The sequence below is a fragment of the Strongylocentrotus purpuratus genome, unplaced genomic scaffold (assembly GCF_000002235.5).
Source record: "Strongylocentrotus purpuratus isolate Spur 01 unplaced genomic scaffold, Spur_5.0 spur5_scaffold_21, whole genome shotgun sequence".
In the NCBI taxonomy this organism is placed as follows: Eukaryota; Metazoa; Echinodermata; class Echinoidea; order Camarodonta; family Strongylocentrotidae; genus Strongylocentrotus; species Strongylocentrotus purpuratus.
The window spans coordinates 29,232,948-29,305,036 of record NW_022145607.1 but is presented as its reverse complement, the minus strand read 5'-3'; the positions used below and the strand labels follow the sequence as shown (position 1 = coordinate 29,305,036).

The 72,089-nt window shown below is 36.9% G+C and overlaps 2 protein-coding genes across 2 annotated transcripts in view; both read right to left on the bottom strand.

Moving 5' to 3' along the window:
* LOC105445232 overlaps positions 1-2,105 on the bottom strand; it is a 12,288-nt gene extending 10,183 nt beyond the window's left edge. The window contains exons 1-3 of the mRNA XM_030994315.1: positions 2,088-2,105; positions 1,481-1,648; positions 301-468 (exon numbers count right to left, since the gene is read on the bottom strand). Coding sequence (XP_030850175.1) covers positions 301-468; positions 1,481-1,648; positions 2,088-2,105 — 354 coding nt within the window. The remainder of the gene's footprint in view (positions 1-300; positions 469-1,480; positions 1,649-2,087) is intronic.
* A 37,192-nt stretch (positions 2,106-39,297) lies between these two features.
* On the bottom strand, positions 39,298-71,571 carry LOC105439014. The gene is made up of 18 exons (XM_030994314.1): positions 70,754-71,571; positions 69,994-70,154; positions 69,458-69,723; positions 63,044-64,623; positions 62,152-62,307; positions 59,129-59,296; positions 57,938-58,116; positions 56,764-56,851; positions 55,580-55,747; positions 54,396-54,563; positions 49,300-49,467; positions 48,116-48,283; positions 47,065-47,232; positions 45,629-45,796; positions 44,231-44,395; positions 41,044-41,438; positions 40,503-40,604; positions 39,298-39,573 (listed from the first exon to the last, which is right to left on the bottom strand). The coding sequence occupies exons 1-18, from the start codon at positions 71,546-71,548 to the stop codon at positions 39,555-39,557; spliced, it is 5,082 nt and encodes a 1,693-aa protein (XP_030850174.1). The 5' UTR covers positions 71,549-71,571; the 3' UTR covers positions 39,298-39,554.
* Between the last annotated feature and the right edge of the window lie 518 nt (positions 71,572-72,089).

Here is a 72,089-nt window from a genome sequence, read left to right as displayed (position 1 = left end):
CGTCTCTCCATCAGCATTCCCGTAGCATTTCGAATGATCATATGGAACTAAGAATATGTTATATAATATATTAGTCACCAGCATTGTTGAAATCTTCAGACTGTTTTTGTATTATGACAGAAAGTTCACTTTCCGTATCCACGTCCATGAACATTTAACTTTTCCTACCTGCTTCATCTTAACAATTACGATAGTAAAATCGTACACTTGCGTTTGACAATATAGGAAAGGGTACACTTTAAGTATAACAACTATGTAGTAATTTTCTTAGAGTCCTAAAATGTATCACTGAATCCATACCTTTGCTGATGATGCCATCACCGATGATGTTGAGTAGAAGTCATCGTGACAGGAACCATCAAATGTCAGGTTCTTCAGATGAGGCATCTTACAGATGAACTGAGCTAGGTCACGTGATGCATTGGGACGTTCACGGAGATCATCAGAGTAGATGTTCAGAGTCTCAATCTGTTGTAATAGTACGACATCATGTTAGATAAACAATGGCTGACATTACTATAATGTATTATATCTAACATTACATGATGATACAGTCGCCACCCTCATTCACTTACAAAAGCAATACGTTACATTTACAATTTATTTGCTAGGGATATTCCTTTGAAATTTTTTATTTCATAATAACGTAACACAAATGTGTGAAATAGAATCAGAACATTTGGCGTTTTCTGATGGAAAACACAATCAAAACAACGGGAAAGAAGAGATTCGATTTTTCATTTTGTAGGTTTTGAATTCATATATTTCTTTTATCATCGGCGATTCTTAATTAAAATAGCCGTCACTCCATTAGCACTTCCATAGGGGGGGGGGGGGGGGTCCACAAACTGAGTGTCCAAAGTCCCAATCTGATGTTGTAGCATTTATATTTATGTTGGATAAAAAATTGCTGCCATTACTTGAACATGTGTTTACACTTTACATCTTGATACAGTTGCCATCCTCATTCATTTATGATTGGAAACGTTATTCTGAAATTCAATTCGGAAATAGTACTTTGAAAATCTATTTTTACATAACATAAAAGTGTAAAAACAAAAATATGGAACACTTTGCGGTTTCCAAAGGGATAGAAGAGACGATGGGATTCGATTTTTCATTTTTGAAGGTTTTTAAATTGAAATAATTTAGTCTCATTGGCATTCACAATTTAAATAGACGTCTCTCCATCAGCATTCCCGTAGCATTTCGAATTATCATATGGAACTAAGAATATGTTATATAATATATTAGTCACCAGCATAGTTGAAATCTTCAGACTGTTTTTGTATTATGACAGAAAGTTCACTTTTCGTATCCACGTCCATGAACATTTAACTTTTCCTACCTGCTTCATCTTAACAATTACGAGAGTAAAATCGAACACTTGCGTTTGACAATATAGGAAAGGGTACACTTTACGTATAACAAATATGTAGTAATTTTCTTAGAGTCCTAAAATATACGATCAAATCAATACCTTTGCTGATGATGCCATCACCGATGATGTTGAGTAGAAGTCATCGTGACAGGAACCATCAAATGTCAGGTTCTTCAGATGAGGCATCTTACAGATGAACTGAGCGAGATCACGTGATGCATCGGGACGATCACTGAGATCATCAGAGAGGATGTTCAGAGTCTCAATCTGTTGTAATAATACGACATGATGTTAAATAAACAATTGCTGACATTAATATACTGAAGTATATCTAACATTACATGATGATACACTCGCCAACCTCATTCACTTACAAAATCAATACGTTACATTTGTAATCTATTTACTAGAGATATTACTTTGAATTTTTTTTGTTTCATAATAACGTAACACAAATGTGTGAAAATAGACACAGAATATTTGGCAGTTTCCGATGGAAAACACAATCACAACAACGGGAATGAAATGATTCGATTTTTCATTGTGTAGGTTTTAAATTCATATATTTTGTATCATGAGCAATTCTTAATATAATAGCCGTCACTCCATCAGCACTTCCATAGGGGGGGGGGGGGTCCACATATTGAGTGTCCAAAATCCGAATCTGATATAATTGTAGCATTATGTTGGCTAAACAATTGCTGACATTACTCGACTTGAACATGTTTTTTAAACTTTACATCTTGATAAGTTTCATGCTTTTCATCTACAAAATCTTTCACATGAGATATCTTGGAATGTAGAATTTACCACTTAAGGAAGTGATTTTCCTATATTGTAATATATATAAATAGGTGACTTGCTAATATTAATTGGGGAAAAAATCATATATAAATAAATTTATAGACGATCACAATGTAGAAGAAGCGTAATTTATATTTCGTAGAAAATTTGAATAACACAATGATACGTCTTGGAAAGGCGAAATCGAAACAAAGACAAATTCCTGTTTTTTTGTGAAACAAGGAATGTTTACCTATCATAAAAGAAGCAATCATTTAAGATATTTAGCAGAGAAAAGAAAAACTGAAGAATACGTAGAAGAATACCTGGAAAACAAAGCTAGCACGAAAGATCAAAAGACAAGAAAAACGAAACTATTTGATCACCTTTTGTAAGGAAATGACTCGTTCCACATCAATGAGAGAAATTGGAAATAATATACGTCAAATAGTAATAATAATAATAAAAGTAAAAACATTAAATCGATAATATATGAAGATAAAGAAAAATTAACTCCTCGAGACAACGATTTATTCCTAATAGATCTAAATTATAGTATAGATTCTCAGATTTTATTGAATACAAATTTGCGAGTGTTTGTTTTGCGTGACTGCTAAAGCATGTGTGTGCTACTATGCTAATCAGGGTCCTACGTCTTAAGTCATAACTGAGAGTCATGAGGATTAATGCCTCACAAAAGGGCTCTTATATAGCTGATCGACACGGTTTTTTTTTCTGGGACCTCACAGTGACGAGGCCTTTACTTAGCCACTGAATCATGACTGTACGCAACGGGGGCTAGGTTTCTTCGCCGCCCCAACAAATACAAAAAACGAAGAAAATGCCCCCGGTCCCCAACAAGAAAAAATCCTCTGTAGGGCAATGCATTATGGTTCAAGGCATGCCCACATAGAGGATTTTTTATTTTTGGGGATCGGGGCAAAATGCAATGAATTATTGATAGGTTATTGCGTTTTCTTTGTTTTGTTGTATTTGTGGGGGCGAAGATGTAGCCCCATGTTTCAGTAGCTAAGCAATGGCCTCGTTACTGTGAGCCCCCAGGATCAACATCGTGTCGATGTGCTATATTAGTGCCCTTTTATGAGGCATTAATCCTCATTACTGTCAATTATGACTTCAGAACGTAGGTCCCCTAGTTGATTAGCATAGTAGCACACACATGCTTTAGCAGTCTCGCAAAACAAACACTAACAAATTAATATTCAATAAAATCTGAGAGTGTAAACTATTATCTAGATCTATTAGGAATAACTCATTGTCAAAATCATTCCACAAATTGGGGTAAAAATAATTATTCCACCATTATGACCAACAGTGTACTAGGGAAAAATTGGTCATCATGATAAGAGCGAGCAAAGATGAAGATTTTTTTTTGGTGGAAACCCATTAGCTTAAACATAAATACTATACAAATAGTTTAATGGAATATTTGTCTTTGTTGTGTACTTGAATAAAGTAAAGTCGCCTTAAATTGAAATTTATTTATCTAAAAAAAAACCCCTCTTTTTTCGAGTATTCTAATAATTGAATTTAATCTTATGACACCAGAAAAACTATTATCCTGACTGAATATGGCATCCATTTCTTTTAAAAGAAAGATGTACCAAATATACCAGAACGTGGATAATACACAGATGTATACGGACCTTGGAGTCGGCTGCTTTATTCGTAAGCACCGAGTAAAAGACATCATTCTTAGTAGTAGTAGTAGCGATCGTCACAGATCTCAATGTTCGTGATGAGCACATGAGTTCAGCCAGGTCTTCTGAAGCCATCCGTCCACATGGCTTCTCAATTATCAGGTGATCCTACAATGTACATGTACACAAATAATATTGTGAGGCTAGAAACATAAATCACACAAATTGTACCATATTATCCTTATTAATCACCTTAATTGATACTGATTTGTTTATATGTTTTTTTCCTTCCATTTTCCGTTTTTTTTTCTTCTTTCTGTTTTCAAAAATCTATATTTCACGAAGAACAATTAGATAACTTTATAATAACATTTTGCATTTGAAAGGAATTATTCTGATCCTACCAAATGTAAACTTTTCTGGGTTCTGTACGATATCTCATCATATTTCAAGTTAGCGTTTTATTGAACAGAATGCACGTGCAAATCCCATTGGAATTCGTGATATTAAAAGTGTTATATTATTAACCAAGATTTCATTGCAAATACTCGCAAGATCGGTTGCGCTACAATAACAATAAATCACAACTCCTATTAACAGACTTAAGTCCTAATACTCATTAACTCTTGTAGATAATAATAGTAAAACAAATATAAAAAAAGGCATACATTGCAATTTTCAGATTAAAAATAATAATCAGAGTTGCACCCACACTAGATCCATAAAAGTGGATTTAGACATGCATCATGATCATAGAAAATTGATTCTATCCAACTTCTTTTTTAGGTGAAGAGAAGTTTTTACAGAATGCGTTGCGCATCGTTAGTATACAGGGTATATCTAACCAAACGACGTTATCCTAAGTCTGAGAGAATGAAATTTAAATAAAAAAGAAACTGTATCATTCACAGAGATCCTACAGCATTGAAAAATGAATACGTTGCAACAATTCGACGTTACTTTCCTTACCACTTCACGATGATTCATGATGAAGACATGCCCTGATACTGTGTGTGCCTGCATCTTCTTGGTGATCTTCAGCGTCTTGCTAGACTCAGAGGAGAGACGATCTGCCACTGATTTGGCCACTGCTTTGGCCACTGCTTGGTCTTGGCTCTCGTATGCTACGTCAACGATGAAGTCATCATCATCATCAATACTGTTATAATAGCTACGCTCTCTTTTCCTTGCTGTGAGATGAGATACGATATCCAACCCGACCTCCTTCTGCTGGGCCGATGTGAAGTATAGTAGGTACCGGTATTCCCCTGCTTTCTGTATGATATTCACTATCACCCTGTCATACTCATTACGGTTTGTGTTGTAAAGAGATGCAAGATACATTCCTGATAGATATTCCTGGAAGAGCTTATGAGGGAAATGCACCGATTGAACTACTGTATTTGGATTAGTTCTTCTGTCTTTTCTTGGAAGAACTTTCTTTTCTCTGGTGAGCACACCCACTTTACAACCTACATCGATGGACTCTGGATAACTCTGAAACTCTTCTTCTGTGAATACTAACCGTCTCTCAAGAAGTCCCCTGAAGGCAATGTCGCCAATTTGAAGCAGATGATGACGAATATCTGAACGATTCTCCCTCAATATGCCTTCAACAATACATGGTTGAAAGTGCTTCGATAGGTAATGATCAACCAAAAAGTCAATCATCTCATTGAAGAGCTGGGAAAATGTTTGCAGCTTGGACATTGCTTCTCGGCGCTTTCCATCAAACTCTTTCCACATGATGCATAGCATGGCTGTGTATATGGGGTAAGGGGCCATGTTCTCTCTGATCACATCGTTGTTCGATATGAATCGGTTCAGATCTTCAGAGGAAGCTGTGTCTTGATGAAAGTACTTGGTGATGTAGGACGAGAGGTTTTCAGCAGAGAAACCTTCCACAGCAATGAAAGCAAACCCCTTTCTGAGATCGGCATTCTTCCTAATCTCATCTGATCTCCATTGTCGCGATGTAATAAGCACTGTCCCTGACTTGAACAGCTTATTAAGAATAATCAGGGCGATTTGCTGAATGCTGTTAAGAGCAACAGTAGACTCATCTAGGCCGTCCATGACAAGAAAAACATCACCAGAATTGGAGAGGATGTGCTTGTCTAGCTGCTTGGCTGTGATCGGATTGTCGTCAGAAAGATACGTCTTCACTATCTCTCCAACGGTCTTATCTTTTGCCTCCCTAAAAAGGATGACAAGAACTAGTTTGAAATCTTGGTAACCTTTTCCGTGGATCCAGTCCCAAGCGATCTTGGCGCAGAAAGTGGTCTTCCCCGCACCACCTTCACCTTCCACCAACAAGCGTTTGGCATAGATTCCGTTGACTTTGGTCCTTAGGAGGTCGTCGTAGAGAAGCGGTGACTTGCGCGTTGTACCTTTGTCTTCTTCCATCAACGTTAGGTTGGTGAAGATCCTGTCAAATTCAAGTTGAAGCTCGCTGTTCAGTGGATTAGCCTGAATTTGACATAGATATATTGTATAATAGCGTTTGACCTCTTCAGCAACCCGCTTGATTTCCTCCTCTGTCATTGAAGGTATGTCATCACCAACCTGACCTGTGATGAGATGGTGAAGAAATTTGTCTCTAAAGTTATTAGTGTTTAAACGTAAAACATTGTAAAAAACAGCAGCACCCCCCCCCTAAAAAAAAGTACATGAACCATGAATCACACAAATGTATTATCGATATACGTAACTTCCTAAATCTCAATTTAAATTTGCTTGTGGATCATGATCAATGGCTGAGAAATCATTTATTTCCTAGATAGGGGCTCTCACAGTGAGTAATGGATTGACATTGTGCCCTGATGTCACTGCCCCAGGAAAGGGTTACTCGGGTCGGTGCTAAGATGTCGGGCCTTTTGGTTAATTGGTCGGGTTTTGGACCATCTCCTATTGAGCGAATATTGCTGTAAGTTTCATATAAAAATGTGCATGACCTTTTGCATTTCATAACTTAAGAAGATAAAAAAGATTTCTACTTCGAAAGCTACGCTCCTGGATTGATATGCGTATAATCCATGAACTAATCAAATGCGTCTTTCAGTCAGTAGAGCGTCCGCCTCACAACCGGGAGGTCGTAAGTTCGAATCCCGGCCGCGTCATATCAAAAGACGTTAAAAGATGGGAGTTGTTGCTACCTTGTTTAGCGTTCAACAATAAGGGATAGAGCAACGTCGATCTGGCGCTGCTCAGTGGCTGCCGGGCTCACGATCAATTGGGCAAAAAGAATTTCCGTTTCGGTGTAATAAAATTTGGAGTGGACTATTAGGCTATTATTATTATTATTATTATTATTATTATTATTATTATTATTATTATTATTATTATTAATAGCGTGCTTTCTATAGTCGGAGATCCCTTCTTTGTAACTGTTTATCCATATTGACATAAATCTGAGGCATTTGGTCCCGTTAGCACGTATTCTGGTGTTGAGATTAATTGTGCAATTTCCGTACGGTCCGATCCAAACTCTTGCATGTGGAGCTACTAACGTGATACATTTTTCTAATGAAACTATATTTAGGTCAGTGACGTATGGAATAATTTATTATTGAATTGCCCCTCCCCCTCACTCTCTCTCTCTCTCTTTATCTGCCCCCTCTATGTGTGTATATATGTACATAATAATATATGTGTATCATATACATTAAATGCATTATCCAACAAAAGTGGGGAAATATTTTAAATTGTTAAATATGCCAACATTCCAAAACTCCTCACTTTGCTACAATGTTTTAACGGAAGACGCAAATTTAATTATAATTTCACCACATAATGCTAAAAAATAATAATAACAATAATGATAGTAGTAGAAGTGGTTTCTTGTATAGCGCTCATGTCTAACTTTACAGTCGATGATTATTACCCCGTCTTTAACATGCTGCCATTATGGTGCTCTAGCATTTCAAGGAATTAATTCATGCCAGGTACTCATTTACCACACTTTGGTCGAGTGTGGAAAAGGTACACACATGTTAAACCGTCCGATTACGTTTCCACCTCTAAGGCTCATCTTTAAATCCTATAGGTCATATTGCCATTACGGTGCTCTAGCTAGAGCGTCATAATGGCAACCTTGCTAAAGGCAGAGGTAATACTTGTTGAGCACCAAGAATGTCAAGTTATACAGACATGAGCGTTATACATGAACCCACCTTTATTAGTATTACCTTTTCGTACACTATCAGCAAGCTGTCTCAGATTAATGCTTTCTAACATGTCGACCAATGTCTTCCTCGTCTTGCTATCACGTACTGTCTTCCGCCATTCGTAAAGCATCTGATAGGTAGCATGCATGGAGTTGCCCAGCTTGTCTTTCTCAAACTGACTTAGTTTAGCCTCAGTGAATCCTAAAGCCAGTCCGACATTCCTGAAGTCTGAGGGATCCATACCGTCGGCAAGGAGATAGAGCTCAAGGTCGGTCAGACTTCCAGGGCTGAATTATAGATAAACGAAGAATGATTCATATAGCGCTTATAGGTATTTGCGATATTTTGTATCTAAGGAACTTTCATTTTGCTTCTTTGACTTGCGAATACACTGTTATACTATATTGAATCAAAATACTTTATAGCATTACCTGTAATGCAAGTATTAGAATGTCACTGCAAACTATTACGACATTCACCTTTATTGACCCGTATTCTACTAGTCTGAATTGAAACCCTACGATGGGTTTAAGGATTTGTTCAGAATCGGGTTTAAGAAAGATAATTAGTCTAATTAAATTGTCTTACATTGAACGTAACCGTAAACTCGGATTCGGGTTCGGTAGAATATTAAACAATGAATTGTAACGTTCCAAAGTTGCTCTTTAGACTGCTCACATAGTATTTGGACCAGGGTTTCGTTCTACGTCACCGGATCTCAATAGGAGTGTGTTGGTCATGTCTGGACAGTCATTTATTTTGATTGCATCTGCTTCACCGGTGTTTGTCCCTGATCGGGGGACCGGATAGGTCGGTGATCCGTGATTCTCTGTTACTTCCTAAGAACGAAGAGAAAATTAGAAATAGAAGACACACTTTTTATGACTCTGTAAACGATGAACAAGCCGTACTGAGATATTATTCTTGTGCCACATTGTATTTCTGGCGTTTTTTTAATTAATGGTTTCTAATCTTTTTTAACATTTCTAGTACAACAAATAGCACGAACACGTTATATAAGGTAGACTGTTCATGTAGCCACTGCACAGGACGATTCATGATATTCCGTTGATTCCGTAATGAAATTGATGGACAGAAGACAATTTTCAAAATAATAATAAGACGTTATTTGACAAAATATATGCAGAATCACGTGAGAATAAAAATTCTGTGAAAGGGTAAAGGACACTTTTACCATCGATTATAATGCAACGAACGTCAGTCAAAAAAGTTCATAGCGAATTGAAATAATCAAACTGTCTTCTGTAAAATACCTTATATAGCTCCAATTTTGCTAGTTACATGTCCTATAAAAAAAAACAGTTTTACAAGAAGAATCATATACATTTGTTTTTGTAATGTTTTTTTTTCTTCGTCTGTCTCATTTTTTTTTTTTTTTTTTTTTTTTTTTTTTACTCATAGCCTGCCTTAAGGCTGCATGCACGCTATCGCTATGCTGCTTCATACATGCGAGAGAGCTATCTATTGAGTGTCATATGCGTGCAAGGGCGCTTTCGTAATAGCAGTTATTATGCTCATTTGACTGTGCTGTGTGTTTTGCACTCGCCATTCATAGAACCATCGCGTTAATCAGATTATCTCCAAAACAACCTGGCACGGGGGGGGGGGGGGGATTTGGGGCTTGGCACACTGGGGATTAGCCCTGTGGCATGATAAGAGTTAATGGGAGAGGGGTGGTTCTGGGGAAAAACATATAAATTTCATTCATACCCTGATAGATGGTGTTGTTTGCTCTGTGTTTCTCGTTGTGGGTTTAGGTGACAAGTCCGATGATAGATCCTCTATCCCCAACGGTGCAGAGTTTGATGTCTCCTCCTTGTATATTTGGATACGATCTGTCTCACCCGCGTTGTCTGCAGGTACATGTGAGTACGATTCTGATGTGACAACTTCAGGTGGTTCTATTATTTGGGCCGAATTAGGGTGGTATTCATGTGACAATAGATTGATGGTTATGTGTCTATTGTCCAATTCATCTTCTACGCAGGGTCGGGGAACTGGAATTTGCACTTCAGTGCTATCAGGGACAGGGTTGATCTCGTTTGCCGTTAGAGAACCATTGTTTTCAGCACACGAAGACTCAGAGTAAGAGACATTGCTATGACCGGGGCTTTTTACATCACATGGGAATCTTCTCTCCGTGACAGTATCAAACTCTTGACCGTAACATTGTGGCCGAGTCTGACAATTAGCAGTACATCTGCTATTGGTGACGTCACCTGTTGGCCCTGTTTGAGCGGTATTAAGGTTGACATTGTAAGAAGACGCAGGTCGACGGGCCGTGTCCCCTGGAGAACTATTCGCATAGAGTGAAGAGCCAGTGTGAGATGAGATGTTACACTCAGGATTGTTGTCTTCTTTGGGTGGCTTAGCATTCTTGTTTTGTTTAATTAGGTTGTGAAGTTTGCTCCAAAAGTAGTTGTAGTCATATTCTTTCCTCCGACGGCGCATGAACGTGCCGATCCTGACACGCCATTCACCAAGAGACACAGGCATGGTGACATCAGGATACTGTGTTATTAAAGAGAAACAAGTATTAATGCAGGAAAAATGCATGAAACGGACAACATGACTTGGTATACAAAAATAGTATCTTAACATGCCATGTAGGGAAAATGTATACGTTTTTAAATGAAATAATATATCATCTTGGAAAGAAAGCATAATGCATGGTGCTTCAATGCAAATTTGCACCGCTCTTTATATTCTGGAAGATTCTGGTACAATTCCCCTCCACTGAGCAAACCCGCACATCTACCAACCGTAAAACTACAATTTGCAGAGTCCATTAACAATAAAGTTGATCTTTGGGGAATATTTGTTTACGGTGAGGTTGTTCGCGTTTATAGTTGTCCCATTTGCTTCTTATGAGGATTGTTAATCCGGTGATAGCTTTCTTTGCCAGACGATGTATGGAAAGTAGTAAAAGAGAGATAACCCATGTTCACATGATGGCAATATTGGTCGGCGTAAAGGTCGTTTTTAGAGAGAGCTAGTCAGCGTAAATATGGTGAGGTCGGCATAAAGGTCAGTGTAGTGATCGTCTGAACGATAGTCGTGTTAGCTACGCCGACCTTTATGCCGACCGATTTACTCCTGGATTTATCCAGAAGTAACGCGCTAACATGCATATAGGGTAGCGTTAGTTGACCGCGTGGATGCTCTCACTTGGCACTCGGAGTACCTGTGATTTTTCAGGAGGATTGTTTGTTTACAATCGAAAATGAAAATTAAATTTCGAGCGATTTAGATGCGGAAGGTGGGTTGAGGTCGACTAGTGCGGACGCCACCACTTTCAGGGGCGGATCCAGAGTAGATCAAGTTGGATTTTTGCCTGGTAGGAATATAGGAGAAGCGGTGAGAATTATTGACGATGTCATTTCTTACACACAGGTATACAAGGTACAGAGTTTTCTAGTAACAGTTGATTTCGAGAAAGCTTTGGATACTGTCTCACACTCATATATAAATTTCTTACTGAAAAAATATGGTTTCGGCCCATATTTTTGTAGATGGATAGAAGTATTGTACAAAAATGTAGTTAGCTGTGTCATGAATGGGGGCTTTTCCACAGGCTATTTTGAAATAGGCAGGGGAGTAAGACAAGGAGATCCCTTCAGTCTATATTTATTCTTGTTAATTATAGAAACATTAGCAGTGGCTATTCGCAATGAACACAAATTAAAAGGTATTTTGATAGGCAATATACAGACAAAGATAGTAATGTATGCGGAAGACTGTTCAATTTTTTTTAAAGACACAGAAGAAATGAAAATCTTAGAAAAAATATTAGATTCCTTCTCTCAGGTATCTGGATTAAAAATTAATAGGGATAAAACACAAATTATGAAGCTTGGTTCTTCTGGTCACAGTAATGAAAAATTGACCGGTATAACATTGGGTAAGATGGTTTCTCTGGTAAAAGTTCTTGGAATATACTTTTCTTTGGATATTAATGTTAAAGAAGAAAATAATGAATTATAAGGAAATACTGAGCAAAATACAAAGATTGTTAGGGTGGTGGAAGCAACGGGATTTAAAGGGATCCGGTAACTTTGTCTCAGATTCTGAAACAAAATTATGGATTTAGCTCATGATGCAATGATAATTATAAACCTTTAGGTCAGTCAGGAACCCCATGACTTTTACAAGCCGATCGCCTGTCTGATTATCAAGATATTTATGATTGGAATTACACATTTTGAAAACCGTGTAGTGTGGATTAAGAAACTGCTTGGTGGAAATAATGACATGAAATGGAAACAATTTTTCGAATATATATTCAGAACGGTAGGAGGAAAGTTAATATTTCTTTGCAATTATAATCCCAAAACGATCAATATTAAGGCACTCAATATATACTTGGAGTTCTTGAACATCTGGAATTATCTAAAGGAGAAGGAATATATTGTAAAATAAACACATAATGAAAATCAAATTATCTTTAACAATACTTTTATTGAAGGTAGGATAATTCCTTTTAATGCAAAATTATTTCATGTGAACATTTTTCAAGTTAAACATTTGACGGACGCAGAAGGTGATATAAGATCAGGGGACTATTTCATAAGGAAAGGTCTTAATGTAGACGATCTGTGTTTTTTCTTAATGATCTATACACCAAATTGCCAGCTGCCTGGAAGATTAAGAGTATTTGCAGAGGGAGAGATGATACTCTAAATGACACTGTTGATCTTTCTAACATTAACTTTATCATTAACAAAACAGTGTATTCTTTTGAGTCTGTCTCTTCCAAAATGCTCTATAACATTTTATTGCTATAATACAAGATGCATTTGCTTTTAAACATCCAGAGGTAATAGCTTTAAATCTAGATAAGTCGGAAACTACAACATGTTTCTCAATCCCCAGATTTTCCACTCTAGATGGGAAGTTAAGGGAATTTCAGTATAAACTTTTACATAACATCATATTTTGTAATGATAAATTGTATCTTTTTGGATTAACACAGTCAAATTTATGTTCCTTTTGTAGAAAAGAAGTAGAAACCTATCGTCATATCTTCTTTGAATGTTCTGAAGGTTCCAGAATATGGAATGAGATGGGAAACAGTTTAAAGATTTTTCAGTTTCTTAATATGCAATAGATTGATGTTTTGCTTGTTTTCAGAAAAAATATGAAAGATAATATATTGTTAAATCATGTATTGATTTTGGTCAAATATATGATTTACAATAATCGTAAAAAAGGAAAGTTGAACATGAAAAAGCAAAATTAAAGGACAAACTGCCAATACATTATCAAAAATGGGAAAATTTTACCCCTTAAGGCAGGGGAACTGATTGTATATAAATTGTAATTCCTGTTTCCTGTTCACTCCCTCACTTTCTCATCGATCCAGACACTTATCTGCTATCGTGTTTGCTTGTTTTTTATATTTTGTATTTTAATTTTTTTTTAAATAACGGTATAGTTAAAGACCTCCACTGATACAAGACCCTTATATAGTTATAATGAAATGTGCACCATATCATTATATGTAAATATAACAAATTTTGTTATCATGGATTATGAAGCAGCACCTTCACCTTATACTTTTTGTTTATAAAAGAAAATCTTATGTTGTAAAAATTGTTCCTTTGTATAATGTTGTATCCAAGTAATACCGTCACCTTTTCCTTTTTAAATGAATTGGAGCACATTCTGTACACTGTTTTGAATGTGTACTTTATTCGTTTGGATACAAATGGAAAATATTTTTTAAATATGTCTGTGTTTATAATGTATGAGACAATGTACTACATGTATGTTTATACTGTAAAAACAATTGTGTTCCTATTCATGATTTTGTATAATTATGAAGATCTGAATAAAGGCAAAAAAGCTTTAAAAAGAAAAAAAAAGAGGGGCGTGGGTGTGTGGGTGTAATTTGGTTTTTCAGACATGTATCAATCAGATGTGTTTATTAACGTCTAGGGAACAACCTTTAACGTCCCCCTTTTAACTTTAAAAAAATCATATAAATGTTCAGTTTACTCATTCAGAAATGCTTCAGTATGTTTCATAAAGCGTCTTAAGGTTCACAATTTTCCGGACCCCACACCTTAAAGGCTTCGCGGTTCGCGCTCGCAATTTCGTACATTTCACGCCCCACCCCCCCCCCCCTTCGGAAAAATCCTGGATCCGCCCGTGACTTCCAGAAGTTACGCTGGGTAAGACTGGGTCGGTGGCAAGTATTAAAGTGGGCAGCTAGTGGTGTTAGTCAAATATTTATGGGATATTTACTGCTGCAGGGATTAGCTTAAGCCGACTAGGAAGCCCCCGTTGAACACGACTATATTTATAAAGGAGCGCGGGTGCATGCGTGTGTGTGTGTGTGTTGGGGTGGGGGGTGGGGAGGAGAGGGGGTCTGGGGGCACTATTGTGTCGGCCTGCCTTTGAGATTTAGTCCAAAGTGAAATCATTCAATTTTTTTTTTTTGTGTACACCTCACAATCATCGTTGTCAGTACTAAAATGGTTGAGAGAGAGAGAGAGCGAAAAGGAGAAAGGCCAGAAACACAGACACAGAAAACAAAAACAGGCTTTCCTTTTATGAAATTGCTTTATATTTTTTTCTTCAATAGTAAGTGCTTCATCAAGTATTTTTAAGTAAAATAACAAAACTTATACCAGCGAGTCTAAATACATTCTCACAAATTCTAGACTTTTTACTGTAAGCAGACTTGCATGTCGACCATGTCAGCGCTTCTGGACACGCACTAGCGAGAAGAGTTGGCTTCCGTGCTGGCCTTGGTGTAAAATAACCCTCTCCAAATACCATCTTGACAATGTAAGTTGTCACGATTCAACGATAACAGTTTATTAATTATTAGGGGGGGGGGTAATTGTTCCCCTTTAAGAGAAGCTTACCGTTTTAACAAAGCTTTTAGATGTTTGAAATTTGTTTGAGATAATGTGTAAGCCTTTGACAGGGAGCAGCAGATTTAAGTAAACTTAAGGAAAATCCGGCATGCCTGTTATCGTCCAAAAAAGAAACCACGAAATTGTATTTACGATAAACGCTGGGGTGACGATGATTTTCTCACTTTTATTATTTCACTCTACCTGTATTTCTATAAGCATGATGACGTTTGATCGAGGGATATCACATTGTACACTTCAGAGAGTACCTTGCCGAAGACTATTTAAGGATATCTTGTCAATACTAATTTCTGATACAGAATATTGAAGAAATGCGGGTTTTGCCATTAATTAATAGAGGTGTCAACTCTTTAACAATTAGCTTTACATGTTTTGCCCAACATTGTCGGGAAGGGTATTGATTATATTTTGCTATTTACTGCCAAACTGCCTGTACATTCTAGCTACTCTAAATTTCTTGAAAATGCTGAAATGTTGACCATCATGTGCAGGCGCACCGTGGCCTTCGGAGCGGACGCGACGATGCGTTGCAGGCCAATCCATTGTTGTCTTCTCAGAACGCTCCGGTGCGCCTTCTCCTGTGAAGATGTGTAGAAATGTATTAATGTTTTAATGCTACGTTTATTTACCTTGTTTCGTATTTTGCCTTTTAAAGATGTCTCCTCTCTCTCTCTCTCTCTCTCCCTCTCCATGTCTCTCTTTTTCTCTCCACCCTCTCTCTCTCTCTCTCTTCTATCCCCTTCTCTCTCCCCTCTTTTCTCTCTCTTCTCTCTCTCGCTCTCTTTCTATACCTCACTCTCTCCCTGTCTCTCTTCTCTCTCTTTCTACCTTCCTCTCTCTCCCTCTCTCTTCCTCTCTCTTCCTTCTCTCTCCCTCACTTCCCCTCCGTATCTCCCCTCCCCTCTCTTTCCCTCTACCTCCTCTCTTTTTCTTTCTACCCTTCCCTTTATTGTCCCTCTCTTTCTCTCTCACCACTTCTTCTTCTTTCTCTCTCTCTCTCTCTTTTGTCATTTATCTTCTTTTCGATTTCCTTGTCATATCTCGCATTGGTCTAGCCACATCTAGCCAGCCGTTGTATATTGTATTGCAATCATATTTTCATGTGTGTGGAACAATATCTTCTTCTTAAGTGTATATTAGTTGGTTCAATTTTGTTTACACTATTCAATTTCATTGTAAATCAACCATTATGAGTTCCCGAACTTTACGTGTTGATGTTTTTAAACCGAATAAAAAAAATAAAATAAATAAATATTCAAGTATCCATTGTGTAAGTTATCATCATCTCCTTATCGGAGGGCCAACACACGTAAAACAAACTTCTCTTTCAATCATTAACATTGGCCCGATTACCTCCACTGTAAGGTTATCAAGCACAAACATATGGAATTTAATATTATCCATGGGCCGCGGAACCTGGAAAGGGGCCGCAGGGACTGCAGCCCCCGCACTGTTTTTTTTTTTTTTAGCACAAACCCTACTTCGTCGGCTGCCCATATAGTCCAGTAGACGGTACCATATACCATGTACATGACCTGGCAAAGTTGATAAGTAAAAGATTTTTGTGTTGATTTGTGTTCTAGATGGGTATTGAAGTAAATTCAGCTTGGTTGCTAGCTTGGCAACCAGTTGAGCAACTTTTTTAATAGCCATATTAACATAATCAATTAATTAGCATATGTGCAATATGTAATAATGTTGCTAATCTCAATCCAGGAAGCCTGAAACCATGGATAAGACGACTTTTCAACGGTTTTCTATGACAAGGAATTCATTTTGACACCAATTTTTAAGTAATACAATTGTCTTAAATAGCATAATTGGCATAACATGTACAATATATGGACTTCATTGTCATTGTTTATCTATAAAGCCTAAAAATGGTGCAATGCAACATTGTAAATCACTTTTGAAAGATTAATCATTAATTCATGAGAAGATATTTCATGTAAATGTAGTATAATTAGCCTAATTAGCATAATCATCTAATTAGCATACATGTGTAGTATGTAATAGTGTTGCTAATCGTTATATGCAAGTGTGTCAAAATTCCCTTCGGATTCCGGTGATTTAATTATAATGTAACATTCTCCCGCCAAACACTAGTTTGATAAAAAAAACATTTCAATGCATCTTTTGAAATAATCAAATGGATTTCATAACAATTTATTTTGTCAGGTCAATCCATGAAAAAAAATGCGTCTACTTAGATCTGTTTAATTTATTTAAAATGCCGCGTGTGTTACAGAAAAGAGCAGGTAGAATCTCTTAACAATTTCCTGTTTGCCATGGTTGTTCCTATTAGCAATAAGCTATGTATAAGAATATTTTGATAACCAGTTTATAAATTCTGCAAAATGCACACATGTATGTCAGTGAAGCACTTCAGGGTAAGGCCTTTCAAGCCCGTACAAGCTTTTCTTTAAGGGGGGGGGGGGGGAGTTGGGATTGCCAGCTTTTTAAATAAAAATCAACACCCCCCTTCTTTTACGGAGGTGCCTTTAATCATCACATCCAGCTTGACTTGATATAACATAATACACAGAGGCAGCACTTAAGAGCAAGGGATGGAACAGAGTGCACATATCTTTTTTGTTTGTGTTTTTATTTTTGTTTTTATTGAAAATAAAACTCAACGACATAGCATATTTTCAATGATAACATATCAATAAAGTAAATTGAGGTTTACAGAACACGCTACAACACAGAAAACACAACACGAAACAGCACAACATGCCTCACTCTAGTCAGTTACATTTGTACAGGTGAGTGCACATATCTTTCCAAAAATGTGTGCGCACGCGCGTGTTTGGGTTGCAATTGTGCGTATGTGATTGACTGCGAGAGGGAGTTCAGTAGTGATATAATATAAACATGGTATAATTTCTATGTTAAAGATAGAGTCTTCCATACACTTTCATGTGGAAAAATAAACATGGGGGATACCAAACAATTTTATGAGAATGTTAGGTATGATATGTAAAATGAAAGGGTATACCAGTGCCCCTCAAAGCAGTCAATATCTTTTACTTACTCCTAACGACTTTAATAGGAGACGATTATATCTTGGTTTTATTTATTTCTAGCTACCTGTATTCATGCGCTGGTATAAAAGAATATTATTTTTTTTTTTTTTTGTGTGGAGGAGGGGGTAGGGGGGTCTTGGGATTTTTGTGAATGTATTTTTGTATAATTAATTATTTTATTAAGAAGACAAAATATTGTGGGGGAGGGGAATGTAGGGACTTATTTGCTACTCGCTACGACTTACGAGATGAAATATTGTGTTTATTTATCTTTATTCACCTGTTATCATGAGCAGTTTAGGAATTTTTTTTGTTATTTAATATTTATATATTTATTCTTGGGGGAGGAGGGAAGCCTGATTTCTTGAAATAATTTTCTACATGTGTCTTTCTTAAATTCTTTTAAAAAAGGAAAACATTATATTGAGCGTGGGGGTGTGGTGGGGGCTGGCTTAAGTGGCCGCTTCTCCCTGTATTCATGTTCCGTTAAGCGATATCACTTGACTTTGTGTTGATTTTAGAATGCAGGTCTACATTGCCTGAAAATCGCTCATCTAACCAGGTTGAATCCACCAAATTCTGAAGTGTCTACATATAGACAGTAAATTAACATGAAAAGTTCACATCAATTGTTTATGTAAGCTGTTGTCACGGAAATCCGATGTAATGAATAAGTTGAAACCTTTTGTACCTCCTCATGCCATGCTTCTACTCTATTCTACCTTGATCTTGCCTTATCTTAATTATTGTATACTCGCACGGGGGAATAGCTCTATAACCCTCATGGACAAAGTTAATGATGTTCAAAAACGGGCTGTTAGAATAATAAATAATGTTGGTTTTCTTGCCCATACAAATATGCTTTTCTATAATTATTGTAATATTCTTAAAATATCTGACTTAAACTTATATAATATTGGAATATTTATGTATGAACTATCGAAAGATAATTTACCAGATGCTTTCGTCCCCTTTTTTCAACCGAATAATACTATACATTCTTACCTTACTAGACAGTCAAACCATTTTCATCTCCCTCGAACTCGCACCGTTTTTGCTAACAAAACAATTATTTTTACTGGACCCAAATTCTGGAACAGCCTAAATAACGAAATAGTTGAAAGCCCCTCCATTAATTTATTTAAACGAAAGCTCAGGTGCTTCCTTTTACTATGTATCGCGCTGACTCGTACAGGTGGTTATGCAGACTTTGTTTTTGTTATTTTACAATGCCATTGATTTCATCAACTTGCTTTCTCTTATTCTTCTTTTGCCTCTTCTTCTTCCACTTTTTTCGTCTTCCTCTTCTTCTTCTTTCTTCCCTTCTTCACCTTCTCCTACTTATCACTATTATATTATTATCTTTACTCTTTATTTCTATTTTTCGTTTCTTCTCTAATTCACTCTCCTTGTACGTCTCTAGAATCTCATACTATACTACTCCGTTTTCGCCTCCTACCTTTTAAATCCAGACCTACTATATTGTGTTACTCAGTACCGGAGCCTATTCACATACAAGCTATGCTTTTTATTTAGGCTCCCCACATTTTACATTGTTCTACCCAGCCTGTTATCTATACATATTTCAAAATGTCGTACTTATTTTCCCTACATTATATTTGATTTGAAATCTCTAATTTAAAAAAAAAAAATTCTTGTGTGAAATCTATTCTTATAATAATATACGCCTGTATAAAAAAAAAAGGAATATAAACTGTTTTTCTATGTAAAATGTGGAATAAATAAAACTTCAAAACTTCAAACTTCATATATTTCGTCAGTTGAAAAACTCAGAGGTTATTTATTTGAATTTTTTCAAGTATCCTTTTTCAGCTCTTATCATTTCGCATTATCACAGGGCCTTCTGTAAAACAAACTTTAATTGTAATCATTAACAGCACTGGTGACCTCCACTATAAGGTTATTAGACATAAATATATCAAATGTAATATGGCATAATCACTTAATATTGGGATTAGTGACCAGGCTATGCTCGTATCTTTTGCAGTATGCCTACTTATACAACAAGCGATGAAATAAACCATTATTTATGCAAGTGTCAAAAGGCCATTCTGTTTTCTTAATTACAGTGTACAATTTTCCCTCCATACAGAAATGTAGAAAATGGTAGGCTTAAAGATAAAGACCAGTTATGGTCATGCGATTGCATTGTGAAAGAAACGTTGTGGAATCGATTAAAAAAGGTTGATCATCTAGCATATAAGTATTGGTGTGTACTGCAAGGTTCTGGAATCATCAAAATGATGAGAAATTTGGCCCAGTCTTCGTAAAGTTACAAGCACTGTACACAGAAAGATGTACATGGGACTACGCACACGAGCGACACGTGCGTTTATCTCTCACACACCAATAGATAAACTAATTTACCAAATATATCAGTAAGTAGGCGGTTTCCCGGCAAAAATGTTATCATCATGTATTAGTCAAAACATTTGGGGCGTTTCCAATACTGGTCTTAACTTTAAGCATGCGGTTGCTTCAGTTGTATACGTATTATGGTAGACATTTGTACGAGATATACCGAGCAAGAAAACAAGTTGTTTTATTGCACGCTTATCCTACAATAAAGCATTATTTGGTGTCACGTGATAGCTTCTCACCCAAGTCTACAATTGCCTAAAAATCTTTTATTCCAAAAAACTTTTTTTTGGTCAATAGAAACAAAAATCGGAAGTCATTTATTTGAATGATGTTAATTCTCCATTCGTTGACTTCATACCATGTCTACTTTCAGGACCTGCTGACTTAAAATGGACTTTCATCTCAATCCTTAACAGCGCTGATGACAGCCGTAAGGATGTTCTTAACAAAAACCTTATTATTTTTCTAGTCATATTAACAACTAAAGAGACGATAATATATTTCCTCGATATATTTTATACTTTTGGCCTTGGGGTATTTTACAATAAAATGTATACATGTGTCTCGCTAAGAATCGTTTATAAAGAAGAAAAAACAAATGGGGGGGGGGGGGCTTGAAGTACCATTATTGGCCCTATTTCGCGATCAAGGGATATTACTTGTGTACTTCGTGGGCTGTCCGTAAGAAGGCTATTCCAGCCACTAACATTACATACCTCCCAGTTCCTCTCTTTTTTTTTTGAATACGATAATTTACTGTAGGATTCGAGAATGCATATATTAATATTCCATAATGAGAATCGTCTTGCTCGGTCGCTCTGCTCGCTCTGCTCGCCCCGCTAGCAAGCTCAATTTAACAACCTGCAAGGCATTGCATTGTGGGTCTTGAGACTCTTTTAGGTAAGATCTATAAGCAGTGAAGGCGTGACTGTGTGAAATACACATTTCAATAGAGGGTCAGTGACTCCAAGGGAATGAGGGAGGTCTCTCTCTGGGGAATGATCGACTTTCTCCCTCTTGAATGAAGAAATCGCCATAAGGTATCTAAATCAACCTATCAACATTTTGAAAATAGAAACCGGGAGCTAGATTTGACTGTGTTGTAACAAAATATTATTTTTTAGACAATGCATGTTAATCGGGGGAGGGCGATTCCTTATGGTTCTTGAATTCATTTTCACGTCTCGCTTAAATCTTTCATAATGAAAAAATAAATTATGGTGAGGGTGTTCTGTAGGGGCCGCTACTGCTTGCATTTCTGTTAGGCGCGATCAAGTGATATCACTTGTGTAGAGTGTAGAAAGCGAGTTTTCATTACCTGACAATCTCTATAATTATCTAAAAGATAACTTTTGTCCATAGAAAAAAAATCAGACGTTGTTTATTTGAATTATGTTAAGTCTCCAAGTTTTAAGTTCTTATCATTTCCCCTCATATCAAAGAGCCTACACACGTAAATAGATTTTCATTTCAATAATTAACAGACCCTAAGATTTCCACTGTAAGGTTATCAAACAAAATTCATATCAAATGTTATACGGCATAATATATTGAATTCGGTAGTACTGATCAGGCTATACTTGAACTTCGTATCTTTGCAGTAGGCCTAGTTATTGTGTCTAGACGTGTTTTAACGACCAGCGAATATGAAAGAAATCGTTATTTTAATTTGCAACTGTTAGAATGCCCCCTGTTTTTTTTTTATTACAGTGTACAATTTTCCCTCCATTTTGCAATCTGTTCAAGCACCAACAAATGTCCTTTTTCAGATGCGATAAATGCCCATTTATCTATGTTTGCAAGAAATATTTTTGTATTCTGTGCCTTTGTATGTTTTTATGAAAGTGGTGAATAAATTCAATTCAATTAAATGATCCCGTCTTTTTCGGTTAAATCGTTTAATTCTGAGTTCTATGAAGATCTCGCTATATATTATTTAGATATTTACTTTTCTCCTCTGCGTGCTAGTGACACGTTGATATTTAATATATGTCTGATTATGTTATAAATTCACTTTCATGTATTTATATCTTCCCATTGTTATGTCACGTATGTCTGTGTGTTATTTAATCGAACGTTTTTATTTAGCCAACGGTTCGGCTCGTTCATGTCCATGTGGACCATATTGGGCTGACAACTCTTAACATTTTACTTCGATACCATTACTTCCGCCTGTAACATTTCCATATATTTCTACCACATTACTTGGTTATTTGTTATGTTGAAAGGCATTCAAAGCTGTGATTGAATCAGTCCGAAGTACCACTGCATTTGGAATTATATTATTCCATCCATTCCAGTGCTATTAGAATGGCAACCAATTAAGCCCTAATAAGAGTGATATTATATATTTTGTAGAATGAATTTATTTTAAGTTCGGTATATACAAAAGCTACTCCTGTATATTCACCTCCGCATCGTCTGGTGGCATTCGTATCAGTTGTAAAACAGTAGTTCCAATTTTTGGAACTTGATATCTTGATATCACTTGTGACGAGAAGTGTTTACTGAGATAATCTTTAATTCAGGTTGAAATGTTGTAGTGCCAATATGGTTTTCAGCCGGATTTTTTTTTTTTAATGCACAGAAGAAAAAATAAAGGTGTTTTCCGCCGGTGGTTACTTTGAGAGCTTGAACGATGTTGTTTGGACTCTAATACACCAGTTTACGGTTACAACAGTGCGCATGCGCAGACATGTGCGCCATTCTAACTTACGGGTAGGTTAGTGGTTTGTTTACCCGTAAGTTAAAATGGCGCTAGAGGTCAGTGGTTTACGCGTAAATTAAGACGGCACCCATGCAAATATGATGTGAGCGCACAGTGCAAGCAGTGACCCAAAAATACATGCGCATCTGAAAACATTGATGAAATCACTGCTTGCGCTGTGCGCTCACATCATATTTGCATGGGCGCTATCTTAATTCAAGCATAAACCAAAATGGTTGGTTTACCTGTAAATTAAAATGGCGCCCATAACCGTTAACTGGTGTATTTCTTTTTGAGATAATAACTCGCACACTGACTTAACCCTTACCGTACTGGGGGGGGGGGGGGGGGGGGGCTGGGACCCTCGACATTCTCAAAAATTGCGCCGCAACCGCTTGGAATTTTGAATCGTCGTTTCATGACATTTTCCCCTCAAGTCTTACGCACATTTTGATACTATTTTCGTCGAAATCGGATATACTGATTTTTTTAAAATAAAATAAATTGTTGATGCAGGATATAAAACAAATATACCATGCCTCTATTCGAGGTACTGGTTAAAACTATGGGGCTCAGTGACTTCAAAAGTACCTTTTGCTTCGGGGCTGCGCCCCTCAGCAAATAGCATCATTGGAGTCACCTTTTGCGCATAGTTTTAACCAGAAGCTCTCAAGACAGTGTATATTTGTAAAATATTCGTGTACAAGCAGAAATGTGAATACAGGTTTAGATGTATTTCTTCCTAAGTGGGAGATATGAATTTTTTTTCAAATTGCTTTTATATGTTTCTCAAAGAAACTTTATGTATTCCTAGCACGAAAGAATACATTAGAAATTAAACAATATATATAATAAGAAATAAAAAAACAATAAAATACAAAAGAAAATAAATATTTGAAAATCGCATCAAATTTGCATTAATAATCATTATTAATTACATCAAAATAACTATTTTGTGTTAGAAAAGAAGTTTTATATGAATAATGAGTTTCCATTTACATTCAAATAGTGGAGTCTGACAATTTTTGTAATAACTCTAGTTCCATGTATATTTCCAGATTTGATATTCATGAATGCGTGTTCCTAATTAATGCAAATTAACCTATATGGTTATGCATTTTCAAATATCATTAAAAAATGTAACCTCATGAATTTGAGATGAAAGAAACGTTTATTTGATACATTTTCAACATTCTTCACAAGTCTACAGAGAAATATGTAGAGTTTTCTGTAAAATGCATAAACTTAGCATTTTGCATAATTAATTAGGCTATAACGACAAAAATGTGCATATTATGAAAAAACTAATTATACCATCTTGTTCCTTACGTAAACATCTACAAACATGCAAATGTTCGTGTTCATCGGACTTTCGACGGCCGAGATCATTGCCCCCCCCCCCCAGTCACGAGGTGCTCAAAATAGCCCAGTACAGTATGGGTTAAAGTACACGTCCTCTCCAAAGATAACTTACAGGTACTTTCAATATAAACAGAAAAATCAGACAAACCGTCCAATCAAAAATAGTTTGGGCAAAATCGGATACCTAATAAGAAAGTTATGAATTTTTGAAAAAGTAGGTAAAACTAATTGCCAATTTGATTATCGGTTTGTGACGTCATGTCCTCAATATTCATCAATTGCTTTATATAGTTGGATCCCATTAATTTCCCTTCTTATCCCCCTAAACTTAATTCCCCATACCTTTGCCCAGGTTATATGATTTGTATCATATTGCGTGCATGACATTTGACAAAATCTTTTATGAACTTTGAAGAATTGATACTTTTTTCTAAATAATTGTAATGTATTCATAATTATTTATTTTTATATAAATAGTTCATAAAACTTCATATTTTTCATGATTTAACTGGAACTATCATTCTAACTTGGATGCTGATGTGAAGAAATAAGATTCTTAGGGGAAAAATAGGAAATTTATGTTATCAATATAAAGAAAATAATTAGTGGATAGTGAGTACATAACGTCACAGACTGATGAGCGAGTTCCCAATTTGTCCTGTTCTTTTCATTGTTCCATAGTTTTACATACTTTTTTTATTTTTTTTCTTATTAATCATCCGATTTTGCTCAATTTTTTTTGGATTGGTTTGTCTGATTTGTCTGCTTCTATTGAAATTAAGTTATTTTTGGAGTGGACTTGTCCTTCAAGCTTTGTACCCGTAATTAAAAACCCCAGTGATTTGGCCTTTGTAAACGACATAAATAATTTCAGAATTATTGCCCCCCCCCCTCCCCTTAGTACCAGCTATACACCTCATTAGATGTATTCATAAATTATTACACTAGTCTACCGTTTGCATCCGATCTGTAAATATGTATGCCAACACTTCCCTATAGGGCAATGTGTATTATAAACATTTTTATCAATGTTAAACATTTCATCTAGTAACGTAGATGCTAGTATTTTCCTGTAAGGGTTATAACAACAGATAACTAAGAAGGAGCGATTGTGTATTCCAGATCGTCTAGTGTTTTCCGAACTTGAAACGTAACAGTCTTTGGTCTTTGAAACACTTATTTTATTTCGTTGAATTTTTAAAGTCGCTTTTAATTTATTTTTCTTTCAAATGTCAATAATACTGATTAGTAGATTTTCATTTTACCGTTGATTTTTTTTTTTTTTTTTTACGGAAACAACTTTCTCTTCGCAAAGTAATTCCAGAAATTCCTCGTTTTTTACAACAGTTTCCTGGACGTGTCATAATTATGGGGTACCGTACCATATTTTCTGTTTTGCCACTTTTTCTGCATCTTTATCTTTAGAAGTTTTCTTCTCCTTACCGATTTGTCCTATTTCCTGGTGTAAGCATTTGGCCCTTTTTATTAGGTTAATGTATGATATGATTTAATTTGGTTCCATGACACATGCTCCGCCGACGATTGCTCCGCCGACATTTACTCCGCAAAAGGCGACAATTGCTCCGCGACATTTGCTCCGCGACATTTGCTCCGACGTCAAATGCTCCGCCGACAGGTGCTCCGCCGACAGTTGCTCCGCCGACAGTTGCTCCGCCGACAGTTGCTCCGCCGACAATTGCTCCGCCGACAGATGCTCCGCCGACAATTGCTCCTCCGACAATTGCTCCGCCGACAATTGCTCCGCCGTCAATTGCTCCGCAAAACGCGACAATTGCTCCGCCGACATTTGCTCCGCCGACATTTGCTCCGCCTGAAGCGACACTTGCTCCGCCGACATTTGCTCCGCCTACATTTGCTCCGCCGACATTTGCTCCACCGTCAATTGCTCCGCCGACAATTGCTCCGCCTGAAGCGACAATTGCTCCGGTGACATTTGCTCCGCCGACAATTGCTCCGCCTGAAGCGACAATTGCTCCGCCGACATTTGCTCCGCCGACAATTGCTCCGTCGACAATTGCTCCGTCGACAATTGCTCCGCCGACAATTGCTCCGCCTGAAGCGACAATTGCTCCGGTGACATTTGCTCCGCCGACAATTGCTCCGCCTGAAGCGACAATTGCTCCGGTGACATTTGCTCCGCCGACAATTGCTCCGACGACATTTGCTCCGCCGACAATTGCTCCGCCGACAATTGCTCCGTCGACAATTGCTCCGCCGACAATTGCTCCGCCTGAAGCGACAATTGCTCCGGTGACATTTGCTCCGCCGACAATTGCTCCGACGACATTTGCTCCGCATGAAGCGACACTTGCTCCGGTGACATTTGCTCCGACGACATTTGCTCCGCCCAAAAAGTGTCCCATTAAATACAAATGCTACTAGTACTACGACAAATGCTTCGCCGACAATATTTTTTTTTCACGGGTTGTTTTTGTTTCTTTCTTTTTTTCTTCATTTTCTGAATGCATTTCATGAAATTATGTAAATGAAATGAAATGAATGAATGTTGATAATGTGGGAAGAAAAAGCAGTTGCCTAAAAGTCATTTCGAATATACTGAAATAACTTTCCATCCATCACTGTACGTCCCACATAATGTACACTAAACACTCATTACATGTCATGGGAAGTTTTTTTTTTTTAAAGTAGAGCAGCAAGCCACATTTCCCAATACGCGCATACCTCCTAGTTAATTTCAAACAGCTCATCGATATGTAAGACCTGAAATTACCTCAATGAAAGAAGACTAATAACATGAGAGGAAAGAAAAGAGCAAAAAAGACAACCGTTTTTTGCTATTCCCCATAATGTTTGATTTAAAAAAATAAAAAATAAAATTATAGCTCCTTACGCAAGTTCTCCGGCGAAAGATAATTACTCCGCTCAAAATCTGTTTCATGTATTACTCATTAGCTGATCCAAAGCTCAAGGCTCTCTCTCTCTCTCTCTCTTTCTCTCTCTCTCATGCTCCTCCTTTTCCTGTTTACACCGTTTTCTTGTCTTCTTTGCTCTTTTCTTTCCTCTCATGCTATTAGTCTTCTTTCATTTCCATCACTTCTTCTCTGCTCCCCCTCTCGAGTTCTATTTCTCTCGTGAAATTGAAACGTAAAGTAATACAATCATGTAGTACATTCTTGTTTAGAATAATATTTTCAATAATATCCAGTCCATTTTCTAAAGGTTTCTTTCCTTTAGTTAAGTGTATGTAGCTTTAATATATATATGTTAGTGTGCAAAACACTCCGTTTCATTCGAGTACTTTGTTTTCACTGAATAATTTAAAGCACTCACGAAGCCACCGGAAGAAGAGCAATTGGCTTATCATGAAGAACTAACATCAAACTGCAACAAAATGATTTGTATAAATGTGAATAAGCAGAAAGGCTGCCATCTCATTTTCCCGTCTGAATGGGTTCTCTTCCTTACGTATATAAGTGCCCTTATTTTCTAAACTTTTTTTTAATATTTGTGTGTTTATTAAATTTTCAATCATATAAAAATTACATATTTACAAGTCATTGGTAATAATTAGACAAAAAAAAAAAAAACAATATGTATAAGAACAACTAACAATAATGAAAGGACAAGAAAGTTATAAAAAAAAAACATTATAGTAAAAAAAAAAATACACTGTACACATATAAATCATAGTTTGAACTCCAGTGCATAAAGGGGAGTGAGGGGGCACAGGAATAAAAGTTAAATCAACATGAGTATCATAAGTCAAATCGCCATTTCTTAAAATGCGAAACAAGCTTGTTCCTTTTTTTCGCTGAGAAATATTCAATATCTTTTTGTTTCTTTATAAAACTCTTAAAAAGATCAACACTTGGTAAATCCCCCTTACTTATTTTCTAAACTTCCATGATGACCTATTACATTGTATAATGCTTTACCTAGTAAGATGCATTTATCGAGGTAATTTCAGGTATTACATATTGATGAGCTACTTGAAATTAACTAGGAGGTATGCGCGTATTGGGGAATGTGGCTTGCTGCTCTACTTTTTTTTAAAAAACTTCCCACGACATGTAATGAGTGTTTAGTATACATTATATGGGACGTACAGTGATAGATGGAAAGTTATTTCAGTATATTCGAAATGACTTTTAGGTAACTCCTTTTTCCTCCCCCTTCATCAACATTCATTCGTTTCATTTCATCTACATTATTTCAAGAAATGCATTCAGGAAATGAAGAAGAAAAAAAGAAACGAAAAAAATAGGTGTAAAGAAAATATTGTCGGCGAAGCATTTGTCGTAGTACTAGTAGCATTTGTAGTTTATGGGACACTTTTTGGGCGGAGCAAATGTCGTCGGAGCAAATGTCGGCGGAGCAATTGTCGCTTCAGGCGGAGCAATTGTCGGCGGAGCAAATGTCGGCGGAGCAATTGTCGCTTCAGGCGGAGCAATTGTCGGCGGAGCAATTGTCGGCGGAGCAAATGTCGGCGGAGCAAGTGTCGCTTCAGGCGGAGCAAATGTCGGCGGAGCAATTGTCGCTTCAGGCGGAGCAATTGTCGGCGGAGCAAATGTCGGCGGAGCAAGTGTCGCTTCAGGCGGAGCAAATGTCGGCGGAGCAATTGTCGCTTCAGGCGGAGCAACTGTCGGCGGAGCAACTGTCGGCGGAGCAATTGTCGGCGGAGCAATTGTCGGCGGAGCATCTGTCGGCGGAGCAATTGTCGGCGGAGCAACTGTCGGCGGAGCAACTGTCGGCGGAGCAACTGTCGGCGGAGCATTTGACGTCGGAGCAAATGTCGCGGAGCAAATGTCGCGGAGCAATTGTCGCGTTTTGCGGAGTAAATGTCGGCGGAGCAATCGTCGGCGGAGCATGTGTCGGGTTACCGTTTAATTTACCCCTTCTAAGTTCAATGATATGCATATGCTTTTCTCAGTTGGTCATGAATCTACAAAAGTACTATACTTGTTATTTGTCTGTTCGTCTTTGAGTGCCCCTTTTTTTTTTACTCAGGAAAGGTACATGTGCAATCCCCCACCATCATCATCATCAGTAATTTCCCAGTATCTTTCTTTGGTACTGTTTCGTTTCGTTTTTCTCTTTCCAATTCGACCCTAGGTCTATTTTAACCCACTTGACTTTTATTTATACCCATGAGACTGTCACTCTTTATTCGTATGGCTATGAATATGGATCCTGATAGTGATGGTGATTGGTAGATTATGTGGTAGTACTCTTGTTATAAATGGCCCTAGCAATTTCTACATTTTCCCCCTTAATTTCCGCGAAGACCCCGGCGTAATGATACATTTAGAGGTTAACTTTAAAGGGACTTGGTAGCATTGTTCAGATGAGAGAAAATGGTGCTAAGGTATTGACTTCAATGCGAGATGTACAATTAAAGATAATCTGAAAGTAATAGTGAACACAGACCATTATTAATGATAACAATTGAGAAAACTGATCTGATTGATTCCTTAACTCTCCCAATCATGTTATTATAATTTAATTTAATTTAAGGTGAATGTAAATCGTCACAAAGAGCTGAATTTGCTCTGTATACTATTCCAAACATTTAAGCGTTGACAGATTTTAAAAAGCATGCGTTATATCTTATTTTCATTGACAAACGGTTAGGAAAATTCAAAAATCGGTTCGGAGGATTTACTGTTAGAGAATTATCTTTGTGGTTTGAGAGTTTTGTCAGGATTCTTTGCATGTTAGAGGGTTAGTACACTAGAAGGAATATAATACGTAGTATTTTATTCAAAAAAAATCGCAGTTTTTTCATCAACCTTCAACAATGTTACCGAGTCACTTCAATCAATCGGGTTATAGCAATAAGTAGACACGTTAATGTTGGTGAAAGGGTGGAATGATACCCCAATTTGCCAGGTCTTACCTTCAGTTGCAGATAAAGTTTCTGTCTTCAAAAGTTATGCCTCTGAAGGACATTCTTTTCCCTCTCGCCAAAATTCCTGCTTAGATTCGGCTAATTATTTGAGCAGTGAGTAATAGTCTCTCTATGCCATCTCATCGGGGTCGACTCGGCGCGAATAGACTCCTTCGAATGTCCCAAACTTTTCCCCGGGATTGGCTCGGGCTCGTTCGCTAGGTCTCCGTACTTGCTCTGATAGGACGCTGTCTGCTGGAGCTAGATGTTCACGCGTGTTGTTGGTATTCATGCAGTCAAGCAGGGTCGCTGCACCAGGCCGTGTCAGCAGTTCCGTGATACTGATTGGTCCGTTTATTGGAAGTGGACTTGGTTTGTGGTTTGCGTGCGGTAAGCATGTATGATTGTCGTTCAAACGCGAAGGTTTGCCCCGCCGAGTATTGGTCTACAAAGCTAGCATTGAATCACGGCGGTTTTGCTGCTCTGGCACGTCGATCCTATGGTCGATCCTTGAAAAAGTCCTCTAATTGCAGGTAATGTCGACACACGCGTGAAGGCGCCTTTATCAACATAATTAATATTCATATCTTCAAGACGATCAAGAGGCTGTTAATCATTTAACAGCCTCACCAAATGCGGCTGTTTAACTTGTTTAACTTGTTTTCTCCGTGAGAACGATTCTGATTGTGTCCTTTTCCCTTCCAGGGGCTGAATTATTGATTTTGAAAATTCGTTGGAATTTGATGAAAGATATCAATTTCATAAAGAGAGAGAGTAGGCCCCCTAAAACAAAAAAATAACGTTCGGCGTGGATAATGCCTAGGTCACATTTGCGGGCCGTACGGGTCGCCGTGGGATTATAACGCGGAGTTTTAACTGTTTTCATTTCTAGGTTCGCTGTAGCGATTAGACACGCCGTAGCCATGCCGTAGAGTGATTACACGGCGACCGTACGTCGGGCGTACGGTGGCCTTGCGTTTCATATACTCCAGTGATGAAGCGGTAGCATTAGTCTGGCCGCACGGTCACCGTGGTCCCCCTTCAGCCTCCTTGCGGGCACCTTGCGGCTGCCTTGCGTCTACCTTAGTAATTTTCAAAAAACTGTGGCCGCCGCAGAGACGCCCTGAGGGCTAAGGCGACCGTGCGTCACCACTTCAAAGGCCGTACGGCAGCCGAAGATTTTCTGTCTCCACAAATTCAAAATACACCGTGCGGCTTCCCTAACATATGTGACCGTTACCGTATGTCACCGTGGGAATGCTGCGGCAGCACTATAATTGCTATTGGCCGTAGATATTCTAGACCGCACGGGCGCCTCTGCAAATGTGACCTATGCATAAAGGCGGTGTGCAGCAAGCTGCGTGTGTGTCGACTTCCAGTGCATTCAGAGAACTATTCCGCGCGTTTCGAGGATCGACCACAGGATTGACGTGATTTAAACTAATTGTTTGTTGTATCCTGTAGGGTCGATTAATCTATTTAGTGACTATGGATTCGCTGACGTGTTATGTTGTGCGTGTGTTTAGTTTGGGGTAAATGTTGTGATGAATGTCTATTACGGAGAGGTCGCCAATTAACTATCGTTGATTTGTGTGTGTGTTGTGTGTGTGTGTCAAGAGCTGCTCTTTCTAATTCTTCTAAGTACTTGTTGGCAACAATTAAATGATATGCTCACAGTGCACACATCTTTCCAGGAAGATGTGTGTGTGTGTGTGTGTGTTTTGGGAGGAAAAAAGAGATACAAATGTTCTTGTAAGAGCCAGAAATATAACGATTTTGATAACAATTTAAGAATTTCAATACAAATTACTTCACGGAGCAATTTATACAAAAGAGCATCGATCTCTCAAAATGTGGTAGTTCTGTGATAACGAAAGTGTGCTTTTTATAATCAAACGTCATAATCATATTCACATTTATTTCGGGCTTGTGGATATGTCAAAGACATGTGGCAGTGATCGATTGATCCACAGAACTGTGTTTGATTTACAAAACGCAAAGTATAATTAATCATGTTGACATATAGCAAATACATTGAGAACTAAATGCTGCAATGCAACAATTGTTATGATAATTAAGGTATATTGTCTTTCGGTCAAGGTCAGAGGGTGTTATTCCTTCACTAGATTGTTTGAAAAAGTTTGTATGTAGGGACGAGGGAAACGTTTGCCGCCACTACATCATAGAGACATTACCGATTCAGCCAATTTGAAGAGCCCATATACCTATAATGATTACAACTTTCGAAGATTCACAACCTCATTTTTGCCCGATTTTATTCAAACCTTCACCAGTTTTCTTCCCTGATTTGTTTGTTTTCATCTAGAGCTTTAAAGGTTTGATATCAAGAAAATCCGTAAACTGAAATCAAATGGGCAAACATATCAAGCTACAACTGCTGGAAAGTAGCAGGTATAGAATCCACTGACTGAAACTTGGGAGTGAAAACTGTCATGTCTATGATAACAAGTTTTCATGAGAATAATTATTTATATTTGATAACAAATGTCATAATAATAATATCCTTAAAATCCTAAATATCCTACTAGGCAACAACGAGAAGCAAAGCCTACTTGGGTATGGACTATTCAGTGTAAATGCAATTTGGTAAACTCCTCCCTTCCGTGCTAACGCATATTCAGAGCACCGGCGACTGCCACGTACGCACTACTCACCGAAAAAAAAATCAAAATGGTGTTTGGGCCAAAATCTGTCAGGATAATATTGCCAGGTACGATTACCTTAAAGAGAAATTAGACATTTTCACAATCGAAAGCCATGTAGAAATTATTTGTTCATACTCAATATTGAACAGTATCGGAACGATTCAGATAGTGACGGCCTACGTGCATGACACGCTGGGTATGGTAATCGTATCAGGGTAATCAATGCCACTATTTACATATTTCAAATCCAGATGCCTGCGCGACCCAATTAACATACTTGTTTGTGTAGATAATGCAGTTATTTGCAAATTTTGTTAATGATTAACTGATAATTTATAATTATATGATCAAAGTTCCGTTGATATGGTTTAATATTGAATTGCCTACAGGGACGGATCCAGGGGGGGGGGGGATGGGGGGTGGGCACAGGGGTTAAAATCAGCCCCAAATTCGCCAAAAATGTACTGGCAAAACAGGGAGGTGCCCTCGGCTAACAAAAAGAAAAAAAAAATAGTGTGGACCCCCCCCCCCCCCCACTGAGCAAATTTGCGGCAGGCGCGATTTTCAAATATTCGGGACCCCAAAAAATAAAAAATGTGCTCTTGTATGGAGCAAAGCAGGAGATGAGGTTTCGCTTTAATTGCATGTACCCATCAATAAGCCCATACACGCGATTAGCTCATACGGCAACGAAATCCATATAGCTGGAAGCGAAACAATATTTTTAACACGCGCGTGTCTCTTTTCAAATAGCTACACGAAAACTTGACTCTGGTCGTTTTTAAAAAGTTTACATTTGAGTGCGTACGGGAAATGGGGAAAAACCATTAATCTGCCAAAATCTGCCGAAGTTTACTGTAATCGGGGCTGTTAGAGATATTTTGGTACAGATTCTTCTATTAAAAGCACCAAATTTGGCTAATAATGTTATCATTATTAAAATCACCATCCACATCATCCTCAACATCCTCATCATTGTCATAATAATAATAATGATAATAGGCATTCTATATAATAGCGCCGTCTATGTAGAAACTTTATTACGAGGCGCATTTATTATTACCCCGGCTTTTTAATAGCCTAGCTGCCATTACAGAGCTCCAGCATTTCAAGGAATTTATTCCTGCCAGGTACCCATTTACCTCATCTGAGTCGAGTGTGGCAAATAAAAAATGATGCCCTTCCAAAGGATATTAGTGCCGTGTCGGGGATCGAACCACGACCTTTGAATTCCAAGTCAAGTGCTTAAACCGCTCGACTACGACACTTCTACGCACGTCATGATTATCATCTTAATTTCTGTTATTACGCCCCTATCCCATTTCCCCTCTTTTATGTCTTTATCTCTCTCTCTCTCTCTCTCTTTCTGTCTTTACCATCTTTACGCAACACGATTGCAACAACTTCCGAAAATCAACCAAGCGCAATCTCAAAAGCAGGCCTGGTCACACATAGACGACGCACGGCCCGCGCATTGAAAATCGGAAAAGGTCGCGGCCCGACTTTTGTCAGGATTTGGGAGAAAGCTACCGAGCTTACACTGAATGTGTAGCGTGTTGCTAGCGCGCTGTGCGTATACATGGCGTGTGCTCCACGTATGTCTGACGTTGGTCTAGCGCGCTCTGCACGGGTCTGGAATCCTGTTGGCGTTTACATTCATGCGTGGAGCTCCGCGCACACTTTTGAGCATGCATACAAAATACCAGCGAATGACGACGAATGCATAGCGTTGGTCCAGCGTTGGTCCAGCGCGCTCGACGAACGAGTAACGAATGATGACGCACACCTAGCGAACGACAACGCACTGGCCCATATTGGCAATTTCCAATGTGCGGGCCGTGCGTCCCCCATGCGTCCCCTATGTGTGACCGGGCCTTAAACCTATTGAAATGTGCGAACATGACAATTACGTTTTACGTAATTCGAAATTGCCCTTGAGTTGATTATTAGAAAAAAAGCTACGATCATGTTATGGGATGTTGCCACGACAACAATTGTGTGACTTCAGTATCTAGCTATGGGTGAAGGTTTACCCCTCCTCCTTCCTCATTGTAAATCCCCAGATGAATATCAATAAAGGTTGCACGAGTCTACAGCATAGGAGATGCCCTAGTTAAAGTTTACCCCTCCCTACCTTATCGTTTCGAGATAATATATTTAAATGCGTATATGATTCAATCAGCTGTGAAGGGGAGCTAAATTTTTGCTCTTACATGTCCGACAATGGAGGCTATAGAGCGCCATCTATTATGTAGCTCAGCAAAATTTGATAATCAATATCGTCTGCATGCGATCATCTTCCCGTAACGGTTCTTTGTCATTCTTTTTCTAGAGATTTGTTATATTCTCTTTCATCATCCCTCCCCCTCTCTCTCTCTCCTTCATTCTCTTTGCATGTTAACCTAGTAACGGATGTCTTTAGGGGCGTATCCATCATTATAAAAGGAAGGAGCCGTTGTACGCCCCACCTCCTTCGTCTAGGACAAGGGGAGCAAGGAACATCCCCAAATTCATAAAAGAATGATAATGACGCTGAATCATTTGAAAAACTGATTGATAAAGATCTAGAATGATAACAGAATTCCACACACACACACCTACACACACACACACACGCACACACACATATATACACACACACTCAAACACGATGAGGTGTGGGGGTGATAACCCAAAGCATCTGAATCGTAGACTTGAGTAAAACATTAATGAAACAGTTGTGTAATAAAATTAAATGATATCAATAATGTGGAAAAATCCATGACTACTTGAATATAGTTCAACATAATAGAATTCTGAGATCAGTTTGGGTTTTATTATACTGTACATGGATTCTTTTCGAGAATAAATATTAATGTCTTCGTTCTTTATGATTACAATAGGTTAATAGTTTAAACGCGCATAATACTACCAGTAAGAAGCTATAGGCTTTACATGGTAATGCAGAATAAGTGTATTCTAAACAAAAATCACAATTACACATATAGCCATGTTTATTGAAATACACCAAACTACAGATTAGGAGCATACACAATATACGAAAAGCATAGATAAATTTAAGGCAAGTTGCATTATTTACATTTAATTACTAAGGGCCTACACGATAACGTATACTATAACCGCGTTATAAATTGTCATGCATTTTTATCATTTTGTATACATGAATGAGGCTGAAATTATCCATCACGGTTAAAATCAACATAATAGATTCCACTATATATAGTTAGTCACATCACATATGAAACAAATAGACCTAAATGTAAATAAAGGACGTACGTCATTATTTATAATCTAATCGATGTAAGCAAAATAATCCGTTTTAGTAAACGATATTTGGCGTTTTAACATTATACCTCTCACACTGAACATGTCTGAAATTAATCAACACGCCACAACAAAAACATCATCAACAAGACAATAACTACACCAACAACATATATTACTACTACTTCTACTACTACTGCTACTACTACTACTACTACTACTACTTCTACTACTACTACTTCTGAAAACTATACTACTACTACTACTACTACTACTACCACTGAAAACTATAATACTACTACTACTGCTACTACTACTACTATAGTACTACTACTGCTATTACTACTACTACCACTACTATTACTACTACTACTGAAAACTATAATACTACTTTTAAATACGATGCTATACTACTATAACTAGTGATAAATTGAGCATTTCGCAGAATGCAGAAATGTCTCGGTGCACGTTTACCATGTTTACAGAAAGTGCAGAAATGCATTCCGAATATTAAGTTTGATGCTTCGTGAATTAACGTAATAATGTTCTTGCATCGAATTTAATGGTTTACAATCAATAGTTAAACTTGAAGAATATAAACGTTTGCTTTGATATTTGACGTCCCTATACATTTATACTTAGTCAGTGATTAATCACTTGCATTGCAAAGACACTCCTTTGTATGGGCACCAATCATTTGGCTACGTTATTTACAAATTATCTACAGACAAAAGTAACAACTCATATGAATATATCAGACAAGACAGTTTCCCTTTCCAAATCAAACTGTTAAATACAAACAAACCTTTTACGTAACACATGCAAGAGTTCATACATAAATAATTATACTGGATAACAAAAGAATACAGCGTTATATCTGTGAAAGAAATGTTGTCTTTATGTATCCTTTTTGCAAGGGCCATGAAGGATACATGACTATTTACATCTCCTTTAATGTCTGGTTGTGGATACATCTTAGATCAATTTACCGTAACACTCTTGTGTTTGTGTGAAATTACATGACAACTGATACTAAAATTATCTTCAATTTGCACATCTGAATGCTAACATCGTTTCTTAGTTAACAATTCAAATATTCGTTTGTTTGTTCTGTGTATACATCCATTTTATTGTTCATTATTCAATTTATTTCCGTTACATTCTATGTTATATAAATTTGCGTTTAAGACCGCCAATTACTGCCATTGCATATGTTTTCTGTCTATAATTATAAAATGTCTTTGTATATGAATACATCCGAATGTTTCATTCAACACAAGCCCTCTCGCTCTGAAAAGACCACGCTGTTTAAAAATAAAACGTAATAAATAGATCATATAAGATGATTGATTCTAATGGCACAGACATCATTTAAAAAATGTTCATTGCACACGAGACAGTGTTGACATTGCATTAATAGATGCGCTAACCGATTGAGGTGATTCAGTTAGGACTACGACGCCCTTAATTCGGAGAAAGGTTTGCACCATTCAATTTGCACTCACTTTGTGTAACGATATCCTCGCACGGTGCGTCAATGCCGCTACGCCAGTCGCTGACGCAGTCATACGCTAGGTAAAGTCCGCATCGTGTGCACTGAGCTCCAATGCAATTATAATAATTAAATTAATTTATATAGCGCAGCCACTATATAAATATACTCTACTCTACACACAAATAATTCTGAACGATAACATATTATTATTGTCATTCCTTGCTCATTTTTCCTGATTGAGGTGTCATATTAAAGGACAGAAACTCTAATTTCTAGAAATTTGATTTTCTCCTTGAAATTCAGATACCGTCCGCCAAATGACTTTTTGGTTTCCTCTCTTCAAATTGATTTCAATCACTCATGCATGACATATGCATCATATGAGTTGCATCAAATGAAAGAGGAGGATCTAAGCTTTCCAAATATGGGCCATTTTAAAATTATAATTGTGGTTAAGTTATGATAAAACATCGATAATTCTCGGTTTCGTTTTTTCTGGGACGCACTGTACAGCCACTATATAAATATACACTATATAAAGCGCTAACCACATGAGTAATTCTGAACGATAACGTATTATCCATTCCATAAGTAGTAATCTAAATTTAAATCAATCTTAGGAGACGCTAGAGTTTATTTACAGCTGAGTAACAAGGCAGGCAACATTGTTGTAGATACTAAGATTAAAGAAGAACTGGTATTTTCAAAAGTCACTTGACTGTAGCGTGAATGACTTTCTGTCCCAAGCCTGATCGGATATTTAGTGTTGGTCTTCCATCCGCCCATGACATTGAACACTCTGATAGATTCTAATTTTGTAGGCAACCATTAACATCCAAATTATTATTTTATCCGATTCCCTTCACAATGAAAGCTCACATCAATTCATCAACTTATTCACAGACGTCCCAACTATGAAGGTTTGTCAAATGTCCATGATTAACTAAGCAGGCTCTTCTTCCTTGAGAACACATTTTAATGTCATTATACATATATATGTTTAAAGGCCCCTATCAGGGACTTGCAAGCCATCAAAAATTTATCTCAAACTTTATCTGTAGCAGCCATTTTGTAAAATTGTGTGCAAAATTTAACATCAAAAGACTTGACAATTTTTTTTCTATCTATAAGGGAAATTTGGGGGCCCTCATTTTGTACACAACAAATGTTTTGAATGAAACACTGCCAGTTGCAAATTTCAAATTAGAAAAGAAAATGACTGTATCTTTTCACATAATAAAAGTTTTGCCACCATACGCTCGGGAAAAATGTTACAACATTTTGGCCCTTTTACAATAAAAATAAATAAATAAAGTGTAAATTCTTCCTGAATCCAGAACTACTTAATGATACTGAGAATAACAGTTCCAAGGGAATTCAAAATTATGATTTCTTCAATAAAAGAAAAAGAACCACGAAACCAATGTAAAGAATGCCCATCGAGGAGGCTCAGTCGGTAGAGCAGTGGTCTCGTAATCCGGTGACCCAGGTTCGAAACCAAGTCAATGCGCTATAGTGCCCTTTGGTAAGGCATTCATGCTCATTACCAGGTCCCTCGGATAGGACTTAAAGCCGTCGGTCTTCTGGGTGCTTACTAACAAGCATTTATTGCTTTTTTAGTCAGGTAAAATAACCACCACTATCACCACTATCCCATTCCATATAATATTGAATGGATATCAACGTGATTCATTGGTGAGTAACTCGATTGAATGACAGTTGTATTTGTAATACCCAAAGTCTGATCTTCAAATTAAACGTATTATATGATATGCCTATAATGGTGTGTTTTATGTACTCTTTATAGTTCCTGTCGGCGAGCAAAGATCGTCTGATCCCTCTGATTCGTCAGATCGAGTACGGTGTCATCTGTTTGATAACTCAATATCAATGACGAAAATATTTACTAAAGCGAATGAGAAAGAGAGGGAGAGAGAGAAAGAGAGATGATATAATAGAAGCGGAGCTACATTTAAATAATCACAAACACACATCAGTTAACAGAGGAAAAAGGAGAGCTATTGAATATTACACAGCTTTACGTCAAACAGCACCATTTGAACTAACATGTTATCTACTACGTATAAAACATAATAGTTAAAAAATGCGAGAATCTATTAAATATTAATAGGTCTACACGTTATCATGTTAAAAAAAAAATACCTTTACTTTATCACTTCTAGAATCCGGCATATATTTTTCCAATAGGCACATTGGAATATTCATTATTACCCATTTCCAATAGAATATTATTTGTGTCTACACGCCTTTGTCGACTCTTTGTTACATTTTGCACGGATTGGTTCATGTGAGATCATGAGTGGTACATAACGTCAGTTCGTATTATCGATAAATATACAAATACAAAAATGAACATAAGAACACAAAACATATTTCTGTAATGAGAAACAATTCTTCATCCCCCTCCCCTTCTCCCGAGACAGGAAATAACTACATGATTGTATTAATATTTAAGATAATTTTGTTTTCTATTTCTGTTTATCAAAATACAAGCAGGGTGTTTTGAGCAGACCTCGCGTCTGAATGAATATCAGAAACGACTGGCTTGGGCACGCGTGCTAGTCTCCCACTAATTCTAACACTAGACCTCCTTTTTGCTGCATTCTAGTCAGCCAGTAAGTCGTTGAATTTAGCAAAAGAGGAAGGCGGCTTTTTTGCACACCCTCCGTGAGATGAACAAAATACCTGTGATCGTGCGTACGATACACACACACTGATCATCGCAGAGGGTTTCAGAGACATGCAGCCATAAATAAATGTTATGCAGTCATGAAAGGCTGTGCAATGCTAGAAGTTAAAGTTCTAAGGACTTACCCACGTGGTTTGCCATGCTCCACCTCCACCTCCATGACCTGATCTTCATTGCACGCAGTGGTGACATCATCCATGCTCTCATCTGTCCCGCATCTTATGAATCTACCAGTATATAGATAGACGGAATATAGCATTATCTAGGGATGGGGGCATGTTACCGGAGTAAACAATGTTTGTAATATAGCTGTTTATAATGATGTAACTTTCTATCTCATTTGTTTTATCATGTAGCCCCTCAATTTGTAGAAAAACCGTAATGCATGGTAAAGATGAGCAGAGCTATTCATCCTTAGTATTTAGGCCTACTCATGTTGGTATTTATGTTTTTTCATCTTTGAATTCAAATCGATTCCAATTATAATAAATCAAACATTGAGAGAGAGAGAGAGAGAGAGAAAAAAAAAGAGAGAGAAAGAGAAAGAGAGAGAGAGAGAGAGTGGGAGAATAAACTTTTATTTTCTTCAATTTCCAGATGGGGAGTGGAGAATTAAAAGGAGAAGAGTGTCAAAATGCTCTTTGAAAAAAGCACAGTGCGTCTTACCTGATAGTCTTCAGATGTTTGAGGTTGTGAGGTGATCTGAAAGCTTGTAAGACTAGTTCCATCTTACTGTTGCCAATGACAAGATCGCTGAATATCACCTTGACAAGCTGAGGGGAGATATTCAGGAAGGCATAGGGTAGTGAAGTGGGCTCCTCATGTAAACCAGCCGGTTGACCTGCACACTCGTATGTTCGAATGGTGAGTTCTGTTGCTCCTGGTAGATGGATCCTCTGGATGACTGCACAGTTGATCGTGCTCCGTACCTGTATAGTGACCCTCTTTACATTGTCAAACATCGAACCACAATCATGCCATTCTTGTAGTGTGTATTCATCCACTGTCAGCTCAGTCAGGGTGGAGCTCGTGTTAGTACTCTGGTCGTCCTCCAGTACAGACTAATGAATTCAAGTGAATAGCAAGCTAGAGAATGAGGTATGATTGCCGGTATATGCACATTATTTTATCCATTTTGAAAATGGATTACGCTTGTCTCAAAATATTTGGTAGGGAATATAAACAACGATAACAAATAGACCGATTGGATATGAAAAGTCTGTTGAATAAATTGTTTAAATTACATGTTGTGCACTCCGTAAACTAATGGGGTGCATTTACCACCCTCTCCCGGTTCAAGGAGTAACGTTAAAGGTGAGCACTCCATCATTTGTTTTCGTTTGGGGATTCTTTGAGGCATTTGTATACTACTACTTAGTCTATTAGAAAGAAAGGCAAAAAGGAAACTATGAAAATATTTAGAAGGTATCCTACCAGGATAAAAGCGCGTCCGATATGGATTTCATTACATTAAAGAAAAGCCACACAGGGCAAACGCCCCCTCCTTTTCAAAATTCAATCTGGCAAATATGCAGTTCACATCGATTCTAGGCACCACCCCCCCCCCTGCGTAATACGATGACTCTTTACATTTTTTGTTTCTATTCATTTTTTTTCTTCAGAATGTGCCAACGTCCCTACCTTGAGAATCCTCGATCCTATTCTGGATTAGAAGTGACTTGGGTCGTTTCAGAATCCAAGAAGAAAAAGATAGTTGAAGAACACGATCGCAACTACTTTCGAAAAATGCAACGTTAATACCTTATTGGTTATTCCATAGAAATCATGTCCGGACTATGCAAAATACCTCTTGTAATATTCGTAAACTTTAAAAGGTAACGGCCAAGGCCATTAAAATTGCCTCTAATAGGTTGATTTTTCAAAAGGAGTTTTCAACAGTGTTGGAGTTAAAATTACCTTGCACTCAACCTCTATTCGACGCCTGAAAAGTAAGGGCGAAGCTAGGATTTTATTTTAGGGGGGGGGGGGGGGGTCGTGAAGAGCGCGAAAAGTGCGCTCCCTAAGGAGGTGGGGGGGGGGGGAATTGGAAGCTTTGACGTTTCATTAAATTATTAGAGAAAGAAGACGATTCGTTGTACCGAACTCGACTCTTAATCCACGTCTGAATTCACCCCCACGCCAAGCGCGGAAGCTCCTACGTTTCACTAAATTGTTAGATAAAGAAGACGATTCGTTGTACCGGTCTCGACTCTTAATCCTTGTCTGTATTTAAAATGTTTCTTTGTCTGTTCCTTTTTCTTCCTACGTCTTCTTACTTTTTTTCTCTTCTCTCTCTCTCTTTTTGGCCGGCGTTTTTTTTTTTTTTGGGGGGGGGGGCGGAGGGGGGGGGGGGGGGGGGTCCACTGCCCCCTGGCTACGCGCCTGATGAGAAGGACAATGACGGGAAAATTGTTGTTCCTTTCACCTGCTTCTCATCAATGTACCGTTTTTGACGGTTTATTAGATTATTAGAGAAAGAAGACGATTTGTTGTACCGTTCTCGACTCTTATTCCTCGTCTCAATTCAATTTCTGCCCATCCCGAGCGAAGCGCGGAAGCTCTCACGTTTCATTTAATTATAAGAGAAAGAGGACGATTCGTTGTACCGTTCTCGACTCTTAATTATTGTCTGAATTCAGTTTCCTTCGGAAGCTTTGTCGTTTTTATTAAATTATCAGAGATAGAAGACGATTCGTTGTACCGTTCTCGAATCTTAATCCTTGTCTGAATTCAGTTTCCGCCCAACCCGCGAGAAGCGCGGAAGCTTTAACGTTTCATTAAATTATAAGAGAAAGAAGACGATTAGTTGTACCGGTCCCGACTCTTAATCCTTGTCTGAATTCAGTTCCCCCCCCCAACTCCCGCACGAAGAGCGGAAGTTCTCACGTTTCATTAAATCATTAGAGAAAGAAGACGATTCGTTGTACCGTTCTCGACTCTTAATCCTTGTCTGAATTCAGTTTCCCTTCGGAAGCTTTGACGTTTTTATTAAATTACTAGAGAAAGAAGACAATTCGTTGTATCGTTCTCGAATCTTAATTCTCGTCTGAATTTAGTTTCCGCCAACCTTTGACCTTTCATTAAATTATAAGAGAACGAAGACGATTCGTTGTATCGTTCTCGAATCTTAATTCTCGTCTGAATTTAGTTTCCGCCAACCTTTGACCTTTCATTAAATTATAAGAAAACGAAGACGATTCGTTGTACCGTTCTCGACTCTTAATCCTTGTCTGAATTCAGTCCCCCCCCCCCCCCCCCCTCCCGCGCGAAGCGCGAAAGCTCTAACGTTTCATTAAATTATTAGAGAAAAAAGACAATTCGTTGTACCGGTCTCGACTCTTAATCCTTGTCTTAATTTTCAATAATGTTTCTTTGTCTATTCCTTTTTCTTCCTACGTCTTCTTCTTTTTTTATCTTCTCTCTCTCTCTTTTTTTGTCCGGCGTTTTTTTGCTGTTGGATCCACTGCCCCACCAGGCTACGCGCCTGCTGAGAAGGACAATGACTGGAGAGCATCGGTTCACGAAGGAAAATAATTATTTTTGATTGGAATTCTAAAGTTTCCGGGAAAAAAAGTAATATTGACTCCCTTCCACTACAGACAATGCTGGATCCCCTGGTCGTCTGGTCTGATATTATGCATAGCACAAAAAACAAGAAAATCTGACAATACTGACCTTGTAAAATAATACAAAATATTAATATAACGATCCTCACCTTTCCCTAATTTCTGAAATATTCCCCTTTTCTTGGAGATTTTTTTAAGAACAATTTTTACATGTGATAAACGCAGTTCAGCGTGTGATATTTCCTCTATTGTTTACACCTTCTTCTGAAAGCAACAATCCACTGTACCTGCTGTGCACATGCCCCTGAAGATGTAGCATTATATAGATGAGACTTTGATCTAGATTTCCTCCAACGCTTCACACCAGGTATGTTGCTGACGAAATGACCCAGTCTGCTTGATGCTGATGACTGTCGCCTAAGATCTGTATCATCTATACCAGGGACATCAACCTGTCATAGAAAACCACACAATCATGGAACTTGGTGTTATTTTGTTTAAAGAAATTATTGGTACACGCCCAAGTTAAGAGATATGCATTAAACGAAAGAATAGTACTTGGAATGACTTGTTGAAATATATGAAGCGTACGTGAAATTAACCAAATAGGAAATGCGTAACAAATCTTTATTTTTGTACTGACTAGGCTATTAAAACAAATACATTATTGCTCATAAGGTTGGAATATTTTTTTACCCCAATTTATGGAATTATTTTAACAATGATTTATTCCTAATAGATCTAAAAAATAGTATACATTCTCAGATTTTATTGAATAATAATTTGCCAGGGTTTGTTTTGCATAAATGCTAAAGCATGTGTATGCTACTATGCTTATCATCTAGCGGACCTATGCCTTTAAGTCATAAATGATAGTAATTAGGATTAATGCCCCACAAAAGGGCACTAATATAGCACATCGACACGGTTTTGATCCTGGGGGTCTCACAGTTACGAGGCCATTGCTTTGCCACTGAACCATGAATGCACGGTAGGGGGTAGTTCCCACAAGTAAAAAAATTACAAAGAAAATGCAATAAATTATCAATAATTAATTGCATTTTATCACATAACGTAACCCCATAATAACATAACGGATTTTAAGTCGTAATCTGTTATAATAGTAACATTGTATTGGATAAACAATTGCTGACATTACGCAACTTAAAAAATATGTTTACACTTTAGATCATGATACAAGTGCCTTCCTCATAAAAAAAAATACAAAATATAACATAGAAGGTCTACTTTGAAAGAACTAATTTTTAAAAATAGAAAAGTGTAACAACAAATATCCATGAAACACTTTGCAGTTTACAAAAAGGTTACATAATCGATACAAACGGGGACGAAGAGATTCGATTATATAATTTTGTCTCTTCAGTATTCAAAATTGAAATGCCGTAGCACTCCGAATTGTCATATGGAATGAATAGAAGGTATATATTATTCACTATCAATCTCATAATATTCAGTCTTTTTTGTTTTGTGACAGAAAGTTCAGTTTTTGCATCCACTTCCTGAAACGATCAACTTTTCCTATACCTGCTTCCTCTTAACGAATGACCAATAGAAAAGTTAAATTGTACACTTACATTTGACTATATAGGGAAGAGTACACTTCCTGTATAACAAAGCATGTAGTGATTTGTTACGAGTCCTACAATTTAAGATCATATCAATACCTTTGCAGATGATGCCATCGACGAACATTTTGAGTAGAAGTCATTGTGGTACTGACCGCCAAGTGTCAGGTCCTTCAAATGAGTCATGTTACATATGAACTGAGCGAGATCACGTGATGCAGAGGGAAGTTCCCTGAGATCCCAATCAGGGATGTTAAGAATCTCAATCTGTTGTGATATTAACATTATGTTGAATGTAACTAATAACAACCCATTACAAATATATTCAAAATTCAGCAATATGTTTTTAATTATATAAATAACGTTGCCACAACTAACACATCTTAACACATTCACATTGTATTTTTAAATGAGCTACAAGTCTTGACACCTGAAATTAGCACGCATTTGAATAGTTCCTGGATTCTTTTCAGACGGATATAATGCATAATGGTGTTAGATAAATGATAGGTAATGGTAAAGGTGATCATTAGTTTTTTTCTTTGCGGCAATCGGGACTGTGGGCATTACGGATAAAGAAAATTATATTTTCTAGATCATATTGATCCGTTGAGAGAGAGAGAGGGAGTAGTGGTTAAATATGAATGAAAGACGTGGCTCATGATCTTAAGACTTACAGAACAAAAAACAATAAGACAAAACGGTCGTAAATCATTCCTTAATCACACTACCCTTGAAGAAAAAACTTGAGCTTTATTCCGGGGAGAAGCTTTTTACCGTCATTATGTTATCGACGAAATAATAGTTGTGGAGACATGATTGTCAGAAAAAAGGGAATCCCTTCCTCCTGCATATGATCCGGTAATCTTACTGACCCTACTATATTTTCACGTCTGAATGATCGAGGGGGGGGGGGGGTGGGATGATTCACATATCGGATGTAAAATCTTAATCTGGTATAATAGTAACATAATGTTGGATATACAGTTGCTGACACTGCACTACTTACAAATATTGTTAAATATTACATCATAATGAAATTGCCAACCTCATTCATTGACAAAAGCAATATGTCATTCTGACATTTGATTGAAAAATTACTGTGAAAAACCTAATTTAAGACTTGGCAGATTTTAACATGTTACATATTCGAAATAACGGGGAATAAGAGGTTCACTTTACATTTTTGTAGGCTTTTAAATTCAAGTATTTAGTCCCATTAGTATTCACAATTGATATAGCCGTTTATCCATCAGCAATTCCGCAGCACTCCCAATTGTCATTTGAAATGAGAAAAATGGTATATATTATTCACTATCAATCTTCAGTCTTCTTTTGTTTGATGACGGAAATTTTACTTTTTGTATCCACTTCCTGAATCGCTTCTTTTCCTACCTGCTTCCTCTCAACTGTGTACCAATTACGATAGTAAAAGAGTCCACTTCAGTGTAATTATACAGAAAAGGGTACACTTCAAGTATACAAAATATGTAGTGAATTTCTGAGATTTCTAACATATATGACCGAACCAATACCTTTGCTGATGATGCCATCGCCGATGATGTTGAGTAGAAGTCATCGTGACAGGAACCACTGAATGTCAGGTTCTTCAGATGAGGCAGCTTACAGATGAACTGAGCGAGATAACGTGATGCATCGGGACGATAACTGAGTCTACCCGAGCGGATGTACAGAGTCTCAATCTGTTGTAATAGTACGACATCATGTTAGATAAACCATTGCCGACATTAATATACTGAGTTATATCTTACATCACATGATGATACAGTCGCCCATCCTCATTCAATTACAAAAGCAATACGTTACATTTACAATCTATTTGCTAGAGATATTACTTTGAAAATCTTTATTTCATAATAACGTAAAACAAATTAATGTGTGAAAATAGACTCAGAATATTTGGCAGTTTCCGATGGAAAACACAATCACAACAACGGGAACAAAATGATTCGATTTGTCATTTTGTAGGTTTTAAATTCATATATTTTGTATCATGAGCAATTCTTAATTAAAATAGCCGTCACTCCATCAGGCACTTCCATAGGAGGTGGGGGGCGGTCCACATATTGAATGTCCAAAGTCCCAATCTGATATAATTGTAGTATTTTGTTGGAAAAACAATTGCTGACATTACTCGACTTAAACATATTTCCGAACTTTACATCTTGATACAGTTGCCATCCTCATTCATTTACAAAGCAAAACGTCATACTGACATTTGATTGAAATAGTTCTTTAAAAATCTAATTTTGCGTAACATAACATCAGCATTCGAAATTACAATGGACGTCTCTCCATCATAATTCCTGTAGCCTTCCTAATTGTTATATGGAATTTAAAAAATGGTATATATTATTTTGTTCACCATCAATGTTAAAATCTGCAGTCTGTTTTTGTATTATGACAGAATGTTCACTTTCTCTACCTGTTTTCTCTTAACGGTGTACCAATTCCGAGGGTAAAATTGTCCACTTCCGTGCGACTATATCGAAAAGAGTTCACTTCCAGTATAACAAATAGGTAATGATTTTGTTAGAGTGCTAAAGTATATGGGCGAATCAATACCTTTGCAGATGATGCCATCTCCGATGATGTTGAGTAGAAGTCATCGTGACAGAAACCCTCAAGTATTAGGTTCTTCAGATGAGGCATCCTACAGATGAACTGAGCGAAATCACGTGATACATTGTCACGATAACTGAGTCTACCCGAGCGGATGTCCAGAGTTTCAATCTGTTGTAATAATACGACATGATGTTGGATAAACAATTGCTGACATTAATATACTGAAGTATATCTAACATTACATGATGATACAGTCGCAAACCTCATTCACTTACAAAAGCAATACGTTACATTTACAATCTATTTGCTAGAGATATTACTTTGAAAATCTTTATGTCATAATATTGTAACACAAATGTGTGAAAACAGACTCAGAATATTTGGCAGTTTCCAATGCAAAACACAATCACAACAACGGGAACGAAATGATTCGATTTGTCATTTTGTAGGTTTTACATTCATATATTTTGTACCATGAGCAATTCTTAATTAAAATAGCCGTCACTTCATCAACACTTCCATTAAGGGGTGGGGGGCGGTCCACATATTGAGTGTCCAAAGTCCCAATCTCATAAAATTGAAGTATTTTGTTGGAAAAACAATTGCTGACATTACTCGACTTGAACATGTTTTTACACTTTACATCTTGATACAGTTGCCATCATCACTCATTCACAAAGCAAAACGTCATTCTGAAATTTGATTGCAAAAGTACTTTGACAATCTGATTTTACATAACATAAAAGTGTGAAAACAAATAAATATTGAACTTTTTGCGGTTTCCAAAGGGATAGAAGAGACGAAGAGATTCAATTTTTTTTCATTTTTGTAGGTTTTTAAATTAAAATATTTAGTCTCATCAGCATTCACAATTTAAATGGACGTCTCTCCAGTAGCATTCCCGTAGCATTCCGAATTGTCATATGAAATGAAAAATATGGTATATATTAATCGTTATCAATCTGATAATCTTCAGGATGTTTTTGCATTATGACAGAAAGTTTATTTTTCGCTTCCACGTCCATAATTATTGAACTTTTCCTATCTGCTTTCTCTCAACTGTGTACCAATTGTGAGAGTAAAAATATCCACTTGAGTGTGACTATACAGAAAAAGATACACTTTCAGTATTTGAATATAAAGTGATTTTCTTAGAGTCCTAAAATATACGATCAAATCAATACCTTTACTGATGATGCCATCTCCGATGATGTTGAGTAGAATTCATCGTGACAGGAACCCCAGAATGTCAGGTTCTTCAGATGAGGCATCTTACAGATGAACTGAGCGAGATCACGTGATGCATTGGGACGTTTACTGAGATCACTAGGGCGGATGTCCAGAGTCTCAATCTGTTGTATTAGTGCGACATCATGATGAATAATTAATTGCCGACATTACTATACTGAATTATATCTTACATTACATGATGATACAGTCGCCATCCTCATTCACTTACAAAAGCAATACGTTACCTTAACAAATTATTTGATAGAGATAGTACTTTGAAAATTGTATTTAAAAAAAGGTAACACAATTCTGTTAAAAATAGAACCAGAACATTTGGCAGTTTTCAATGGAAAACACAATCAAAACAACGGGGAAGAAGAGATTCGATTTTTCCTTTTGTAGGTTTTGAATTTATATTAGTATTATTATTATAAATTAATACATTTAGTATCATCAGCAATTCTTAATCAAAAAAGCCGTCACTCCATCAGCACTTCCATGGGGGGGGGGGGGGGGGGGGTATACATATTGAGTGTCCAAAGTCCTAATCTGATATACACAGTGTGTTTTTGCGAATAGACTGTCACTGAACTTGGACAAAACTAATTTCATATAATTTAGCAATTCAATATCTGATTTACCAGGAGATATCTATTTCAACAATGTTAAAAAGAAAGTAAAATCGACCAAGTTTCTTGGCCTGTTTATCGATGATAAAATGTCCTGGAAAATACATACCAATTATTTGTGTTCATTACTATCAAGAAATGCTGGTGTGATATACAAACTAAAACCTATGTTCCCATCATATGTATTGCAAATGTTGTACTCCACTTTAATGTTGCCCTACTTGAACTATGGTATTCTTGCCTGGGGTAGTTCATTGAAACTTCAACTGGACAAAATCCTGGTTGTTCAAAAAAGAGCAATACGAACAATTTGCAATGTACCTATTCGTACTCACTCAAGCCCTCTTGTCTTTAATACTAAAGTACTGAGAGTTCGGGATAATTTAATGTACAATTAGGCTGCCTCATGTTTCAGCTGAATAACAACGAACTGCCCCAGGCACTATCTTATTTGTTTAAGAAAAGAAATCAAGTCCACGAATATCCTACCCGAGAGGCGTTTTCCTATCACCTTCCTAGAACGGGAACACGCTTTGCTCAAAATACATTAATATATACAGGTCCTAAGTTCTGGAATTCTCTCGATTCTATGATTAAAAGGTCTGTTAGTGTACATGTATTCAGAAGAAAATTGAAAAGTTATTATTTAAATACATATTGTCATTCCTGATTCCTGACTATTCTTGTCTCCAAGCTGTATACTTTTGTTCATTACAATGAGTAACTAACGGTATGAACATACCAACTATGCTTATAATATACTCATATCGAGAACAAACTATATTGTAATATTGTTTCAAAACGCTGCAGATATATTCCCTTCCCTTTTCCTTGTCTTTTGTAGTTAATTGTGAGTATCGGTTCATGTATCCATGTAATCTCCCTTTCCCTGTTTTAGCGTGTATTTGTATTTTATAAGCTTTACTTTAGTTAATTATGTCATTTGTAGTTTAACTCTTTATGCGCCACTTAAAAAACCCCCCTGTGCCACATTCTTTTAGGGTCACACATTTCGAGGGAATCTTTATTGACTCTGCTGAATCAAGAGGCTATAACTCTTCACTGGATGATCATGATGAAAAATATTGTGCAGCAAAGTTGTAGACCGGAAAACGTGCTTTTCGATGAACCGTCATTTGTTATATTTTGAATTATCATTTTTATAATAATCATAATTATATAATGTTTAATTTTTCTTATTTACGGCAGTTTTTTATCCCTCTAGAATTTCTTATTTAGCAATGATAAGACATCTTCAAATCGAATCTATTAGAAAGGTGGACTTCTTACCTTTCTTTACATACCTTGCTCAAGTATTCTAACAATTCAGAAGGTTAGTATTTAGGTTGTTGAAGAAAAGAAGTTCAATAGGGAGAGACTTGAAAGTACCCCGCTCAGCCACCCTTGACAATGGGCTAATCTGCCCATTGAAATCCCTATTACCCCAGGTTATTGTCAATGTCCGGTTTAGCGGGGCATGAAAAGGGACGTCGTGGGGATGTTTTTCTTTGTTGTGCCATGATAAGTCAATAAGAAATAAGAGAATGTTATTGATTTTGCCCACTGGTATGAGCATGTAAAAATGGTATAGGCATAATATATTATATGTGATATACATGACATAATCAGCATCTTATTGAAATGTCTCATTATGAATGTTCACCGCATCTGTTCTCTCACCTTCTTTACCCCTCAATAAAATTGATTTCAAGTACATTTATCACAGCCATAGATATACAAAGAAAGAATGAATCAATCTTAAAATATAAACTATATTGCATTGTTTTCCATTTACTTTATTGTGAGAGAGCTTATTATCAGAAATGATTGACGAGTGGAGTATGCAATGAATAAAATATGGAGAACGGACGTGAGAGACATTATGAGAGAGAAATAGTGATATGAAATGAAAGGACTTTACTGTGAATAAAGATTATAAGAGAAAGAGATAAAGATGACGGCAAGACAGGATACATATTGATACGAAAATAACAATAATAATGAGATAGAGATGACGGAAAGAAAGAGAGTAAACACTGATAGCATAAGAATGAATAAAGATAATAAGAGAAAGATATAGAGATGACGGCAAGACATAGGGTACATATAGATAGGAAAATGATAATAATAATAAGATAGAGATGACGGAAAGAAAGAGAGTAAACACTGATAGCATAAGAATGAATAAAGATAATAAGAGAAAGATATAGAGATGACGGCAAGACATAGGGTACATATAGATAGGAAAATGATAATAATAAAAAGATAGAGATGACGGAAAGAAAGAGAGTAAACACTGATAGCACAAGAATGAATAAAGATAATAAGAGAAATATATAGAGATGACGGCAAGACATAGGATACATATTGATAGGAAAATAATAATAATAATAAGATAGAGATGACGGCAAGAAAGAGAGTAAACACTGATAGCATAAGAATGAATAAAGATAATAAGAGAAAGATATACAGATGACGGCAAGACATAGGGTACATATAGATAGGAAAATGATAATAATAATAAGATAGAGATGACGGCAAGAAAGAGAGTAAACACTGATAGCATAAGAATGAATAAAGATAATAAGAGAAAGATATAGAGATGACGGCAAGACATAGGGTACATAATTATAGATAGGAAAATGATAATAATAATAAGATAGAGATGACGGAAAGAAAGAGAGTAAACACTGATAGCATAAGAATGAATAAAGATAATAAGAGAAAGATATACAGATGACGGCAAGACATAGGGTACATATAGATAGGAAAATGATAATAATAATGAGATAGAGATGACGGCAAGAAAGAGAGTATTACACTCATAGCATAATAATGAATAAAGATAATAAGAAAAAGATATACAGATGACGGCAAGACATAGGGTACATATAGATAGGAAAATGATAATAATAATAAGATAGAGATGACGGAAAGAAAGAGAGTAAACACTGATAGCATAAGAATGAATAAAGATAATAAAAGAAAGATATAAAGATGACGGCAAGACAGGATACATCTTTCTTTCATTAGTTTTATTCATTCTTATTCTATCACTGTCTACTCTCTTTCTTGCTGTCATCTCTAGCTCTTTCATTAATTTTTATTCATTCTTATTCTATCAGTCTACTCTCTTTCTTGCTGTCATCTCTATCTCTTTCTTTCATTATTTTTATTCATTCTTATTCTATCACTGTCTACTCTCTTTCTTGCTGTCATCTCTATCTCCTTCTTTCATTTTTTTTATTCATTCTTATTCTATCAGTCTACTCTCTTTCTTGCTGTCATCTCTAGCTCTTTCATTAATTTTTATTCATTCTTATTCTATCAGTCTACTCTCAGGGAACACTTTTATCACTAGAGTCTTCGTCACTGCTCGATTCGTCGGAATCAGAGTCCATGCTCCATGCTTCCATAGTAACAAGATCTCGAGCCTCCTCTACACTAAACACACGTTGACGTTTTCCAGCAGGTGCCATCGTAACATCAGTAAAAAAAATCCAAAGAAAACCGCTAAATACACGGTAATTTCGAATGTAACACTATGAAGAAAAACAGTTTACCGGAAAGTGTGCGATGTATACAATGTAAACAATAGTAAACGCAACGCGTGGCTACACACTGCGAGCGGTATTATGAATGTCTAATTGACTCGTATACATCTGTGCAAAAATGCGAAGTTGGCACGCCTACGTCCGTGCAAATCGGCGAACAAAGCAAACAAAGAGTTAAGGGGCCTACCCACAACAAGCTCTGCTTTTCCATAGGCTCCGCCACTATATCTCTTAAGTTCAACTTAATGGACAATATTCCGAATTGTGTGTACCGGTATTGTATGTACATGTATGTTATAATCATTTTCAATATGTTGTTACACTCTTTGTAAAATGAGATATCGTGGAAACCAATAAACTATCTATCTATCTATTTATCTATCTATATAGGCCTAGTTGTAATATTACGTTTAAAAAAACAATTGCTGACATTACACGCCTTGAACATATTTCCGAACTTTACATCTTGATACAGTTGCCATCCTCATTCATTTACAAAGCAAAACGTCATACTGACATTTGATTGAAATAGTTCTTTAAAAATCTAATCTTACGTAACATAACATCAGCATTCGAAATTACAATGGACGTCTCTCCATCATAATTCCTGTAGCATTCCTAATTGTCATATGGAAATAAAAAAAATGGTATATATTATTTTGTTCACCATCAATGTTAAAATCTGCAGTCTGTTTTTGTATTATGACAGAATGTTCACTCTCTCTACCTGTTTTCTCTTAACGGTGTACCAATTCCGAGGGTAAAATTGTCCACTTCCGTGCGACTATATCGAACAGAGTTCACTTCCAGTATAACAAATAAGTAATGATTTTGTTAGAGTGCTAAAGTATATGGGCGAATCAATACCTTTGCAGATGATGCCATCTCCGATGATGTTGAGTAGAAGTCATCGTGACAGAAACCATCGAGTGCCAGGTTCTTCAGATGAGGCATCCTACAGATGAACTGAGCGAAATCACGTGATACATTGGCACGATAACAAAGTCTACCCGAGCGGATGTCCAGAGTTCCAATCTGTTGTAATAATACGACATGATGTTGGATAAACAATTGCTGACATTAATATACTGAAGTATATCTAACATTACCTGATGATACAGTCGCTAACCTCATTCACTTACAAAAGCAATACGTTACATTTACAATCTATTTGCTAGAGATATTACTTTGAAAATCTTTATTTCATAATAACGTAACACAAATGTGTGAAAACAGACTCAGAATATTTGGCAGTTTCCAATGGAAAACATAATCACAACAACGGGAACAAAATGATTCGATTTGTCATTGTGTAGGTTTTAAATTCATATATTTTGTATCATGAGCAATTCTTAATTAAAATAGCCGTCACTCCATCAGCACTTCCATAGGGGGTGGGGGCGGTCTACATATTGAGTGTCCAAAGTCCCAATCTGATATAATTGTAGTATTTTGTTGGAAAAACAAATGCTGACATTACTCGACTTGAATATGTTTTTACACTTTATATCTTGATACAGTTGCCATCATCATTCATTCACAAAGCAAAACGTCATTCTGAAATTTGATTGCAAAAGTACTTTGACAATCTGATTTTACATAACATAAAAGTGTGAAAACAAATAAATATTGAACTTTTTGCGGTTTCCAAAGGGATAGAAGAGACAAAGGGATTCATTTTTTTCTCCATTTTTGTAGGTTTTTAAATTAAAATATTAAGTCTCATCAGCATTCACAATTAAAATGGAGATCTCTCCAGCAGCATTCCTGTAGCATTCCGAATTGTCATATGAAATGTAAAATATGGTGTATATTAATCGTTATCAATCTGATAATCTTCAGTATGTTTTTGTATTATGACGGAGAGTTTATTTTTCGCTTCCACGTCCATAAACATTTAATTTGTCCTACCTGCTTCCTCTCAACTGTGTACCAATTGCGAGAGTAATATAATCCACTTCCTTGCGACTATACAGAAAAGGGCACACTTGAAGTATAACAAATATGAAGTGATTTTCTTAGAGTCCTAAAATATAGGACCAAATCCATACCTTTGCAGTTGATGCCATCGCCAAAGATGTTGAGTAGAATTCATCGTGACAGGAACCATTGAGTGTCAGGTTCTTCAGATGAGGCATCCTACAAATGAACTGAGCCAAATCACGTGATACATTGGGACGTTTACTGAGCTCACCAGAGCCGATGTCCAGAGTTTCAATCTGTTGTAATAATACGACATGATGTTGGATAAACAATTGCTGACATTAATATACTGAAGTATATCTAACATTACATGATGATACAGTCGCCAACCTCATTCACTTACAAAAGCAATACGTTACATTTACAATCTATTTGCTAGAGATATTACTTTGAAAATCTTTATTTCATAATAACGTAACACAAATGTGTGAAAACAGACTCAGAATATTTGGCAGTTTCCAATGGAAAACATAATCACAACAACGGGAACAAAATGATTCGATTTGTCATTGTGTAGGTTTTAAATTCATATATTTTGTATCATGAGCAATTCTTAATTAAAATAGCCGTCACTCCATCAGCACTTCCATAGGGGGTGGGGGCGGTCTACATATTGAGTGTCCAAAGTCCCAATCTGATATAATTGTAGTATTTTGTTGGAAAAACAAATGCTGACATTACTCGACTTGAATATGTTTTTACACTTTACATCTTGATACAGTTGCCATCATCATTCATTCACAAAGCAAAACGTCATTCTGAAATTTGATTGCAAAAGTACTTTGACAATCTGATTTTACATAACATAAAAGTGTGAAAACAAATAAATATTGAACTTTTTGCGGTTTCCAAAGGGATAGAAGAGACAAAGGGATTCATTTTTTTTTCCATTTTTGGAGGTTTTTAAATTAAAATATTAAGTCTCATCAGCATTCACAATTAAAATGGACGTCTCTCCAGCAGCATTCCTGTAGCATTCCGAATTGTCATATGAAATGTAAAATATGGTATATGTTAATCGTTATCAATCTGATAATCTTCAGTATGTTTTTGTATTATGACGGAGAGTTTATTTTTCGCTTCCACGTCCATAAACATTTAATTTGTCCTACCTGCTTCCTCTCAACTGTGTACCAATTGCGAGAGTAATATAATCCACTTCCTTGCGACTATACAGAAAAGGGCACACTTGAAGTATAACAAATATGAAATGATTTTCTTAGAGTCCTAAAATATAGGACCAAATCCATACCTTTGCAGTTGATGCCATCGCCAAAGATGTTGAGTAGAATTCATCGTGACAGGAACCATTGAGTGTCAGGTTCTTCAGATGAGGCATCCTACAAATGAACTGAGCCAAATCACGTGATACATTGGGACGTTTACTGAGATCACCAGAGCCGATTTCCAGAGTTTCAATCTGTTGTAATAATACGACATGATGTTGGATAAACAATTGCTGACATTAATATACTGAAGTATATCTAACATTACATGATGATACAGTCGCCAACCTCATTCATTTACAAAAGCAATACGTTACATTTACAATCTATTTGCTAGAGATATTACTTTGAAAATCTTTATTTCATAATAACGTAACACAAATGTGTGAAAACAGACTCAGAATATTTGGCAGTTTCCAATGGAAAACATAATCACGACAACCGGAACAAAATGATTCGATTTGTCATTTTGTAGGTTTTAAATTCATATATTTTGTATCATGAGTAATTCTTAATTAAAATAGCCGTCACTCCATCAGCACTTCCATAGGGGGTGGGGGCGGTCTACATATTGAGTGTCCAAAGTCCCAATCTGATATAATTGTAGTATTTTGTTGGAAAAACAATTGCTGACATTACTCGACTTGAACATGTTTTTACACTTTACATCTTGATACAGTTGCCATCATCATTCATTCACAAAGCAAAACGTCATTCTGAAATTTGATTGCAAAAGTACTTTGACAATCTGATTTTACATAACATAAAAGTGTGAAAACAAATAAATATTGAACTTTTTGCGGTTTCCAAAGGGATAGAAGAGACAAAGGGATTACATTTTTTTCTTCATTTTTGTAGGTTTTTAAATTAAAATATTAAGTCTCATCAGCATTCACAATTAAAATGGACGTCTCTCCAGCAGCATTCCTGTAGCATTCCGAATTGTCATATGAAATGTAAAATATGGTATATGTTAATCGTTATCAATCTGATAATCTTCAGTATGTTTTTGTATTATGACGGAGAGTTTATTTTTCGCTTCCACGTCCATAAACATTTAATTTGTCCTACCTGCTTCCTCTCAACTGTGTACCAATTGCGAGAGTAATATAATCCACTTCCTTGCGACTATACAGAAAAGGGCACACTTGAAGTATAACAAATATGAAGTGATTTTCTTAGAGTCCTAAAATATAGGACCAAATCCATACCTTTGCAGTTGATGCCATCGCCAAAGATGTTGAGTAGAATTCATCGTGACAGGAACCATTGAGTGTCAGGTTCTTCAGATGAGGCATCCTACAAATGAACTGAGCCAAATCACGTGATACATTGGGACGTTTACTGAGATCACCAGAGCCGATGTCCAGAGTTTCAATCTGTTGTAATAATACGACATGATGTTGGATAAACAATTGCTGACATTAATATACTGAAGTATATCTAACATTACATGATGATACAGTCGCCAACCTCATTCATTTACAAAAGCAATACGTTACATTTACAATCTATTTGCTAGAGATATTACTTTGAAAATCTTTATTTCATAATAACGTAACACAAATGTGTGAAAACAGACTCAGAATATTTGGCAGTTTCCAATGGAAAACATAATCACAACAACCGGAACAAAATGATTCGATTTGTCATTTTGTAGGTTTTAAATTCATATATTTTGTATCATGAGCAATTCTTAATTAAAATAGCCGTCACTCCATCAGCAATTCCATAGGGGGTGGGGGCGGTCTACATATTGAGTGTCCAAAGTCCCAATCTGATATAATTGTATTATTTTGTTGGAAAAACGATTACTGACATTACTCGACTTGAACATGTTTTTACACTTTACATCTTGATACAGTTGCCATCATCATTCATTCACAAAGCAAAACGTCATTCTGAAATTTGATTCCAAAAGTACTTTGAAAATCTGATTTTACGTAACATAAAAGTGTGAAAACAAATAAATATTGAACTTTTTGCGGTTCCAAAGGGATAGAAGAGACAAAGGGATTCAATTTTTTTTTATTTTTGTAGGTTTTTAAATTAAAATATTAAGTCTCATCAGCATTCACAATTAAAATGGACATCTCTCCAGCAGCATTCCCGTAGCATTCCGAATTGTCATATGAAATGTAAAATATGGTATATGTTAATTGTTATCAATCTGATAATCTTCAGTATGTTTTTGTATTATGACGGAGAGTTTATTTTTCGCTTCCTCGTCCAAAACATTTAATTTGTCTTACCTGCTTCCTCTCAACTGTGTACCAATTGCAAGAGTAAAATAATCCACTTCCTTGCGACTATACAGAAAAGGGCACACTTGAAGTATAACAAATATGAAGTGATTTTCTTAAATCCTAAAATATAGGACCAAATCAATACCTTTGCAGTTGATGCCATCGCCGATGATGTTGAGTAGAAGTCTTCGTGATACTGACCGCGGAGTGTCAGGTTCATCAGACGAGGCATCTTACAGATGAACTGAGCGAGATTACTTGATGCATCGGTACATTTCCTGAGATCACCAGAGCGGATGTCCAGAGTCTCAATCTGTTGTTATAATACGACATGATGTTGGATAAACAATTGCTGACATTAATATACTGAAGAATATCTAACATTACATGATGATACAGTCGCCAACCTCATTCACTTACAAAAGCAATACGTTACATTTACAATCTATTTGCTAGAGATATTACTTTGAAAATCTTTATTTCATAATAACGTAACACAAATGTGTGAAAACAGACTCAGAATATTTGGCAGTTTCCAATGGAAAACACAATCACAACAACGGGAACGAAATGTTTCGATTTGTCATTTTGTAGGTTTTAAATTCATATATTTTGTATCATGAGCACTTCTTAATAAATAGCCGTCACTCCATCAGCACTTCCATGGGGGGGGGGGGGGAGTCCACATATTGAGCGTCCAAAATCCGAATCTCATATAATTGTAGCATTATGTTGGATAAACAATTGCTGACATTACTCGACTTGAACATGTTTTTAAACTTTACATCTTGATACAGTCACCATCCTCATTCATTTATAATGCAAAAGGTTATTTTGAAATTTGATTGAAATAGTATTTTAAAAATGTGATTTTACATAACATAAAAGTGTGAAAACAAATAAACATGGAACACTTTGCGGTTTTCAAAGGAATAGGAAAAGATGAAGGGATTCGATTGTTCATTTTTATAGGTTAAGTTAAAATTGAAAAAATGTATTCTCATCGGCATTCATAATTTAAATGGACGTCTCTCCATCAGCATTCCCGTCGCATTCCGTATTGCCATATGGAATTAAGAATATGTTATATTATAGAGAAATCGACTGCTACGAGAGGACTGGCTGTTTCCATACGCTCAAGGGAAATTTGCCTCCGCTGCTACACCCCGAGGCGCGCCTTTTTGTTTAGTATGCACACAAATTGGTCGTTGGAAAACGAACATTTTAATATCAACAATTATGAAGGAATTATGAAGAATTATCCACGGAGCGACGAAGCGTTCATCATTAGTTTTATGCTTTTCATCTACAAAATCTTTCACATGAGATATCTTGGAATGTAGAATTTACAACTTTAAGACGTGATTTTCCATTATTGATAAAAATAGGAAATCAAAATAATCTTCCAAAGATTGATCCGGAAGAAATAAAATTGGACACTTGCTAATATCAATTCGAAAAAAAAATCATGAATAAATAAATTTATAGGCGATCACAATATAGAAGAAGCGTAATTTATATTTGTAGAAAATTTGAATAACACAATGATACGTCCAGGAAAGAGGAAATCAACACAAAGACAAATTCCTTATTCTTGTTGAAACAAGGAATGTTTACCAAGTATACAAGAAAGCAATTACTTAAGATATTTAGCAGAGAAAAGAAAAACTGAATAATACGTAGAAGATTACTTGAAAAAGAAAGCAAAAGCACGAAAGACAAGCCAAACGAGACTATCTGATCACCTTATGTAAGGAAATGACTCGTTCCACATCAATGAGAGAAATTGGAAATACGATACGTAAAATAGTAAAAATAATAAATAAGTAAAACATTAAATCGATAATATATGAAGATAAAGAAAAAATTAACTCCTCAAGACAATGATTTATTCCTAATAGATCTAAATAATAGTATACATTCTCAGATTTTATTGAATACAAATTTGCGAGTGTTTGTTTTGCGAGACTGCTAAAGCATGTGTGTGCTACTATGCTAATCAACTAGGGGACCTACGTCCTTAAGTCATAACTGACAGTAATGATGATTAATGCCTCACAAAAGGGCACTTATATAGCTGATCGACACGGTTTTTATTCTGGAGCCTCACAATAACGAGGCCTTTGCTTAGCCACTAAATCATGACTGTACGCAGCGGGGCTAGGGTTCGTCGCCGCCCCCACAAATACACAAAACAAAGAAAATGCAATAAATCATCAATAATTCATTGCATTTTCCCTCGGTCCCCAACAAGATACATTCCTCTGTAGGGCAATGCATTATGGTTCAAGGCATGCCCACATAGAGGATTTTTGTATGTTGGGGACCGGGACAAAATGCAATGAATTATTGATAGGTTATTGCATTTTTTTTTGTTTTTTGTATTTGTGGTGGCGGCGACGTACCCTAGCCCCCGCTGCGTATAGTCATGTTTCAGAAGCTAAGCAATGGCCTCGTTACTGTGAGCCCCCAGGATTAAAACCGTGTCGATGTGCTATATAAGTGCCTTTTTATCAGGCATTAATCTTCATTACTGTCAGTTATGACTTCAGGACGTAGGTCCCCTAGTTGATTATCATAGTAGCACACACATGCTTTAGCAGTCTCGCAAAACAAACACTAACACATTATTTTTCAATAAAATCTGAGAGAGTATACTATTACCTAGCTCTATGAGGAATAACCCATTGTCAAAATCATTCCATAACTTAGGGTTAAAATAATAATTCCACCATAATAACCAACAGTGTACTAGGGAAAAATTGGGTCATCATTCAATTCAATTCAATTCAATTTTATTTCGCAATATAAAAATCAAAATATACAAAGTAACGGTAAATTTTAACTATCATGAACTATCATTAACTATCATGATCAGAGCGAGCAAAGATGAAGATTTTTGGGGGGTGGAAACCCACTAGCTTAAACAGAAGTACTATATAAATAGTTTAATGGAGTATTTTTCTTTTTTTGTGTACTTAAATAAAGGATAAAGTCTGAAATTGAAATTTATTTTTCTAAAAACAAACCTCTATTTTCCAGTATTCTCCTAATTTAATCTTATGACACCGGACAAATTATTATCCTGACTGAATATGGCATCCATTTCTTTTAAAAGTAAGATGTACCAAATATACCAGAACGTGGATAATACACATGTATACTGACCTTGGAATCGACTGCTTTATTCACAAGCACCGAGTAGAAGACATCATGCATAGTACGACTGATCGTCACAGATCTCAGTGTACGTGATGAGCACATGTATTCAGCCAGGTCCTCTGAAGCCGTCCGTCCACATGTCTTCTCAATAGTCAGATGATCCTACAATGTACATGAACACAAATAATATTGTGAGGCTAGAAACGTAAATCATAAAAATAATACCATATTATCCTTATTAGTCACCTTAATAGAAACTGATTTTGTTTATATGTTTTTTTTCCTTCCATTTCCCTTTGGTTTTTATTCTGCTTTCAAAAATCTATATTTCACGAAGAACATCACATAACTTTAAAATAACACTTTGCATTTGAAAGGAATTATTCTGATCCTACCAAATGTAAACTTTACTGAGTTCTGTACGTTATCTCATAATAATTCAAGTTGGCTTTTTATCCTACTGGTTTGAACAGTATGCACGTGCAAATCCTATTGGAGTTCGTGATATTAAAAGTGTTATATTATTAAACAAGATTTCATTGCAAATACACACAAGATCGGTTGTGCTACAATAACAATAAATCGCAACTCCTATTAAAAGACTTAAATCCTAATACTTATTAACTCTTGTAGATAATAATAGTGAAACAAAATTCGTGTACATTGCAATTTTCAGATAAAAAATGATAATCAGAGTTGCACCCACACTAGATCCATAGAACATGCATCAAGAAAATTGATTGTATCAAGCTTCTTTTCAACATTTGGGTGAATAGAAGTTTATACAGAACGCGTTGCGCATCGTTAGTATACAGGGTATATGTATACAGTTAAGTGTTCAAACCAAACGACGTTATCCTAAGTCTAAGTTGCAAAAATTCGACGTTTCTTTCCTTACCACTTCACGATGATTCATGATGAAGATATGCCCTGATACTGTGTGTGCCTGCATCTCCTCAATGATCTTCAGTGTCTTGCTGGACTCAGAAGAGAGATGATCCGCCACTGCTTTGGCCACTGTTTGGTCTTGGCTCTCGTATGCTACATCTACGACGACGACGAAGTCATCATCATGTCTACGCTTTTTTTTTCCTGCTGTGAGATGTGATACGATATCCAATCCGATCTCCTTCTGCTGGGCCGAGGTGAAGTACAGGAGGTAGCGGTATTCTCTTGCTTCAGTTATGATTTTCGCCACCAACCCGTCATACTCATTACGGTTTGAGTTGTAAAGAGATGCAAGATAAATTCCTGATAGATATTCCTGGAAGAGCTTATGAGGGAACTGCACCGATTGAACTGCTAAATTTGGATTAGTTCTTCTGTCTCGCCTCGGAAGAACTTTCGTTTCTCTGGTGAGCGCACCAACTTTGCAACCTACATCTATAGACTCTGGACAGCTTTGAAACTCTTCTTCTGTGAATACCAACCGTCTTTCCAGAAGACCCTGGAAGGCAACGCGGCCAATCTGAAGTAGGTGATGACGAATATCTGAACGATGTTCCCTTAATTTGCCTTCAACAATACCTGAAGATGGAATGTGCTTCGATAGGTAATGATCAACCAAAAAGTGGATCATCTCATCAAATAGCTGGGAGAATGTTTGCAGCTTGGACATTGCCTCTCGGCGCTCTCCATCAAATTCTTTCCACATTATGCACAGCATGGCTGTGTATATGGGATAGGGGGCCATGTTCTCTCTGATCACATCGTTGTTTGATATGAATAGGTTTAGATCTTCAGAGGAAGCTGTGTCTGGATGAAAGAACTTGGTGATGTAGGAAGAGAGGTTTTCAACAGAGAAACCTTCCACAGCAATGAAAGCAAACACCTTTCTGAGATTGGCATTCTTCCTAATCTCATCTGATCTCCATTGTCGCGATGTTATTAGTACTGTCCCTGAATTGAACAGACGATTGGAAGTGATGCGGGCGACTTGCTGATTGCTGTTAAGATCGACAGTAGACTCATCTAGGCCGTCCAGGACAAGAAAGACTTCATCCGAATTTGAGAGGATGTGCTTGTCTAGCTGCTTGGCTGTGACCGGATTGTTGTCAGAAAGATACGTCTTCACTATCTCTCCCACAGTCTTGTCCTCTGCTTCGCGAAGGAGGACGACAAGAACCAGTTTGAAATCTTGATATCCTTTTCCGTGGATCCAGTCCCAAGCGATCTTGGCGCAGAAAGTGGTTTTCCCTACACCACCTTCACCTTCAACCAACAAGCGTTTAGGATAGTTCCCGTTAACTTTCGTCTTGAGGAGGTCATCGTATAGAAGCGGTGTTTTGTGCTTGGTACCTTTGTCTTCTTCCATCAACGTTAGATTGGTGAAGATCTGTTCTAATTTAACGGTAAGCTCGGTGTTCAGTGGATTAGCTTGAATCTGACAAAGATTAATGTCATAATAGCGTTTGACCTCTTCAGCAACCCGTTGGATTTCCTCCTCTGTCATTGAGGGTATGTGATCACCGACTTGACCTGTGATAGGATGGTAAAGAACGTTGTTTCTAAAGTTACTAGACAAAAACGTTGTGTTTAAAGATAAAACAAATAACAAAAGAGCAGTCCTCCCCAAAAATACATTAACCATAAATCACAGAAATGTTATATCAATACGTAAATTCCCAAATCTCAATTTAAATTTGCTTGTGGATCATGATCAATCGCTGAGAAATCATTTATTTCCTAGATAGGGGCTTTCACATTGATTACTGGATTGACATCGTGCCCTGATGTCACTGCCACAGGGAAGGGTTACTCGGGTCGATACTAAGATGTCAGGCCTTTCTGGTTATCTGGTCGGGTTTTATACAATATTCAATTGAGCAAAGCTTGCGGTAAACGTCATATTAAATATGCATGATCGTGTGTATTTTATACTAAAGAAGATAAAAACGATTTCTAGTTTCAAAAGCTATGCTCCTGGATTATTATTCGTTTAATCCATGAACTAATGAAATGCATCTATCATAAACACGTTCTATTTTCCTGTTTTCTAGACGGAGATTCCTCTATTGTAACTGTTTATCCATATGGATGAATATGAAAATCGAAGGCATTTGGTCCCAAACGTTACCGCGTATTTTGGAATTTCCTTACTTATTTAGTAAGATCCAAACTCTAGTGGGGCTACTAACGTGATACATTTCTCTAAGAAATTATATTTAGGTCAGTGATGCATGAAAGAAATTATTCTGAATTGCCCTCCCCCCCCCCATTCTCTCCTTCTGTACCCCTCTCTCTCCCTATATACAAATGTATATATCCAACAAAAGTGAGGACACCCTTAGGGTAAATATTAAATATTCCAATATTCCAAGACTCCTCACTTTGTTGCAATGTTTTAATGGAATACGCAGTGGTACTGATAAATTTAGCATATAGGGCTAAATAATAGAGGTTCTTGTATATCGCTCATGTCTAACTTGACACGCTCGACAATAATTACATCGTATTTAACATGGCTGCCATGATGGTGCTCTAGCATTTCAAGGAATTAATTCCTGCCCGCGATACCCATTCATCCCACCCTGGTGAATGTACTTAGGAAATTAAGGCCGTGGTGGGACTCGAACAGTCCGTTGACTGATCCGCTATACCGCTCATCTTATTCTTTACAGTTGCTATAATGGCAACCTTGCTATTTAAGAGCCGGGATCATAAATTGTGAGTTGGGGCTTCCTGATGACTATTGTATTTTCCGTAATGACAGAGCAAACACAAGAGGTGGAGGTGTTCTTATCTCGGTTCGATCATATCTCCTCCCGCAACGTCTACCGGATCTTGAGACACCTGATATTGAGATGGTCATTTGTGAAATAACTCTAAAGAAGAAAATGAAATGGATTGTTTGCTCAGTGTACAGATCTCCCAATTCAAAGGCTGAGTTCTTTGATAAACTAGAAACAGTAGTCGATAGTGTGCAAAATTTGAGTAGAAAATATCAAGGTATAGTCTTCGTCGGAGACTTTAATGTGAATTGGAAAGATGAAAACTGTAGAAATAGGGATAGACTTCTTCAGATATTTGAAACAATGAATATGACCCAGTGTGTTACTGATGTAACTAGGCCACAACTTGATGACCCAAGTAAAGGCTCAATTATTGATCTTGTTTTTGTGAACAGTCCTGAGCTCTGTCAAAGTATTAATGTTACTTCAAATTGTGTAATTAGTGATCACCATGCAGTATTGATCACATTCCATACTGTTACACCTCAATTACCCAAATCAATCATACGGAAGTTCTTGTGCTACCAAAAGGGGGACTATGAGCATCTTAACAATCTCCTTAGGCTTGCTCCCTGGGACCTATTCATGAATCAAAATGATGTAGATGAAAGCTGGGAAGGATTTTGGATTTGTATCAAGCCGCTATCAATGACTGTATACCGCATAAAGTTCAGAATAAGAAACAATTCTGTCCATGGGTAACCCCGCAAATAAAACGGCTAACTAATAAGGCTAAGAAGCTTTTTGTTTCAGCCAAATCTCATTTTGAAGACGAGGAAGACGTAAGGAATGAATGGTGGGACAAGTACAAAAGAGCTCGCAATCATGCCAAGCAAAAATCTAACAAGTCTTATTGGCGTTATTTGAATGGTCTTTTCTGTATGCATGATAACAGGAAGCGATTCTTTGGATATATGCGCTCTCTGAGACGCAACCCAACTCCACCTATAATTTCTGATCAAGATAATGTACTGAACAAGCCCGAGGAGATTGCTAATTGTTTTTCTGATTATTTTGTTTCAGTTTTTAATCAATCTGACCCTGATAATGTTCCTGAATTGCCCAGTGCTTGTGACTTTCCTATTGCTCCATTGAATACCCTTGATTTCCCTACATGTGAAATTGTGAAGCTCATTGATAACTTGTCATTGAATAAATCACCCGGAATTGATGGGATTACGGCTGTTTTCCTCAAAAAAGTGAAAGAGCCCATATCCATAGTATTACAACGCATGTTCCAAATTTCACTTTCACTAGGTCAACTACCCAAACAATGGAAACAATCGATTGTCATTCCTGTTCATAAATCTGGCAATCCCTCTGATTTTCGCAATTATCGCCCAGTTGCGCTCACTTCTGTTGTTTGCAAAATGATGGAAACCTTTGTTGACAAATGTATTGTAGCACATGTTGAGACATATGGTCTACTTTCCCCCAAACAACACGGATTCACACCCAAACGATCATGTGCTACACAAGTACTCAACATCACACATGACTGGTTTTCGTCCCTTGATGTAACACCCACCCCTCTAATTGATGCTATTTTCTTGGATTTTAGCAAAGCCTTTGATCGCATGCCCCATGATCTTCTCCTCAATAAATTAGCTAAGAAATATAACATTCAAAGTAATGTCTGGGAATGGGTTAGTTTTTTTGTTTGTGGGAGGGAACAAACTGTCCAGTTCCGAGGATCACGGTCTGATTGGTCAATAGTGACCTCGGGAATACCTCAGGGAGGTGTATTAGGACCACGGCTATTCAATTTGTTCGTTAATGATATCACCCATGTAGTCCAATCGGAATGTGTGCTTTTTGCTGACGACACGCTTCTGTACCGCATAATTAGAAGTGAGACTGATATGCAAATGCTCCAAGCAGACATTACTCATGTCATAAACTGGTGCAGCATTAACAAAATGCAACTTAATGCTACGAAAACCAAAGTTCTCAGAATTGCCCCTCGTAAGAGAAATGTCGAAAAGACAAAGTACACCATTGATGATAACACAATTGAACAAGTGAATTCAATCAAGTACCTTGGAATTACCCTCAATTCCAGCCTGACATGGGATGACCAAGTTAATAATGTAATTAAGAAGGCAAACAGAATGCTTGGTCTCATTTCTAGGTTGGGTAGGGGCGTGTCCCAGCAGGCATTGTTATGTTTGTACAAATCACTCGTGTTGCCTATCTTGGAATATGGAGTTCCATCCTGGTATGTTTACACAAGAAAACATGTGGAAGCCTTGGAACGAGTTCAGAGGAGGGCAACACGACTGATTTTGAAACAAAGGCGTCAAGAAATGCCTTATCCACAACGTCTCCAAAACCTTGCATGGTTTACCCTGGAATCAAGAAGGAAATATCTCTTGATTTCCTTCGTAATTAAAAGTCTCTACGGTATCGTGTGGTGTGAAGCAGTGAATGAGAATGTAGCCATAAGACCACGCCAGAGTGAACATACCATTTTATTCCAACACCTCAGGGCAAGAACCGAACGTCTTCACCAAACTGCAGTTCACAGATTTCCCATTATTTGGGAGAGTCTTCCCTCACATGTCAAAGACGAAATTGTTTCTGGAAATATTTCAAAGCTTCTCACTCTTCTTCGTCAGGAAATTTTCTCTGTTCTTTAAATTCCATTACAATCTTTTCTATACCACCTAACAGGTGACATGATTTTGTTTAGTATACCCATCTGGCATTACTTTCACTTTCATTAGGTCATTCGGTTCTTGCCCTTGCCCTTGCCCTTACTCTATGTTATTATTGCAACTCATAATTTTATTTGTATAATTGCAAGGATATTCTTGATCTTGACATTCTTGATGTCATCTGGCATTACTTTCTTTAATTTCTTTTTCACTTGGTCATTCGATTCTGGTCTATGTCATACTCTGAACATGTAATTAATTTAACTCATAATTTTTATTTGTATAAATATAAGAATATTCTTGATCTCAATTATTATAGTCTCACTATGTATTTGTCTCCACGACTATTTAAGAATCATTGTCTAATAGTTGTTTTTTAATTAATTAATAATGAAATCCGACTCTTTTTACGAATTAATTGAATTACTTAGTACAGTCAATGGCAGACAAATTAGATCATAATTATTGGTAAGTTTTGTCAATCTGTTTATAATTCAATCATATATTTGAATTATTATACATGTTTAAATGATCAGTTTGAATGTTATATTGCTTGAGACATTCATGTTACATTTATTACACCAAGTGTGTTGCCAGTTTCCAGTTATACACTGTTAATTTATATAATATGTTTTCTTTGGATTTTCTTATCCTGACCTGGATGGAGTTGAAGGGGTGTGGGAAGGAAGACCTGTGGGTCATGGTAATTTAGTTAACCTTTTCCAAACCCAGGCAGCCCCATCATCTCTGATTCAGGTCCTTTCTTTATCATGCATATATATATGTTCCTGTAATTGCTGTAATTTGCATATTACTCTGTATTGTTCTTGTATTTTGAAATGCCGAATAAATAATAATAATAATAATAATAATAATAATAACATGAGCGCTTTACAATCATGAACCCACTATCATCATTATTACCTGTTCGTACACAATCAGCAAGCTGTACCAGCTTAATGCTTTCTAACGTGTCGACCAATGTCTTCCTCGCCTCGCTTTCACGTACTGTCTTCCGCCATTCGCAAAGCATCTGATAGGTAGCTAGCATGGAGTTGCCCAGCTTGTCTTTCTCAAACTGACTTAGTTTAGCCTCAGTGAATCCTAATGCTAGTCCGACCTTCCTAAAATCTGAGGGATCCATACCTTCGGCAAGGAGATAGAGCTGGAGCTCGGTCAGACTGCCAGGGCTAAATTATAGACATAAGAAGAATGATTAATTTCTGATAGCACTTATAGATATTGGCGAGATTTGGTATAAAAAACATTTTTATTTTGCTCCTTTGACTTGAAAATACAGTGTTTTACTGTATCAAATTAAAATATTTTACAGAATCGGGTAAAAATTTGCCTAATAGAGTTGTCAGTTATTAAACATAATCGTAAACTCGGATTCAGGTTCAGTAGAATATAAAACAATGGATTTTAATCTTCCAAAGATGCTCTTTCATGCTGCTTACTTATTATTTGGACCAGGGTTTCGTTCTACGTCACCGGATCTCAATAAGAGTATGTTGGTCATGTCTGAACAGTCATTTCCTTTGATTGTATCTGCTTCACCGCTGGTTGTCCCTGATACGGGGATCGGATAATTCGGTGATACGTGATTCTCTGTTACTTCCTAAGAACGAAGATAAAATTACGAATAGAAGACACACTTTGAACTCTGTAAACAATAAACAAGCCATACTGAGATAATATCCTAGTGCCGCATTGTATTTCTGGCGGTTTCTTTAATCAATGGTTTCTAGTTTATTTTAACATTTCTAATATTATTATACAACAAATAGCACTGACAGGTGATGAAGGATGACTGTTCACGTATTTATTGGACAAGATGATTCATGATATTCCGTTGATTCCTTAATGAAATTGATGAAAAGAAATCGATTTTCAAAATAATAATCAGACGTTATTTGTCAAAATACATTTAGAATCACGTAAGAATAAGTATTCTGTGAAAGGGTAAAGGACACTTTTACCTTTGATTATAGTGCAACTAACGTTAAATCAAAATAATCCATAGCAAATTGAAACAATCAAACTGTCTTTTATAAAACATCTTGTGCAGCTCCGATTTTTTAAGTTACCGTGTCCTATTAAAAAACAATTATGAAAGAATTGTATACATTTGAAAAAAATTATTTATATATATATTTTTTTTCTTCGTCTGTCTCATTTTTGTAACAATGGGATAGGGTTGCCCTGGAAAATACATACCCTGACAGATGGTGTTGATTGCTCGTTGTTTCTCGTTGTATCTTGCCTTGGTTTAGGTGGCAAGCCCGATGATAGGTCCTCTATCCCCGACGGTGCAGAGCTTGATGTCTCCTCCACGTCTGTTTGGATACGATCTGTTTCACCCGCGATGGCTACAGGTACATCTGAGTACGATTCTGATGTGACAACTTCAGGTGGTGCTATTATTTGAACGGGATTAGGGGGGTATTCATGTGACACTAGATTAATGGTTATGTATCTATTGTCCAATTCGTCTTCTACACAGGGTCGGGGAACTGGGATCTGAATGTCAGTGTTATCGTGGACAGGGTTGGTCTCATTTGCTGTTGGAGAACCACTGTTTTCAGCACACGAAGACTCAGAGTGAGAGACATCGCTATGACCGGGTCTTTTTACATCACATGGGAATCCTCTCTCCGTTACAGTATCAAACTCTGGACCGTCACATGGTGACCGAGTCTGACAATTAGCATTACATCTGCTAATGCTGACGTCACATGAATGCCCGGTTTGAGCGTTATTCAGGTTGACATTGTAAGGAGACGCAGGTCGACAGGCTGTGTTCCCTTGAGAACTATTCGCATCAGGTGAAGAGCCAGTACGAGATGAGATGTTACACTCAGGATTGTCGTTTTCTTTGGGTGGCTCCGCATTCTTGCTTTTTTTAATTAAGTTGTGAAGTTTGCTCCAAAAGTAGTTGTAGTCATATTCTTTCCTCCGACGGCGCATGAACGTGCCGATCCTGACACGCCATTCACCAAGAGACACAGGCATGGTGACATAAGGATACTGTGTTGTTAAAGAGAAACAAATATCAATGCTGGGTAAATTCATGAAACAGTCAATATGACTTTGTATACCAAAATAGTATCTAATTTGCTAACGGATTTATCTTAACATGCCATGTAGGAAAAATGTATTCGTTTTAGATTACATAATTATTTCATCTCTAAAAGAACGTATAATGCATGGTGCTTGATTGCAAATTTGCACCGCTTTTTATATTCTAGAAGATGTTGGTACAATTTACCTCGAGGGAGCAAACCTAGACAAAATCCACCGTAAAAACTACCTTTGAAGAGGTCCTTTATGCCTAGGTCATATTTGCTCTACGGCTAGGATACGGCTGCCCTACGCCTCCGAAATTGAGAGATACTTGCAGCGGCCGCAAAGAATCTGCGGCGTCCTCAGGGTCACCCTAGGGCTTATCCCTATCTCTACAGACCGGACGGGTCGCCGTGGGAGTTATAACTGTTTTCATTTCAAGGTTCACCGTAGCGATTAGACGCGCCGTAGCGATTAGACGCGTAGAGCG

Excerpts from the sequence above, each read along its gene's own strand:
- LOC105439014 (XM_030994314.1), bottom strand. The coding sequence starts at position 71,548 with ATGCCTGTGTCTCTTGGTGAATGGCGTGTCAGGATCGGCACGTTCATG. Across the intron at positions 70,155-70,753 it reads AATCAACACCATCTGTCAGG|GAAGTAACAGAGAATCACGT; the intron begins GTATGTATTTTC and ends CTTCGTTCTTAG. Across the intron at positions 49,468-54,395 it reads AGATGGCATCATCTGCAAAG|ATTGAGACTCTGGACATCCG; the intron begins GTATTGATTCGC and ends CTAATACAACAG.